The sequence below is a fragment of the Microcaecilia unicolor genome, chromosome 6 (assembly GCF_901765095.1).
Source record: "Microcaecilia unicolor chromosome 6, aMicUni1.1, whole genome shotgun sequence".
Taxonomy (NCBI): Eukaryota; Metazoa; Chordata; class Amphibia; order Gymnophiona; family Siphonopidae; genus Microcaecilia; species Microcaecilia unicolor.
In genome coordinates, this window is record NC_044036.1 from 30,934,526 (window position 1) to 30,989,881 (window position 55,356).

The following is a 55,356-nucleotide window of genomic DNA, read 5'->3' on the forward strand; positions in this document are numbered from 1 at the left end:
CTACTAATACACACTGCTCATGTTGGCCCCACAGCCTTCCCTCAGATTCAACTTTCTGTTTCCGCATAGGCAGGAATACATCAGAGGAAAGGCTGTGATGCTGGTGTGAGCAGTATGCATCAGTCGCTGCTCACTGCAGGTGAAGATCTGCTATTTACAAGGTATACAGGAGGGACAGTTGTTGGGAGTTTTTGGATGGTGGGACTTTGGGATCCCTGCCAGCCCCATCATAGATGTGCTGCTACTGGGTGGGCCTGAGCCTAAAGTGGGTGGGCCTGGGCCCACCCGGGCCCCCCCTTGGCTATGCCACTGGTGTCGAGGAAGGGTTATTGCTACTGTAGGGCCTGGAACTGTCTAGAGATCTCAAGTCTCCATTTTTTTTTTCTATTGCTGTGGGTGCTGGCTCTAGATCATATCTGGTTCTCTGTATCTGCACTGTGCCAGCAGCAGGCCCAGATCGTTGCACGATGGCATGACACCTTCTTATATTGTCTGTACCAAGATCTGGTTCTGGAGAAGACAAATGAGCACAAGGTTGAGGTGTGCCCTAATCAGGTGCCAGGATGAGACAAAGTGAGGGCAGATTAGAAATCTCCTTGAGCTCTAGGGATTCACATCTCCTGTCTTGAGAGGAGAAAAGAGTCAGCAGAAGCCTATGGATACCTTCCAACATAAATCTGGGGTAGAGAAGAGTTGGTATAGGCCCAGGGGTCCCTTTCTAGGCCTCAGGTAGGAGACGTGGGGTAGACAGCAAGGAGTGATGGTTCCCTTCCGCAAGCCCCAGGAGGAGAGAAAGCAGCCACCGAAGAGTGAAACATTTTTTAAAATCATATCTACGATCTTTCATGGTTTTCCACTTATAATTTTCTGTTTCCAAGTTCACGCTGTACTGTGTGGAATCAAATTGCTGATTCCAAACACACTCTGCTTTGTGTAGCTTCGTTCCACACTTGTCAAGAGATCTAAGATGATCAGAATGCCATTATAAGTGAGACACATTTCCAGTTCAGCAATACTTATAGTTCTTTTCATTTTAAAAGGAAGCGGCTCGGTCACTTAGTGGGGGCTTTCTAACGTCCGTCTTCATTTTTTCAAACAAGAGCTTCACCAGATCCATTTTCCCTGTGGAGATCATAGCTTTGGAGAGTTCCACGATTTCTGTCGTATGATTCCGACAGACCAGCTGGAGTTCCTGCTGAACGCGCTCCGTGGAGTACTTTTCCTCTGCCTTCTTGACCCACAGTTCCACTTCCTGGATCAGCAGCTCTGCCATTATCTTCTTCTGGTTGAACAGCATCAGAAGGGTTTCCATCAGACACCGGAAGCTCTCTGTGTACGAGGAGCCTACGTTATCCAGTTCAATGGCCTGCTTGAAGCACTCGACTGCGTTCTGCTCTTCGTTTTTAATCCTGAGACACTTCCCCCTCAGCAGCTGTATCTCGGGCAGTGTGTCACCAAGATTAAACTCCATGGCCTTAGCAAAGAATACCAGAGCATTGTTTAACGCACTTTCATCCACTAGGAAGAGTTCTTGCATGGCATCTACACCCATGTAGTAAGAGACCTTTAGGGACACAGGATAAAGTCATTAATTCAAACCCTAAAACAGGCTTCAGATGTACAGACATTAAAAGATTTTTTTTTACATCATTAATACAGGAGAAAGAATGGTGACATAACTCCGCAGAGAGATACAGACATGTTTCCCATTGTATTGGGTGCTATAGACCTAATTACATTACCACTTTATCTGTTATTCCTATAACATTCTCTCTATACATGATGATTTTATACACTATGTTTCCATGTTCTTATGTAATTACCAATTGTATATGTTAGTCTGTCATGACGATACCATGGTGGAGCAATGTAAGCCACATTGAGCCTGCAAATGTGTGGGAAAATGTGGGCTACAAATGCAATAAATAAATAAATAATTAAAAGCATTTTCCAAGTACACTTGAATAAGTTGCCTATACTTTGTTCAGGTCAATGTTGAGCCCATGGAAGACAATGTTTTTTTTGAAAACACTGCCCATTGTGGACTTTTCTATATACCCAGATATGCAGCACCAGACCACATATGTATGCACCTTAATGTAACACCATTTGTAATTCTGCTAACCGGAAATGGCAACCGCCATTACGGCAAATGTAAGCCACATCGAGCCTGCAAATTGGTGGGAAAATGTGGGATACTTGGGGCTCATTTTCAAAGCACTTAGCCTTCCAAAGTTCCATAGAAACCTATGGAACTTTGGGAGGCTAAGTGCTTTGAAAATATGCCTCAAATGCTACTAATAAATAAATACCTGGATACAGCTGCTGAAAATCCAAGTATTAGGTGGCCACTGAGAGTTAGGCGGATACTACAGAAATTCAGCAGTGGAATCCGGAGAGCTCCTGAGTTCACGTAGGACAATCTTTCATTCTGAATAATGGGGTGTCTGGAGAACTCCAGATTGCCCCGACACTACTTGGAAAGTACCAAGGTGGTCTCCCTGGATTTTCAATGGACTCTCTGGGTAAGTGCCACTAAAAGTCAAGGTTAGACCCAGTGAGTGGGAATTATCAGGGTAGGACAGGAGTCCTTGATACCTGGACTACTCCTGCTGAATACTGACCCCATTATATCTTATGAATTCCAGAAGCAAACTCTCTTGGGCATAATGCAAGTATTTGGGTGAACATTAGCAGTAAATTTGAGAGACTGAGATCGTACTCCACATACCCTGGCTTAGGAGTGAAGTTCATTGCTGTTATGAAACGAACCCATTTGGAGACACTACCCCTGAAAGAAACACATTGTGTAGCACTTCCCTTTCATATCTTTGACTTTCAATGGTCTTTAAACTCACTAGCTGTACAGCGTGAGCAGAGACCCCGGGCTTAGCTTCAGAGCAAAGGCGGTGGGAGATTTGGAGAGGCAATATAGCTGGTCTCTGTAAAGAGGAAACGAATGTTCACGTTGAGCCAGCCCTCATGCTGGCCCTTTCCTAATACAGTACAGTCCTTGCTGCAGGGATGATGTTACACATTCAGGAACCATATGAGAGAGGTCTGGGGTACCCAAAATAGGAATAGCTGAGTGACGGCCACAAGTTGGGGCTCATTCTGTGCCTGTGAAAGAATCAACCAAATGTAGTCTGCCCTTAAATCTCCGCAGAATTCAGACTTTAATTAGAAGGGATCTTAAAGACTACCCCCAATGCTCAGCACATTCTGCTCTTGGATAAGTCCTTTCTTTTCATCAGCTAGATTAGCTCTTCAGGACAGGAAGTAGAGAGAGGGGATTTCTCTTACCTGACCCATATCTAAGTATGTCTTCAGGCAGGGGCAGACGTTTAAGATATACTCCAGGTCAGACTTGGCACTCATGAGATGTTTTCTGTCTGGAAGGCCTCCAAGTCCCATCTTTGAACGTTCGAGGTCTCGAATGTATATTTTCATATAAATCTAAAGAAGTAGGCACACATTATTCTGGAGTTTGGTCTACTGTCCCTAATGAAGTTAAAGTTTTATCAAGTTTTAGTACTTAGGAAAAAAAAAGCTTTAATTTGAAAATATATTCTTCATAAGTGAATTGTCTTCACAAAGTTTTTTTTTAATTTTTTATAATTAACTAGTAAAAAAGGCCATTTCTGAGACAAATGAAACGGGCGCTAGCAAGGTTTTCCTCTTGAGTGTGTATGTTTGAGAGAGTGTGTGTGAGACAGAGTGAATGTGCGAGTGTGTGTGTGTGTGTGTGTGAGACATAGAGTGAGACTGTCTGTGTGAGAGTGTGTGTGTGAAAATGAGAGTGTCTGTGTGAGAAAGAATGACCCCCCTGCCCCCCTCCCCCCTCCGTCTCCTGCCCTCCTTCCCCCTCCCCCCTGTCTTCCCTCCCCCCTTCCTTCTCCACCCCCTTCCTTCCCCACCCCCTCCCCTTTTTCCTCCCCTCCCCCCTCCCAGCTTCAGGGTCGTGGCCCCCTCCCTCCACCTTTCAGTATTGTGGCCTCCCTCCCTCCCTCCCTCTCTCATGTTCAGGGACCATCTCTCCCTCTCACTCCCAAGTTCAGGCTGGCTCCCTCCCACATTCAGGCAGGCTGGCTGGCTGGCTCCCTCCCACGTTCAGGCTGCCTGCCTGCCTCCCTCCCATGTTCAGGCTGGCTCGCTCCCTCCCTGCCACGTTCAGGCTGCTTTCCTCCCTCGCTTCCTCCCAGCTTCAATGAAACATTTCCGTTCGCCGTGTGCTGTTACCCGGGTTCATGTATTCTTCGCGACGTTCTTGTTGTCTTTGAAGTTACGCCTCCGCCCCTGTGGCCATACCCGTGTTGTTGTTTTTCTCGCGACGCTCTTTTTTCCTGTGTAGCTCTGCCTCTGCCCCTGTGCCTTGTCTCTTTCGCCACTCCTCCTCGCACCTCCAGCGTTGTAATGAAGCTTTCAGTGAGTGTCAGTGCTCCGCCCTCGATGTCATCATGTTGTGACGTGAGGGCAGGGCAGACACTCAAGGAGCAACAACGGTCTACATAACTACGGAAGTCCGGCTTCATTAGAACGTTGGAGGTGCGTTTTATATAGCGAGATACTGTCACATCATCTTTAGATGTTATCCACAAAGACAGTGGTTCCCAAACCTGGTCCTGGAGGCACCCCAGCCAGTCAAGTTTTTCAGGATATCCACAATGAATATTCATGAGATAGATTTACATGAGGTGGAGGCAGTGCATGCAAACCTCTCTCATGAATATTCATTGTGGATATCCTGAAATCTTGACTGGCTGGGGTGCCTCCAGGACCAGGTTTGGGAGCCACTGCTTGACTAAGTACTCCACATTGGCTACAGTGGGCTATAAATGATGTAACTATAGATTCTGTATAGGGCACCCAAAAGGTTAAGCAGCAGGATGATCCACATTAAGCGTGAAGTGTATAAGGGCTGTTCTGCACAGAATGGCCTTTACAGAACACTGGATTTGTGCCTAACTTTGGGTGCCTGATAATTGATTATACAAACCAGGGTATAATATAATGGAGACGATACCTGTGAGAGGATTGACCCAAGAGTATTCTGAAATATGGTGCTATATATAATTGTAAATATATTAAGGAAGTTCTTCAGAATATAAACTCACCCAAGCGAGGCTACACCGAAGTGATATATGTCTCTAAGGGTGGACGAGCTTCTTGATCGTAGAACATCTCTTAGAATCTTTTTCAATTTTATACATGCAAATGCACACCCGTGCTATTATTTGATTTCAGATAATAAAATAAATATACACCTTCCTCAAAACTTAAGAAACTAGTGAGTCAATGCTATCACTTGCTCCAACAACCTCATGCACTCAAAAAAAATATATAAATTGTAAGTGTGCTATAATAAAACACTCTTAATAGCTTATGTACTTTCTCTCTTTTCACTGTTGTCTATAGTATACAGTGGGGGAAATAAGTATTTGATCCCTTGCTGATTTTGTAAGTTTGCCCACTGACAAAGACATGAGCAGCCCATAATTGAAGGGTAGGTTATTGGTAACAGTGAGAGATAGCACAACACAAATTAAATCCGGAAAATCACATTGTGGAAAGTATATGAATTTATTTGCATTCTGCAGAGGGAAATAAGTATTTAATCCCTCTGGCAAACAAGACCTAATACTTGGTGGCAAAACCCTTGTTGGCAAGCACAGCGGTCAGACGTCTTCTGTAGTTGATGATGAGGTTTGCACACATGTCAGGAGGAATTTTGGTCCACTCCTCTTTGCAGATCATCTCTAAATCATTAAGAGTTCTGGGCTGTCGCTTGGCAACTCGCATCTTCAGCTCCCTCCATAAGTTTTCAATGGGATTAAGGTCTGGTGACTGGCTAGGCCACTCCATGACCCTAATGTGCTTCTTCCTGAGCCACTCCTTTGTTGCCTTGGCTGTATGTTTTGGGTCATTGTCGTGCTGGAAGACCCAGCCACGACCCATTTTTAAGGCCCTGGCGGAGGGAAGGAGGTTGTCACTCAGAATTGTACGGTACATGGCCCCATCCATTCTCCCATTGATGCGGTGAAGTAGTCCTGTGCCCTTAGCAGAGAAACACCCCCAAAACATAACATTTCCACCTCCATGCTTGACAGTGGGGACGGTGTTCTTTGGGTCATAGGCAGCATTTCTCTTCCTCCAAACACGGCGAGTTGAGTTCATGCCAAAGAGCTCAATTTTTGTCTCATCTGACCACAGCACCTTCTCCCAATCACTCTCGGCATCATCCAGGTGTTCACTGGCAAACTTCAGACGGGCCGTCACATGTGCCTTCCGGAGCAGGGGGACCTTGCGGGCACTGCAGGATTGCAATCCGTTATGTCGTAATGTGTTACCAATGGTTTTCGTGGTGACAGTGGTCCCAGCTGCCTTGAGATCATTGACAAGTTCCCCCCTTGTAGTTGTAGGCTGATTTCTAACCTTCCTCATGATCAAGGATACCCCACGAGGTGAGATTTTGCGTGGAGCCCCAGATCTTTGTCGATTGACAGTCATTTTGTACTTCTTCCATTTTCTTACTATGGCACCAACAGTTGTCTCCTTCTCGCCCAGCGTCTTACTGATGGTTTTGTAGCCCATTCCAGCCTTGTGCAGGTGTATGATCTTGTCCCTGACATCCTTAGACAGCTCATTGCTCTTGGCCATTTTGTAGAGGTTAGAGTCTGACTGATTCACTGAGTCTGTGGACAGGTGTCTTTCATACAGGTGACCATTGCCGACAGCTGTCTGTCATGCAGGTAACGAGTTGATTTGGAGCATCTACCTGGTCTGTAGGGGCCAGATCTCTTACTGGTTGGTGGGGGATCAAATACTTATTTCCCTCTGCAGAATGCAAATAAATTCATATACTTTCCACAATGTGATTTTCCGGATTTAATTTGTGATGTGCTATCTCTCACTGTTACCAATAACCTACCCTTCAATTATGGGCTGCTCATGTCTTTGTCAGTGGGCAAACTTACAAAATCAGCAAGGGATCAAATACTTATTTCCCCCACTGTACATATAATAAATCAAGGCACTTAGCGTTGTATAGTCAGGGATGCCACTTCCAAACTGGATTCAGTCCATATCCGCGTGTAATTGCCAACTCTGTCACACGGTTTTGTAAGCTGCTTTCCGATGTTTGTTAACTCGCTGTTGGACGTTTCCTGTTGGAACTGAAGGTGGTAGGTTCAACTTTACCGCTCTTGTTGAATGTAACTTTCAAAGTGCAATCATGAAGAGTCCGACTCTGCAGGGTTTCGAAAAACTTCTTCAGGAACTCTACATATGATAAATTTCCGCTGTCAAAATCTCCACTATCAAAAGAAATAAGATAAGGGCCCCTACTCTGTTGGTACTCTACCGCTATCAGGTTGAGGTTTTTAAATGGTCCTAGGCAGGAAATGATGTCATCACGTATCTCCTAAATTAGTTCAATTCAATTAAGTTAGATCCCTGATGGAAATATAATCAAGCTAGTGCCAGGGAGGCTTTGTTACAAATTGGCAGTGTAATTATAAAAGTTATGTTCCTGAAGAAGTTTTTCAAAACCCTGCAGAGTCGGACTCTTCATGATTTCACTTTGAAAGTTACATTCAACAAGAGCGGTAAAGTTGAACTACCACCTTCAGTTCCAACAGGAAACGTGCAACAGCGCATTGGAGCCGACTCTGTGGGCGCTGTGGGTGCTTGAGCACCCCCAATATTGAGAAAATTCCTTGTATGTGTCCAGGGAGGGGTTATTTCCATTGGGCTTAGCGCCCCCAATAATTTTGAAAAGTTGGCTCCTATGCAACAGCGAGTTAACAAACATCGGAAAGCAGCTGACAAAACCGTGTGACAGAGTTGGCAATTACACGCGGATATGGACTGAATCCAGTTTGGAAGTGGCATCCCTGATTATACAACGCTAAGTGCCTTGATTTATTATATGTACTAGCCATTGAGCCCGTAAAAACGGGCTAGTATAGGAAGGAGGGGGTTGAAAAGCCCCCCCTCCGCCGCTGAGTTGCCCCCGCCCCCGGAGCCGTCGCCACCCACCTTCCACCCGGTCGGGCCCTCGCTCCGCTATTGAAACACAGCTCTGCTGCTGAGCTGCCATGGCCTTCCTTCTTCTTCTCTGCCTGTGTTCCGCCCTCGTGTGACGTAACGTCGTCGAGGGCGGGACACAGGCAGAGAAGAAGAAGGAAGGCCGACGGCAGCTCAGCAGAGCTGTGTGCTGCGTGCCCTCGCTGTTTAAATAGCGGAGCGAGGGCCCGACCGGGTGGAAGGTGGGTGGCGGTGGCGACTCCGGGTGGGGGGAGCGTTAGCAACGGCGGTGTCTCACGCAAATGCGCAGTAGAGACCCTCTCTGTTCCGCCCCGTCATCACGTATTGACGTGGGGCCGGGGCAGAGAGGGTCTCTACTGCGCATTTGCGACTGAGTACGACACTTGCCATTTATATATATTGATACTATAGACAACAGTGAAAAGAGAGAAAGTACATAAGCTATTAAGAGTGTTTTATTATAGCACACTTACAATTTATATATTTTTTTTGAGTGCATGAGGTTGTTGGAGCAAGTGATAGCATTGACTCACTAGTTTCTTAAGTTTTGAGGAAGGTGTATATTTATTTTATTATCTGAAATCAAATAATAGCACGGGTGTGCATTTGCATGTATAAAATTGAAAAAGATTCTAAGAGATGTTCTACGATCAGGAAGCTCGTCCACCCTTAAAGACGTATATCACTTCGGTGTAGCCTCGCTTGGGTGAGTTTATACTCTGAGAACTTCCTTAATATATTTACATTTATATATAGCAGCATATTTCAGAATACTCTTGGGTCAATCCTCTCACAGGTATCGTCTCCATTATATTATACCCTGGTTTGTATAATCAATTATCGAGATTTTTACCAGAGGTAATCTGGGAACCCTTTTTTAAACTTTGGGTGCCAGCATTTAAGCCTGCCAAAGGTTGATGTAAATGTTCACACACAACTACTGTTGATGGGGTGCGGAAATGGAAGTACTCTATAACTCCACCTAACTCCTGGGAACGTTCCTAACCCATCCATGCCACTCCCTTGGCCACGCCCGCTTCAGAGTTGTGCATGAGATAAATATGTCTCGCAGGTTATAGAATAGGTGTGGATCTGTGTAACTGATGCCAATTTGCGCTCGTTAAGGCTAATTAATGATTGTTATCACCTTACATGCCAAAATGTAGCTACATGTATAGTCTTGAGTAAAAATAATTTTGAGCATTTTACTCTGTATTTGATTGAACTGCACTGGCTACCTATTGAATTTCATGTTAAATTTAAAATGATGGTGATGATGGTATTTAAGTTAATATGTGTCAGTTAATTAATTATTTGCTTTTGCAGCCTTATAGTTCAAATTGTTCTATTCGTTCTTGCTACCTAGGTTTCTTTCAGCATTTCAATCTGTTGGTTATGATTGAAGTTTTTTGAGGACGTTGTGGGTAATTGGGGTTTAAGACTGTATTATATGCATGTAATTGTAGTGTTTTGTTCTGTAATGCTTTGTGTTGTGTTTTAACAATATAGGTATGTTTAATTGAAAGTGATTACCTTTGCTCGTGTGCAATACGCCTGCCAGTTGAGTTCAGGGTCTTGGAGAACGTCTAATGCCATATTACAGGTTCCAATAGCCATTTCTTGTTTTCCAAGGAAGTGAAAGATCTTTGCCAGTCGGTTTAGTATCAGAGGTTCATCTTTTGCCGTTTCTATTGCCTGTTTCTCCCAAGAAAGCAGTCAAAAACAACCACAAAGCATATTAATTTATCGATAATCCAAACTTACATATATATCTGCATATATCGCTCTCCACTTTGCTTTAAGAATGTGTAAGCTGCATTTGAATTTCAAAAATGTGCCATACTTTAAGCCACTCCTCTCCTGAAGGCACCCCTAGCTTGTTGACTTTTCAGAACTGCCACAATGAATATGCATGAAATTGATTTCCAAACATTAGAGACAGTGCATGAAAATCTCTCATTGTGGTAATACTGAAAACCTAGGCGAGGGTAGGAAAGCACTAGACTAAGGGTAGACCATCACCATGGGAACATAGTAGATAATGGCAGATAAAAACCAATTAACCCATCCAGTCTACTCAGTTATCTCTGTCTACATTGCATGAATATATCCCAACGTCCAGCCACAGAAGCTTCAAAACTTGTAGGATACTGCTTCTTATCCAAGTCCTTATTCTGCTGTCTTCTTTGTTCTAATATATAGACATACAAGCTCCCATTCTATCCAACATGCAGCACCCTCTCTTTCCCTGGTTTTACCACCAAAATCTGCAATAATCTAAACAACTACCAAAAGTAATGAGGTTGTTGCACGAACATCCACCCTTGTATGTCCCTGGTTGGTACCCAACCACCAACAGCCCCAACCACCTGGTTGGTTTCTGAGGCTGTATTAGAGTTGTCTGTACTGTGATCTTAGATCTCTTAAATTTCCAAAAACACAATTGCCCAATGGGCTCACACATAATCCAGTTACTGGATATGTTCTCTTTTTATAGCATATTGCCTGGAAACCAAATTGAGGTTGGTGTAGTCTCTGCCCATTATAACCAATAATGCAGAATTACATTGAACGGACATGGTCTTAGTGTCATGTCCCCTACCTCAATGCAAGCGGCGTCCTCGGGCTGTGCAGGGTCCTGTCGACATGCACACTTGACTGGCACAGCCCTGAGCCATGTGTGTGTAGTTCTTCTCTGGCTGCAGGCTCCTTGATTGCTTTCCTTCCATGCACCTGGCTCTGCTCTCTCTCTCTCTCTCTGCCTGGCTTCCAGGCTCCTTGATTGCTGGGTCTGCTCTTCCTCTGCCTGGCTTCCCTTGCTTCTCTCCTGTTGGTCTTCCGGTTCCTCCTTCCCCTGCTCTTGTCCTATGGCTGTGCCCCTTCTCCCTTCTGATGTCAGACGCCAGCACTTTATCAGCTGAGCTCTCCCTAGACTCCTTGCTTCAGCTTCTACTTTGGTAGGTGTTACTTGCTCAGTAGTGTGCTTCTCCTCTACTTTGTTCTTCGTTGCTGACTCTGCTTGTACCTGGATTACTCTTGTGTCTGCTGCCTGCCTACTGTCCTTGCCTGTACCTGGATTACTCTCATGTCTGCTGCCTGCCTACTGACCTTGCCTGTACCTGGCAGGGCCGTGCCAACACAGTAAGCGGGGTAAGCACCGCAGGGGGGCGCCGTCTTCTGGGAGGCACCGCCGCACCGTGCTTACCTCACCCTCCCGCTCCCATGTCCCAACTGCCCGCCCTCTTCTCCCCTTCAAGATCCCTTTCCTTTTTTTTTCTTTTAAATTTACCTGCATCCGGCAGCGCAGCGTCAGTGAAGGAGGCAGCGCTCCCGACGTGCGACGTCTTTAGCCTTCCCTTCGCTCAGTGTTCCGCCTTCTTCTGACATCAAGGAAATGACGTCAGAAGAAGGTGGGACACTGAGCGAAGGGAAGGCTAGAGACGTCGCACGTCGGGAGTGCCGCCTCCTTCACTGACACTGTGCCTGCACTGCCGGACGGAGGTAAATTTAAAAGAAAAGAAAAAGGAAAGGGATCTTGGGGGGGGGGGGGGGAAGAGGGCGGGCAGTTGGGACATGGGAGTGGGAGGGCAGGGGAGAGAGGAGCATGGATGGGAGGGAGCAGGATGGGCATGGATGGATATGGATGGATGGGAAGGGTAGGGCTCAGGGAGAGAGGGGAATTGCTGGATATGGATGAATGGAAGGGGCAGGGGACAGATGGGCATGGATGGATATGGATGGATGGGACAGCAGGGCCCAGGGAGAGAGGAGAAATTGCTGGACATAGAGGGGAGGGGAGGGAAGGGAAGAGAGATGAAGGAGATGAGATGAGGGAAAAGGAAGAGAGGAGAAAAACTGTGCATGGATGCAGAAAATAGGCAGAAGCTGGATCCACTGGACAGTCAAGTCTGCGGAGGACCCAGCTTTTATTTATGGATATAGTGCAAGAAATGAAGAAGAAAGGAGGAAAGTAAAGAAATAAATGGAAAGGAAGCTCTGGAAACGGAGTTAAGAGGACAGATAGCAGCAGAATCAGATACTGGGCCAGCATGATCAGAAAAAGAAAGTCACCAGACAACAAAGGTAGAAAAAAATCATTTTATTTTCATTTTAGTGTTTGGAATATGTCCACTTTGAGAATTTACATCTGCTATCTTATTTTGCAATGTATAGCAATATAATGGAGCTGTAACAGCTTACAGAAATTATTTATAATGAAAACAAAAAAAACCCACAAGTTATTTTTCTTCTACATTGGTGTAATATTTTCAATGATGCCATGGCTGGTAAAAGGGGTGTGACTACTGTAGGGGCGGAGCCATAGTGATCCTGCTCCTGGATGGGTAGGGGCGCCGACTAATAGGCTGCAGGAGGGCACCAGAAACCCTTGGCACGGCCCTGGTACCTGGATTACTCTCGTACCTGCTGCCTGCCTACTGACTCTGCCTGTACCTGGATCACTCTTGCCTGCTGCCTGTCATGTTCATCACCCCTCTTCCTGCTCCAGCTTGTAAGCCCTGCGGGCTGCCCGCACCTAGGGGCTCAACCTCTGGGGAACAGCGGTCAGCACAGGTGAAACTTGAGGTTGTCCGACCGCCAAGCAGAACTTGGTCCGAGTACCAGACTCGGCAGCGCTCTACTTGGTACAAGAACTCACAGGTCTGACACTTGGCTTTATTGCAGAAAGAAGTGTGAAAAAAAGGGGTCTCTGTAATACAGCTTCTACTAACATAGCAACTGCAGGTTAAAATGTATGCATATGCTATAAGATAAAGCGGTGGGAAAATGTGGGGTACAAATGCAACAAATAAATAAACAAAAAGTACCGTGCCAAAGCAGACCAAGGGATCGGTGCTTGAATAGCCGCAGTCATGGATGCCCATGGGAGTGGTGGAAAAGGTGTCTTTTCGTTCCAGCAGCATACCAACATAGCACCAGGCCAAAGCTAAAGGAGACAACAGAATTTGATGGGGGATTAGATGGGAACAAAACCATTTTTGCGCTAAGGGGTCAATTTATCCATCTTGCAACCAAACAGGGAGCCCAAGGCAAATAGCTATTTGGGCAGGTTGATGAATAGAAATATTTGCTATTCAGAGTTGTGTAGGTGGCTGAGTAGGAGTGAGTAGGCTAAAAATGGGTATTCAATGAAATGTTTTGGGCCTAGTCCACGCCAAGCTGCAGAATGAATAAACTGCTGTGTTTCCCTGAGTAAGGGGTCCTTTTACTAAGCCGCGTAAGCGCTTACGCACGCCCAACTTGCGTCAATTCTGAGTTACCGCCTGGCTACCGCGTGCGTCCCCTATGCGCATCATTAAAATATTTTTATTTTATAGCGTGTGGGCGGTAATCGGCATTTGAACGAGCAATGACCAATACTACACAGTTAATGTGTGAGACCTTACCGCCCAGCTACTGCATGACCTGGGTGGTAATTCCATTTTTGATGTGCATCCACAACACGCGGCAGAAAATATTTTCTATTTTCTACTACGTGGCGCTTACCCAGTGGTAATCGCCAGTTTACATACGCTGATGCTTACCGCCCTGTTAGCACATGAGCAGTGGTGATCCTAAGTCGGCTGCCACCCGGGGCGGATTGCCACTGTGCACCCCCCCCCCAGGTGCAGCAGCGTCCATCCCCCCAGGGTGCAGCACGACACCCCCCCCCCAGCGCAATGACACCCCCCTCCCTGGCGCATCAAGCCCCCCCCCCGGGTGCATTCTTGGCTGCTGGAGGGTGCAGAGAGCAGCCGCGCGCCTGTCGGCTCCACTGGCTCCCTCTGCCCCGGAACAGGAAGTAACCTGTTCTGGGGCAGAGGGAGCAGGGAACCAGCGGAGCCGACAGGCGCGCGGCTGCTCTCTGCACCCTCCAGCAGCGTGCACCCGGGGCGGACAGCCCCCACTGCCCCGCCCTTGCTACGCCAAAACACTTAGCTACACCAGCGCAGGACACTTTTCTGCGCGTCTTAGTAAAAGGGCCTCTAACTGATTAGCACAAAAATGCCCACTCTCCATCCCCCCTCGACACACCCACTCAAAAAATGTAAAATATTTTTAGTACATAGCACACATATATTTAGCAGTTATTGCAGGACACCAGACCACGTCCCTGGGTCCACCATTTTAAGCTGCGCTGGGCTCACATTAGCACTTAATGCAGCTTAGTAAAAGGCCTCTTAAGTGTTCACATAATAACTGAAAGTGGTTTTACCCTCTTTGGCTTTTGAGACCATTCCATTTGCCTTCTATCTCCATAAGCATGCATTGAGAAAAAAACATTAAAAAAAAAAAAACCCACACATAACATAACTTATAGTAACATAGTAGGTGACGGCAGAAAAAGACCTCTACGGTCCATCCAGTCTGCCCAACAAGATAAACTCATATGCGCTACTTTATATGTATATCTGACCTTGATTTGTATCTACCATTTTCAGGGCACAGACTGTAGAAGTCTGCCCAGCACTAGCTCCACCTCCCACCACCAGCTCTGTCACCCAATCTCCGCTAAGCTACTGAGGATCCCTTCCTTCTGAACAGGATTCCTTTATGTTTATCCCATGCATTTTTGAATTGTTTTCATCTCCACCACCTCCTGTGGAAGGGCACTCCAAGTATCCACCACTCTCTCCGTGAAAAAATACTTCCCGACATTTTTCTTGAGTCTGCCCCCCCTTCAACCTCATTCCACGCCCTCTAGTTCTACCGCCTTCCCGTCTCCGGAACAGGTTCGTTTGCGGATTAATACCTTTCAAATATTTGACCGTCTCTATCATATCACCCCTGTTTCTCCTTTCCTCCAGGGTATACACATGTATGGGAGATTGAGGGGGAGGGGGATATAGGGGGGAATTAATTTAGTTGGTCTTGGGGATCTGTAGGGGAGGGAGGTGTTTTGAGCTTGTGAGAGGCTTTAAGAGTTCAGGCCTCTGGCACAATTGTTCTCTGCATTTGATGCATGGTTGGGGGAGTCCTCGTTGCGAAGGGGAGGGCAGAATGCAGTTAATAGGGATCTTAATTGGTCTGTTGATTGTTGGATTCATACTGCATTCCTATTTGTACTTTCATCGTCGTTGTTATGTCTAACTTTATTTTGTTGCATAAGTTTCAATTAAAAGATTTACTCATAAAAATACCACACACACATTCCAAAAGAGTGGCATCACTTAATAGTTTGCATGTGTAAGCGAAGTAGAAGGGAAGGGACGTAGGCCAACCAAAAAAGACAAAGTATCATAAGTACATAAGCATCGCCATGCTGGGACAGACCAAGGGTCCGTCGAGCCCAGCACCCTGTCACCGACAGCGGCCAAAAGAACAAGCAATTTGTCCCGCCCATCCTAGAAATACTGTATTATTCTCTCGTCCATTCAATAACATTCTATGGCTTTTTCCTCCAGGAAGCCATCCAACCCTTTTTTGAAGTCCGCTAAGTTAACCGCCTTAACCACCTTTTCCGGCAGCGAATTCCAGAGCTTAACTACGCGTTGAGTGAAGAAACATTTCCTCCGATTCGTTTTACATTTACCACACTGGAGCTTCATCGCATGCCCCCTTGTCCTAGTATTTTTGGAAAGCGTAAACAGACGCTCCACATCGACCCGTTCCATTCCACTCATTATCTTATAGACCTCTATCATATCTCCCCTCAACCGCCTTTTCTCCAAGCCGAAGAGCCCCAGCCTCTTCAGCCTATCCTGATAGGGAAGTCCTCCCATCCCCTGTATCATGTTTGTCGCCCTTCTCTGCACCTTTTCCAATTCCACTATGTCTTTTTTGAGTGCGGCGACCAGAATTGAACACAATACTCGAGGTGCGGTCGCACCATGGAGCGACACAACCGCAGAATAATATCCGTATTTTTGTTTTCGAGAGTGAAGAAATTACAAACTGCTAAAGAAACACAGCAGCAAGACTTGTTTGTAGTGTTTCACAAGTTAACAAAGCCTCTCTGTTGCTTTATTCATTACATTGGCTTCTGATTAAAGTTAGGGTAGCTTATAAATTATGGGTATTTGCCTTCCAAATCATTTGTGGATTGACACCGAATTATATGCTTCCCTTGATTGAGCTTCCTGCTCGTAATTCTATCCGAGGATGCAGGGACTTCCTACTTCTTCACTTCCCCAACTGTAAGAAAATGATATATAAATTGGTCCTTTCAGCTGACTTTTCGTATCAATGCACTAAGTGGTGGAATTCATTACCAAAACAAACATCAAAGATATCCCAGATTATATAAACCTCCATAAATCCCTAAAAACCTTTCTTTTTAAAAAACGTTCTTTCAACAAAAAGATGAATTCTAATCCAATCTTAAATGGTCCTTAAATATTTCTAAGTATCTTTCTTAACACTAAACTGAAATGTCATCATTCTGTAACATTGTGAAACAATTTGCATGTTTTTCTGTTTTGATTTACAAGATTTATTGTAAAATACATTATGTTTAATTGCAGTCAATTGCACTATACAGTGTATATTTCTCTAAGGGCCCTGTTTACTAAGGTGCACTAGTGTTGTTATTATTATTATTATTATTAATTACATTTGTACCCTGCGCTTTCCCACACATAGCAGGTTCAATGCGGCTTACATAGTAAATAGAATTACAAAGTCTTGAAGGAGAATGTTACAAGTTGTAGTAAACATAGTAGTAGTGGGGTTTTGAGGATATGTAAATTGAGCATGGAGAGGTAAACAAAGATAGGATGAGCAAAAGGAGAAGAGATTGGGAGGGGTAAGGAGTAGGAAGTAGGAAGGATGGAGAGGACGAGATTGAGGAATGAGCATAAGGAGATTGTGAGACATGGTCAAAAGTATAATAATCGTCAAGGCAGGAATCATGTGGATGGGCTTAAAAAGTTAAGTTGGGCCATTAGGGTAAGCTTTCTTGAAAAGATGGGTCTTCAACATTTTTCTGAATGGTTGATGGTCGTTGATTGTTCGGATGGATCTTGGCAGAGCGTTCCAAAGCTGGCTGCCCAAAAAGGAGAAACTGGATGCATAGGAGGTCTTGTATTTAATACCTTTGCAGTTGGGAAGGTGTAAATCAGTGGCGTAGCTACGTGGGGCCAGAGGGGGCCTGGGCCCCCGTAGATTTGGCCCTGGCCCCCCTGCCGACGATCCCCTTGAACCCCCCTCCCGCCACCAACTCTCCCCCGCTGTCGCTGCCCGCCCCGCCTCCGCATCAGATACCTTTTTTGCTGGCGGGGTTCGGGGACCTCCGCCAGCAAAAAAGGTATCTGATGCGGCGGTGGGGCGGGCGGGGGAGAGTTGGTAGCAGGAGAGGGGTTCAAGGGGATCGTCGGCAGGCCAGCAGGGGGGTTCAATGTGGCGGCGGCGGCGGCTCAGGGGGGGCGATGGTGGGGGGGGCAGCTAAACAGTGCCCCCCCACCTCAGGCTCTGGCCCCTCCTCCTGGTGAGGTCTGGCTACGCCACTGGTGTAGTTTGAGGTACGTACGAGAAGACGATGATCTATTTCTGGTTGGGAGGACGATGAGGTTATTCATGTAGTTAGGGGATTCTCCATATATGACCTTATGAATCATGTTTTCCTAATTCTTATGAATTATGTTTTTAGCCTCACTAAAAATTAGAATGTGCCATTAGTGCACGCTAATTTTTAGCACACGCTAGAAACGCTAGCGTGCCTACAGCGCGGCTTAGTGAACAGGGCCCTAAATATTTGTATCTGTAAGCCACATTGAACCTAAACATTGTTTGGGAAAATGCAAGATTAAAAAAAAAAAAGTCAAAATAAATAAATAAATAAATTCAGCCTAAGTGCAAGAAGCCCAAACCACCTGCCAACACTTTGGTCTCCAGGCCGTCTTATTTACACGCTCTCCGAAACACTTATTCCTTGGCTTGATAGAAATCAATGGGGGAAAGCCCAGCATCCATACACATGCAGAACCTGCTTATTACAGTCAGAAAATAAACCTCTAATGCTAAAGAGAGCTACAAGGCAAGAGGAACTGCTGGCATGTGAGGCCAGCATCTGTCCACACTGAAAAAATAAATCAACACTTGTTCCCAGCTATCCTAATATTTGTTCTTCAAGAAAGACGTAGAAGGGTGCGGCTTGCACAGGGCAGCGGGTGCAGTTCCTAGGCAGGGGCACAGAGGAAATAACTTGCATGGCTTTATCTCAGAAGCGTAGCCGGGTTGGGACGCCAGGGGGAGCGGAGAGGCGTGCGCGCACACTGCCTGAAAAATAGGCGCCGTCACCGTCTGAAGTCCGTTTGGAGGAGCGGTCGCTCCCCTGGCACCCCATCTAGCTATGCCTCTGCTTCAGGGGCGTAGCCAGACAGCAGATTTTGGGTGGGCCTAGGCAAGAAGTGGGTGGGCACCAAGTGTTCTCCCCCCAACATCAAAAAAAATATCTCAGCTGGTGGAAAAATGTTTCTGTGCACCTTGGCAGTCTGCAGCAAGCATGTGCTGAAAATTATTGTGGAGAGAAGTGTTTTTGTTACCATCAAGGGGAAGTCTGGCCAAGCTAAATGTGTGCTACTGTTGGGTGGGCCTGAGCCCTAACTGGGTGGGCTGAGGCCCACCCAGGCCCACCTGTGGCTACGCCACTGCTCTGCTTTATCTCCCTCACTGATTGGAAAGAGCCTATCTTCCCTACTCCTTCTCTGCTCTATATTCACCAGTCATCTACTACTTTGCAGGCTCTTCTAGTCAGGGCCTACTCCACCCCTGTCACAAAACTACCCCAAAATGAAATTAAATCTGACTTCAGGTGAGTTTGTTGCTTCTTCCAGTTTTTTTTTTTTTTTGTGTGTGTGTGGGGTTGAAATCACATCACTTTACCTCTGTAGTGGGAATGAGAGGACTTGATAGCTTCTCGGAGGAGGCCAAGAGCTCTGTTAAAGGAAGGAATCCTCCTCTGCTCATCAGTCCCTTTACTCATCAGTAATCCATCCAACCTGTGAGGAAATATGGAGTCGGAGTCACCCACCAGTAGGATACAGAGCACGAACACAAACCACCTTACAATTCCAGGTGACACAGGAACACAAGGCACTGCACAGGCTTACAGGGTTTCAATGCTGAGGAAGGAGTGTGGAAGTTCGCTAGTATTGTAGTGTATGTTTGAAAGAAAAAACTGCCATGGGCATTTGTGTAATTGTTTTCATAATCTTTGTATTATGGACGGAAGAATCTGGCCGCTTAAGGTTATTGTGTCTCTTCCAGCCTGTTTCCAGGCTCAGATTACTCAAAGCTCTTTTAGAACACGCTGTTTTGTTACCATGGCCAAAAGGCACAATCTTTGTTCTTTGTATGGAAACAAAACTTGCTGGTTAAGCTCAGCATCCTGTTTGAAAAGCTCTAGACCTTCCCACTAGATATCCAATAAACCAGCCAGCTCACATGCTGCAGGGTTTCTTTCATACACCTGCTGCAGAGCCGGTGCAAGGCATAAATAGATGAGGCGATTGCTTGTTGGCCCAGGCAGTCTAAGGAAACTCCCTAGGCTCACTTTTTCCCTCTCCACCAGTGTGCTTGCGTCTGCTTCTGTCCAGTGTGCTGGACTTGAACCTCAACTCTAGACCAGGGCTTTTCAACCCAGTCCTCGGGACACACCCAGCCACTCAGGCTTTCAAGATATCTACAATTAACATGCATGAGGTAGATTTACAGGCACTGCCTCCTTGGTATGCAAATCTCCATCATGCATATTCATCGTGAACATCCTGAATTCCCAAGGCTCTGAGGATTGGGTTCACTGCTCTGCTTAAGGCTTCGGGTATCTGGCATCCAATTTGTGTGTGTCCTCGCAATAATGCAGTAGATGATGGCAGATAAGAGTTCATTAACCCATCCTGTCTTCCTCAGGGTATCTCCCACCTGTCTGCCGTACAAACTTGACTACCTGTATAATATCCTTCCCTATCAAAGCCAGTTTTGTTGTCTTCCCTCACAGGTCCTCTACCATTCTGAGTAGATGAGCACACACAATCCTTTATTTATATCAACACCATGGTCCCGCCTCTTCCTGTGTCTTTCACTCAGTCCCTCAACTTTGTTCTACCAGTGCCCCCTGTATCTCTCCCAAGCACACTGTGTGTTTTGAACTTACATTCACAAACACTGATGCATCTGACATAAATAATAGTGAGGATGAAAGTTTCCTTCTCAGAACAGATTCTGCCTCTTTCATTATTTATTTCTCTTACGGCGCACCATAGGGTTCCACGTTGCTATGCACTCCAGACATGGTGCTAGGTCCAAGGCTGGATGTCGCATTCCAGTCACCATGTTTTGGTATGCATAATAACTTCATCAGAACCCGGGCCGTGAAGCATCCTACAGTAACAAAACAATGACAGTCTAGTGGTGACATCACTATTGTTTCCTATCTGATATTACTACAATGGGAAACTTTCAATTCAAGCAAAGCAGAAGTGCACTTCCTGCCCAGCTTTCTCCTTTACCATCCTTGACTACTACAGTCCTTTCTATCCATGCCCTGTCATCACCCCTCTTCTGCCATCTGTTTCTAGTACCCTCTTCCCCCCCTCCGCCATATCCCCCGCTAATCTAACTGGTCTAAGTTCAACCTCCCCTCCCCCTCTCTCTCACACACACCATTGCTTCCCTAAATTCCTCCTCTTCATCAACTGACCCCTTGCCTGTTTTCCTTACTAAATGGCTGGCCTCGTCTCGGATCCCACACTACCTTCCTCTCCTTATCTCTAGCCTCTAGGATGGTTTTGTTCCTCTCCTCTGGAAGCATGCCCTCGTCTACCCTCTACTGAAGAAACCTCATGTTTTCTTCGGGTTACTTCTTTTGCAGGTTATTCCAGACAGGAGCATAATCTTGATGACTCCCTGACATTTTGATAGACAATCCAACAAGTGGATGAGCTTCTTTGGAAATATATGAGACTCCTGATGCAGGCCTATCTGGCCGTAACACAGCTGTGTCAAGTCCAGTATATTCTACAATAAGCAGTTTCCACTGATTAGAATTTTGTCCGCTCATCCTTCAGACATCTTCGCTGTTTTGCCACATATTGTGTACTTTGCAAAGATTTGTTTCTTCTGTGTATACATTGAACATTGTACTACTACAACTTTCTCAACATATTGGCCAATGTGATACTCTTCATCCTTATCAATCTGGATTCAGGTCAAATCCATAGTACTGAAATTCACCTCATTGCCCTTAATGATTGCATCTGTACACCCCTTGATCGTCACTCCTCAGTTGTGCTGACCTCACTTGACCTCTCCTCTGCTTTCAGCTTGGTGGATCACTCTCTTACTCTGTCATCGCCAGTCAATCAGTACTACTGGCACTGTTCTATCTTGGTTCACTGGCTATCTTGTAGACTGTACATACCAGCTCAACTTTGATTACATTTCCACCATTCCACTTCCTGTTCAGCCATCCCTTAGGGCTCCATACTGGCTCCCACCCTCTTTTAGATTGTAAGCTCTGTCGAGCAGGGACTGTCTCTTCATGTTCAAGTGTACAGCGCTGCGTACGTCTAGTAGCGCTATAGAAATGATAAGTAGTAGTAGTAAGTGCTAGGTGAGGGTATTGGTAAGTGTGTTTTTCCTAGCAATAAAGGTGCTGGTACACAATTGCTAGGCCACCCTTCAGAAGTGGGGTGATCACTGAGGGACCCACCCCACAATAGCCAGGCCCCCTGCAACCAGTCATAGAAGCTATGACAAGACAGAATCGGTGTGTAGAACCTGATATCCATCATTAAAACTCAGGGTCCATGGGTCAATTTTAGCAGACAATGGAAAAGGTGCCAGTACCCCCAAGTACCGCCTCAAAAAAAGCCCTGGTATTGGTGATTGTTAAGGTTACAACAAGATTGTCCAACAGGGAGCAAATGAGAAATCTGTATGCAGAATTTTTTCTAATTTTTTTTTTTTTTTTTTACTGAGGAATGAATCAGATGGAAGGAATATCTGTTATGCTCCATTTTCTAACCTAGAAGTAGGCCAACAGATGAAATTACTGGTTAACATTGAGCCCCTACGTTACCTGATATGCAGGGTCGCCATAGTAAAATACCAACTTCTCTTTTCCTCTACAGGGATCTGAAATATTCAAAGGTTTGGTAAACAAAATCCATCATTAATATGTAAAATATGATACCTGCACGAGTTCAAGTACAAAAGCTGAGCTTTTCACATTGTTCCTCAAACGAGTGGGAATCTCTCACTCTGATCTAAAGTAGGTTATGTAGATCTCCTCAGTGCACCATTTGGTGAAAAATAAATGCATTTTTAACTCAACAGTTTGCATAAAAAGCAACAAAAAATGATTTCAAATAAAAAATATTCTTCAATTAGCATGAAAACTGCTGGAAATTTCTAGGTGCTGAGAGATATTTTCAGGGCATCACACATCTTGGACTAAGATTTACAGAGCATTCCCTCATAAAGTCCACCTCAGTGAGCAAGAAGCAGTGAAGTGAGAAAGTAGCACTTATGAGGCTCTCAACTGGTAACTGGCCATCTTGATATCTATGCGTGTGAAAGGCAAAATATAAGAGGCCCAGTATATAGAGAGGCCCAGTATCAGAGAGAGAAGGCTCAGTGGAGATAGGAAGGAGGCTTGGTTTCTGTAGAAAGAGGGAGGAGGCTCAGCAGGGGTAGGAAGGAGGCCTGATATCAGAGAAAGGGGGCTCAACAGGGACAGGGGGAAGCCTGATGACAGAGAGAAGAGGCTCAGCACTGGAGAATGAAGGAGGCCTGATGTCAGAGGGAGGAGGCTCAGTAGGTGTATAAAGAAGGCCTAGAGGGGCATAATCGAAAGGGATGCCCAAGTTTTGCTGAGGACGTCCTCACAAAACGTCCCGATGGAGGGGTGGGGAAACCCATATTATCGAAACAAGATGGATGTCCATCTTTCGTTTTGATAATACAGTCGGGGACGCCCAAATCTTGAAATTTAGGTCATCCTTAGAGATGGCCATCCCTAGACTTGGTTGTTTCTGATTTTCGGCAATAATGGAAACCAAGGACGCCCATCTCAGAAACGACCAAATGCAAATCCTTTGGTCATGGGAGGAGCCAGCATTCATAGTACTCTGGTTCCCCTGACATGCCAGGACACCAACTGGGCACCCTAACGGTCACTGCAGTGGACTTCATAAATTGCTCCCAGGTACATAGTTCCCTTATCTTGTGTGCTGTGCCCCCCAAATCCCCACAAAACCCACTACCCCCAACTGTACAGCACTACCATAGCCCTTATGGGTGGAGAGGGGCACCTAGATGTGGGTACAGTGGGTTTTGGAGGGCTCGCTGTTTCCTCCAGAAACGTAACAGCTAGGGGGGATGGGCCTGGGTCCCCCTGCCTGAAGTGCACTGCACCCACTAAAACTGCTCCAGGGACCTGAATACTGCTGTGATGGACCTTAGCATGACATTTGAGGTTGGCATAGAGGCTGGCACAAAATATTTGTAAAGATTCTTTTAAGGGTAGGAGGGGGTTAGTGACCACTGGGGGAGTAAGGGGAGGTCATCCCCAATTCTCTCCGGTGGTCATCTGGTCAGTTCGGGCACCTTTTTGTGTCTTGGTCATAAGAAAAACAGGACCAGGTAAAGTCGTCCAAATGCTCATCAGGGACGCCCTTTTTTTTTCCATTATGAGTCGAGGACGTCCATGTGTTAGGCATGCCCAAGATCTGCCTTCGTTACGCCACCGACACGTCCCCATGAACTTTGGTCGTCCCTGCGACAGAAAGCAGTTGGGGACGCCCAAAATCGGCTTTCGATTATTCCGATTTGGGCAACCCTGTGAGAAGGACACCCATCTTCCGATTTGTGTCGAAAGATAGGTGTCCTTCTCTTTCGAAAATGAGCCTGCTAGTGTCACAAGGGCTCAGTACTGCAGGCTTGTATTAGAGGGAGGAGGCTCAACAGGGATAGGAGGAGGCCTGGTATCAGAGGGAGAAGGCTTGGTGAAAGTAGGAAGGACTCTGGTATCAGAGGGAGGAGGTTCAGCAGAGGTAGGAAGGTAGAGAGGGTGGAGACTACATCAGAGCCAAGAGTACTAGGTCTGGAGCAGAGATCACCAAAATCATATGTAGGGGAAACTTGAAGAAAAACTTCTGGGAATGGTGGGGAACTGGATGGAGGTCTAAGGATGTGGAGAGAAGACTGGAAAGAGGAGGGGAACCACCACTGGAGGGAGATAAGACTTGATGGGGAGAAGATGGAGGAGTATGAAAAGAAGAAAGGACTTATAATATTAGAGAGAAATGAAGATGAGGGGAAGGATGAAACAGTGAGGGAGAGAACTGGGAATGGTGAATGAGATAAAGAGAAGGGACCCTGGATTATAAAGGGGTTGTGGGGAAGGAATCCATGGAGACGAGGAATGGAGGAAGAGGAACAGGGGAAAGGAGAGCAGACAGGAAGAGTGGACAAGAAGAAAGAGAACAGAGAAAGAAAGAAAAAAAAAGAATTGAAATATCTACTCAGAAAGAAAAAGACAAAGAGAGAGCACTGTAACAGAAATGACATGCTGGAAAAATGTACACTTAGATTGTGAAAGAATGGTATTTGCTCTCCTTCCATATGAAAAGACACAGTATAGGGACTGTATGAGGTATGTGTATGTTTGTGTGTGTGGGCATGTATAGTAACAAAGTAAGTGACGGCAGATAAAAACTTGAATGGTCCATCCAGTCTGCCCAACAGTCACATTCATTCTCGATTCTAGATCAAATCAACAATGAACGTGAGATTGCCGTCAAGGCCCACTCCAGCCTATCTAAATCTGTCTTGCCATTTGCTGGACACAGACCGTAAAAGTCTGCCTGGAACTGTCCTCCCGTTCCAAATTACTGGAGTTTCCATCAAAGCAGTGGCGTTCCTAGGCTGGCTGACACCCGGGGTGAATCGCCGAAGCGCCCCCCCTCCTGGGTGCAGCGTGCCCCCCCCAGTGAAATTACACCCCCCCCCCGGGTGCAGCGCGACCCCCTCGGCGAAATTACACCCCCTCCGGCTGCAGCGCGACCCTCCCGGGTGCATTTTACCTGCTGGGGGGTGCCGCGTGCCTGTCGGCTCCGAGTCCGCTCGTTCCCTGCTGCTCCCTCTGCCCCGGAACACGAAGTAACCTGTTCCACGCAGAGGGAGCAGCAGGGAGGGAATGAGCGGACTTGGCCAACAGGCACGCGGCACCCTCCAGCGGCATGCACCCGGGGCGGACCGCCCCCACCGCCCCCCCCCCTTGGTATGCCACTGCATCAAAGATCTCTCCAGCCCATCCTAAACTGGATTGCTACATGCAGGACTCAGACCATACAAGCCAGCCCAGCATTGGCCTTAGTTGATACAGCCAGAGTTGCCTAAGCACCACTTGATATGCAAACACATAGGCAACCCTTTAAATTTTGTTTTTTTATACCTTTCATTCTCTAATTAGAGAGCCTCTGTCTTCATCCCACGCCATTCTGAATTCCGCCACAGTTTTGTTTTCTCCACCACCTCCTTCAGGAGGGCATTTCAGCCATCAACCACCATCTCCGTGAAAAAGAATTTTCTGACATTAATCCTAAGTCTACCATCCCTCAATTCATGTCCTCTAGTTTTACCATTTTCCCTTCTCTGGAAAATATAACCAAAATACGAAAGTGCAAAACCCTTACGGGAGAAACTACACTGGCTACCACTCAAGGAACGCATCACTTTTAAAGTATGCACCTTAGTCCACAGAATCATTCATGGTGAAGCCCCTGCATACATGTTCGACCTGATTGACCTGCCACCCAGAAACGCTAAAAGATCGTCCCGAACCTTCCTCAATCTCCATTTCCCTAAATGCAAAGGCATAAAATACAAAGCACTGCACGGATCGACTTTTACATACATGAGCACACAACACTGGAATACACTACCCCGCAGCCTGAAAATGACCTACAAACTGACCGACTTCCGCAAACTACTAAAGACTTATCTCTTCGAGAAAATCTACGGCAAGGATCAAAACACATAAAGCCCACACAATCTCATAGACACGCATCAATACACTCTCTGAACCTCTACTCCCGCGCTCTCACCACTCTTAAACCCTACCCACTGACAAAATTGTCAGACCTCCCTGTTCCCTCGATTATGTTTTGCCCCCTCTCAACTCACCCCTGTTATATTCCACTGTTCGATCCCCTAAGAATATCCTGAGCTTACTCTGTCTTATATAATTCTTCACAATGTAACCCATAATTGTACTGCAACCAACTGCACTTCCATCTTTTAAAATGTATTGTAAGCCACACTGAGCCCGCAAATAGGTGGGAAAATGTGGGATACAAAAGTAAATAAATAAATAAATAAATATCTGTTTCTTTGTTCTTTCAAGTATTTAAACGTCTGTATCATATCTCCCCTGCCCCTCTTCTCCTCTAGGGTATACATATTCAGGTCTTCCAGTTTCTTCTGGTAAGTCTTTTGGCGCGATTCCCATATAATTTTTGTCACCTTCGTCTAGACCGCTTCAAGTCTTCTTACATCTTGAGCTTGATATGGCTTCCAAAACTGAACACAATACTCCAGGTGGGGCCTCACCAATGACTTGTACAGGGGCATCAACACTTCCTTTTTTTCTGCTGGTCATACCTCTCTCTATACAACCTAGCATCTTTCTGGCTACAGCCACCGCCTTGTCACGCCGTCTCATCACCTTCAGATCCTCAGATACTATCACCCCAAGGTCCCTCTCCCTGTCTGTGCATATCAGCCTCTCACCTAACACATATGTCTCCCTTGGATTTCTACTCCCTAAGTGCATCACTCTGCACTTCTTTGCATTGAATTTTAATTACAATGATACCAATTAGGGGACAATGCTTATTAACCTAGAGTTAAGTATCATCAAGTAACAGCTTATGTTGGCTGTTCAGAATGTAAGAGTGGAGGATTTATATTTAGATACAGGTGGTGTGCGGTGAATGCAAGGATGAGTGAGTGGGTTTTTAATATTAGGTAGCAGTGTCAGTCGTTATAGGGTGGTACTGCAATGTAATAAATTCTTTTGGGATATCGAAAGAATAGTGGAGTCCTTTTGTAATAGATTGAATTTTAATTGCCAAATATTAGACCATTCTCCTAACTTTTGCAGATCCTTTTTCATGTTTTCTACTCCCTTTGGGGTGTCCACTCTGTTACAAATCTTGGTATCATCTGCAAAAAGGCAAACCTTATCATCTAACCCTTCGGCAATGCCGCTTACAAACTGGATGGGAAGAGAGATGGTGATGTGCAGAGGAACAAATGGTGAGGAGAAAAGAGATGGGTGGATTTGCACTGGACTGGGAGCTGAATGGGACTAGGGAGATGGATATTTAGGGGTGAGGACTAGATTTGTCCGGGGGATAGTTAGGTGAGAAGATGGGGAATGTGCAGAACTAATGAACCCTCTGTTTGATCTATGCTAATGTCTATAATAATCACATCTTAATCTTCAGATTATTTTCAGGAGGATGAGCAGATCTTCCACTATAAGAATTCTGGGTTGTAATGTGTTGCAGGGTTTGGGGTTTTTTTTTTTAAAATTGAGGGGCTTTTGCAACTTGTGCTTTGCTTGGTGAAAACATTTTTCCCCATAAATTAATTTTAGAAGGGGTTCTTTGGTACCCCAGGGAGCTCCATTCAGCACATCTTTCACTCTGCTTGTGACTCCAGTTTACATTGTGGATTTTTAATATTCACTGCCCTACATTCGCCGGTCCTAATGGTGTTGATTACACCATCCTTCATTTTAACACTACTTTTAACAGATTACTTGTGTCACAAGAAACAAATGCAAAAGCTTAAAACTGAATACAACAATAAAACCTTTCCACATTGTCTAGAATAGACAGTGTAGTGACAGGAGGCGATTTTCTTGGAGTTTGGTTTGCTTCACACACACACACACAACACACCAGTGGCGTAGCCAAGGGTGGGCTTGGGACTTTGGGTTCAGGCCCACCCAGTAGCAGCATACCTATGATGTGGCTGGCAGGGATCCCCAAGCCCCACCAGCCGAAAACTCCCAATGTGTCCCTCCTGCATACCTTGTAAGTAGCAGATCTTCACCTGCAGTGACCAGTGACATACATACTGCTCGCACCGGCCCCACAGCCTTCCCTCTGATGTATTTCTGCCTAGGCGGAAACAGGAAGTTGCATCAGAGGGAAAGGTGTGGGGCCAACATGAGCAGTGTGTATTAGTTGCTGCTCGGGAGAGGGGGGATGTTTGAGAGACCAAATGGCATGCAGGCGAGAGAAGGAGAGACCAAATCACCTGTGGGATGGGGCGAGGTTCTTCTGCCCACCCATCTTGAGCCCAGGCCCACCCAAAATTGGGTGTCTGGCCCCTGCAACACACACACACACACACACACACAAAATCAATTCTTCTTACAGTTTAATTACATTTTATTTGTCTAGATTTTGTTTTAGTTCCTTTTGGACAGGCTGGGCCAGTGCAAGGACATTAGGTGAATCTTCATTCTTGTACCCTTCAATTATCTTTCACTCCCCTTGTGACTCTTCCCCCCTCCCCCAAATATTCTGATCAAGACAGCTGAGTTTAATTATTACCAGCATCAAACATCCCACAACAATCCTGTAAAAATTGAACAATTGGGCATCATACTTCTAAATCTATATAATAAAACTCACCCTCAACGTTCTGAAGACACTGATGTCACTGAAGCCAAGCCACTGACGTCACTTCCTTCATGAAGGGTTCGTGGTGGTGAAGCCACCGAAATCACCAAGTCTCTGGGCCCCGCCCTCGCGTCAAACGTGATGACATCGAGGGCGGAGCAATGGCGTCAGTGGCTTCAGAACGAAGAAGGTGATAAAGGTGTGTTGATGAGGTGCGGAGCAATGGCGTCAGTGGGTTCACAACGACGAAGGGGTAGGGAGGGGGGGTTGGGGAGGAAAACCTTGCTAGCGCCCGTTTCATTTGCTCCAGAAACGGGCCTTTTTTACTAGTTTTTAAATAACTCAGTTTCCCAATCCCCTAATGAATGGCCATTTCCTCTCGGTAAATGTTTGCCTTGGTACTTGCCCATGCTTGATATATATGTGAAACAATATTTAATATTTAGAAGTATGATGCCCCTTGTGACACTTCCCCCCTCCCCCAAATATTCTGATTAAGACAGCTGAGTTTAATTTATTACCAGCATCAATCATCCCAGAACTATCCTGTAAAAATTGAACAATTGGGCATCATAGTTCTAAATATTAAATATTGTTGAGGGTGAGTTTTATTATATAGATTATCCCCTATCCAGGGCTGGCGTTGGGGGGGGGGGGGGGTGGGTATACAGGGCAGTTGCCCTGGGAGCCACAGCTCCAGGGGGCCCCCATGGAACAGCATATCTTCCCCTCCTGTCCAATGCTTCCCCCATATTCCCAGTCTACTTTTAAAATGCATTTTTCTTCGCAGGGGGTCGCTGGTGCAGCAATGATTCTGATGTGCTGCCTGTGGCCCCCTCAGTGATTTCCCTCTGCCGTGGTCCGCTCCCCTTTGACACAACTTCCTGTCTCTGCCTGGATGGACTGGCAGAGGGAAATCGCTGAAGGGGCCGCAGGCAGCACATCAGAGTCACTGCCCCAACCCCTGCCAGACAAGGTCCTCTTCTTGCAAAAGGCTTCCTTCTGTTTCTGACGTCCTGCATGTACAACGTGCAGGACGTCAGAAACAGAAGGAAGCCTTTTGCGAGAAGAAGAGGACCTCGGCTGGTGAGTGGGGGTTGGGGTCCCCCGCCAGCAAAGGTAGGCAACGGCTGGTTGGCGCCTGGAGAGGGGGTTGAGAGGGTCATCGGCAGGGAGGGGGGCAAAATTGATGGTGGTGGCGGCGGGGTCGGCAATGGTGGGGGGGGTGTCGGCAATGGCGAGGGGGGGTGTCGGCAATGGCGAGGGGGGTAGCGGCACCAGGGGGGGGGCTAAAATGTGCCCCCTCACCTCGGGCTCTGGACCCTCCTCCCGCCGAAGTCTGGCTATGCCCCTGACTGGGATAGACCGAAGGTCCATCAAGCCCAGTATCCTGTTTCCAACAGTGGCCAAGCCAGGTCACAAATACTTGGCAAGATCCCCAAAAAAGCTCAATACATTTTATGCTGCTTATCCCAGAAATAAGCAGTGGATTTTCCACAACTCAGGTTAATAATGGTCTATGGATGTGTCCTTTAGGAAGCTGTCCAGACCTTTTTTAAACCCTGCCCAGTGTGTGGCGATGGTCCAAAAAGCAAACAGAATGCTAGGAATTATTAGAAAAGGGATAGAAAATAATCCAAAGAATATTATAATGCCTTTGTATGAATATTCATGAAAGAGATTTGCATGCAAATCTCTCTGATAAGTACATAAGTACATAAGTAGTGCCATACTGGGAAAGACCAAAGGTCCATCTAGCCCAGCATCCTGTCACCGACAGTGGCCAATCCAGGTCAAGGGCACCTGGCACGCTCCCCAAACGTAAAAACATTCCAGACAAGTTATACCTAAAAATGAGGAATTTTTCCAGTCCATTTAATAGCGGTCTATGGACTTGTCCTTTAGGAATCTATCTAACCCCTTTTTAAACTCCGTCAAGCTAACCGCCCGTACCACGTTCTCCGGCAATGAATTCCAGAGTCTAATTACTCGTTGGGTGAAGAAAAATTTTCTCCGATTCGTTTTAAATTTACCACACTGTAGCTTCAACTCATGCCCTCTAGTCCTAGTATTTTTGGATAGCGTGAACAGTCGCTTCACATCCACCCGATCCATTCCACTCATTATTTTATACACTTCTATCATATCTCCCCTCAGCCGTCTCTTCTCCAAGCTGAAAAGCCCTAGCCTTCTCAGCCTCTCTTCATAGAAAGTTGTCCCATCCCCACTATCATTTTCGTCGCCCTTCGCTGTACCTTTTCCAATTCTACTATATCTTTTTTGAGATACGGAGACCAGTACTGAACACAATACTCCAGGTGCGGTCGCACCATGGAGCGATACAACGGCATTATAACATCCGCACACCTGGACTCCATACCCTTCCTAATAACACCCAACATTCTATTCGCTTTCCTAGCCGCAGCAGCACACTGAGCAGAAGGTTTCAGCGTATCATCGACGACGACACCCAGATCCCTTTCTTGATCCGTAACTCCTAACGCGGAACCTTGCAAGACGTAGCTATAATTCGGGTTCCTCTTACCCACATGCATCACTTTGCACTTGTCAACATTGAACTTCATCTGCCACTTGCACGCCCATTCTCCCAGTCTCGCAAGGTCCTCCTGTAATCGTTCACATTCCTCCTGCGACTTGACGACCCTGAATAATTTTGTGTCATCGGCGAATTTAATTACCTCACTAGTTATTCCCATCTCTAGGTCATTTATAAATACATTAAAAAGCAACGGACCCAGCACAGACCCCTGCGGGACCCCACTAACTACCCTCCTCCACTGAGAATACTGGCCACGCAATCCTACTCTCTGCTTCCTATCTTTCAACCAGTTCTTAATCCATAATAATACCCTACCTCCGATTCCATGACTCTGCAACTTCTTCAGGAGTCTTTCGTGCGGCACTTTGTCAACGCCTTCTGAAAATCCAGATATACAATATCAACCGGCTCCCCATTGTCCACATGTTTGCTTACCCCCTCAAAAAAATGCATTAGATTGGTGAGGCAAGACTTCCCTTCACTAAATCCGTGCTGACTTTGTCTCATCAGTCCATGTTTTTGTATATGCTCTGCAATTTTATTCTTAATAATAGCCTCCACCATCTTGCCCGGCACCGACGTCAGACTCACCGGTCTATAATTTCCCGGATCTCCTCTGGAACCTTTCTTAAAAATCGGAGTAACATTGGCTACCCTCCAGTCTTCCGGTATTACACTCGATTTTAGGGACAGATTGCATATTTCTAACAGTAGCTCCGCAAGTTCATTTTTTAGTTCTATTAATACTCTGGAAGAATACCATCAGGTCCCGGTGATTTACTACTCTTCAGCTTGCTGAACTGACCCATTACATCCTCCAAGGTTACAGAGAATTTGTTTAGTTTCTCTGACTCCCCCGCTTCAAATATTCTTTCCGGCACCGGTGTCCCCCCCAAATCCTCCTCGGTGAAGACCGAAGCAAAGAATTCATTTAATTTCTCCGCTACGGCTTTGTCCTCCTTGATCGCCCCTTTAACACCATTTTCGTCCAGCGGCCCAACCGACTCTTTGGCCGGTTTCCTGCTTTAATGTATCTAAAAAAGTTTTTACTATGTATTTTTGCTTCCAACGCTAATTTCTTCTCAAAGTCCTTTTTGCCCTCCTTATCTCCGCTTTGCATTTGGCTTGGCATTCCTTATGATCTATCCTGTTACTTTCAGTTGGTTCTCTTCTCCACTTTCTGAAGGATTGTTTTTTGGCTCTAATGATTTCCTTTATCTTACTGTTTAGCCACGCCGGCTGACGTTTAGTCTTTTTTCCCTTTTTTCTAATACGTGGAATATATTTGTCCTGAACCTCCAGGATGGTGTTTTTAAACAGCATCCACGCCTGATGCAAGTTTTTTACTCTGCGAGCTGCTCCTTTCAGTCTTTTTTTCACCATTTTTCTCATTTTGTCGTAATCACCTTTTCTATAGTTAAACGCTAGCGTACTTGATTTCCTAGTTTCACTTCCTTCAATGCCAATATCAAAACCGATCATATTATGATCACTGTTATCAAGCGGCCCTCGTATCGTTACCCCCTGCACTAGATCATGAGCACCACTAAGGACTAAGTCTAGTATTTTTCCTTCTCTTGTCGGCTCCTGAACTAGCTGTTCCATGAAGCTGTCCTTGATTTCATCAAGAAATCTTATGTCCCTTGCGTGTACAGATGTTACATTAACCCAGTCTATATGCGGGTAATTGAAATCCCCCATTATTATTGTGTTGCCCAGTTTGTTTGCGTCCCTGATTTCCTTTAACATTTCCGCATCCGTCTGTTCGTCCTGGCCAGGCGGACGGTAGTACACTCCTATCACTATCCTTTTCCCCTTTGCACATGGAATTTCAATCCACAGTGATTCCAAGGAGTGTTTTGCTTCCTGCAGAATTTTCAATCTATTTGATTCAAGGCTCTCGTTAATATACAATGCTACCCCTCCACCAATCCGATTCACCCTATCACTACGATATAATTTGTACCCCGGTATGACAGTGTCCCACTGGTTATCCTCCTTCCACCAGGTCTCAGAGATGCCTATTATATCTAATTTTTCATTTAGTGCAATATATTCTAACTCCCCCATCTTATTTCTTAGGCTCCTGGCATTCGCATATAGACATTTCAAACTATGTTTGTTGTTCCTAAGTACATCATGCTTAGTACTTGACAGTATTAATTGGCAATCTTTTGTCTGATTTTTATTGTTATTTAAAGATACCCGATCTACTACAATCTCTTTGCAACCTCACTATCAGGATACTCTATCTTCCCTGTTATGGTGATATCTTTGAAAGATACCTTATCCCGAACCATGCTCTTTTGAGCGACTGTCGGCCTTCCCCCCATTTCTAGTTTAAAAGCTGCTCTATCTCCTTCTTAAACGCCGATGCCAGCAGCCTGGTCCCACTCTGGTTAAGATGGAGCCCATCCTTTCGGAATAGGCTCCCCCTTCCCCAGAATGTTGCCCAGTTCCTAACAAATCTAAAGCCCTCCTCCCTGCACCATCGTCTCATCCACGCATTGAGACTCTGGAGCTCTGCCTGTCTCTTGGGCCCTGCGCGTGGATATCCCAAAAACCTGACTGGCTCGGGTGCTTCCAGGACCAGGTTTGGGAACCACTGCACTCAACTGTTATTCTGGGCCTGGGATTCATAGATAGATAGATTAGGTAGATAGTCCTGCACTGCCTCTGCTGTATGCAAATCGATCTTATGCATGTTCAAGATGAATATCCTGAAAACCTGGACCCCTGCTTCAGGGTTCCTCTACTGGACTGCTCCAAGTTATAAGGGACATTCTGAGCTGGTCCTGGGTTTTGGCCCATTATATTCAGTGGACTTGTAGTTCCCAGTGGCGTAGCCACAGGTGGGCTGGGGTGGGCCAGGGCCCACCCAAATAGGGCTCAGGCCCACCCAACAGTAATACACATTTAGCAGTAGCTGGTGGGGATCCCAATCTCTGCTAGCTGAAGACTTGCCCCCTGATGGTAACGAAAACGCTACCCTCCACGATACCGGCACCTGCAGTGGCGTACCAAGGGGAGGGGCGGTGGGGGCAGTCTGCCCCGGAGGCACGCCGCTGGGGGGGGTGCCGCGTGCCTGTCGGCTCTTCGTTTTCATGCTCCCTCTGCCCCTGAACAGGTTACTTCCTGTTCCTGGGCAGAGGGAGCATGACAACGAAGAGCTGGCAGGCGCGCGGCACCCCCCCAAAGCAGCGTGCACCCGGGGGGGTTCTTTCACTAGGGGATCGGGGGTTCTTTCGCCGGGGAGGGGCGTCGCGCTGTTCCGGGGGGGGGGGGCTGCACTCGGGGGGCGGGGCGCATCGACGATCCGCCCCGGGTGTCAGCCCCCCTAGGAACGGCTCTGGGCACCTGCACATTCTCAGTTTTCGGCGCCTGCCTGCTGCAGACTGCCAAGGTGGAGAGAAGCATTTTTCCACCAGCTGAGATATTTTTTTTGTGGTGTGGAGAACACCTGGTGCCCACCCAGTTCTTGCCTAGGCCCACCCAAAATCTGTTGTCTGGCTACGCCCTCGGGAGTTCCGTCATTGAACGGGATTAAAGCAGGACTGTCCCAGTTTGCTCCTGATGACCCGATGACCCTATTTTTAAGGCTGAGCATTAAAATTTGCTTATTCAAAAAAACACAAGGAAATGTTTGACCTTTGTATCCATTTAAATCTCCTACCTGCCCAGTCTTTCTTGTTTGTTTGTGCGTGTGTGTGTTTGTTACCAACCATCTTGTGTAGACTGGGTTGCTGTTTAATCTCTCAACCTGTATTTTTGAAACAATTATTTAGTGCAAGTTTAAAATACAGCGGAGATGAGAAGAGTACATAAGTGATACCTGCTTTAAAAGACTGATCATATTTTTCATTTATTTAAATAGCAGGCCAATCTGAGCAAAGGGTGTATATCAATTCCTTCCCGTCCTTATCAGTGCAGCTGTTCAAATAAAGGAGCTTCCACAGCACACGCTATCTATGTGTGTATTTTGTGCTGCTTCAATCTGAACTGTTTGACAGACAGGCAGGGACAGCCTGACAATCATCTGGGCCCCCCCAGGCAATAAGGGTCATGGGCCCCTAACCACCTAAGTGGAAGCTAAGGGAGAGCTGGTCTCTACTGCTGCCCCAATGGTCAGTCAGCCCCTGCAGACTGGCACTAGGTGCTGCTTGGAGACCCTTGAGCACCAGACTGGGATGCATTCGTGCCCACTGTCACCCAATTCCCCTGAAAGACACATTATTATTAACCCTACATTGTCTTCCAGGCTGTTCACCTGCTTACAGCGTTCATTCATGTGAAATGCTCTGTAATTTTCATACTTGTCCTTGATAAACATTGCGACCTTTCCATCATGTGTTTATAATTGTCGTATTGTCACATTTAATCAGGTACAGTGCACTTTTTTTCAACTTCTGCACAGTGAAATTGGCTAAAGCAAGCTTCACTAAATTTACCAGCTGGAGTCTAGAGAACGCTTCCCATGAACAGGTAGAGAGTGCCAACACAGTAGCTCTATAATTGTGATGGAATGTGGCTTAAATAAATGAGCCCTTCATTCCACCTTATTGTTCAAACTACCATCTCCCCATAGCTCAGTGCCATGGAGTTCAGGAGAATAAAATAGTCAATGCCCCACTGGTTACCCCTCATTAACACCGCCTTATTTCCGACTAACCTCTTTTTGGCCATATACCAAGGCCTTATTATACAGACTGATGCCAGTCGACAGTTTGTCCATTCTGTCCTCTTCGCTCACAAACCCTATGTCAAAGATGTAGGCATAACCCTGCTCCGCCAGGCATCGTGCAGCTCTGAGCCTGGGGTCCTCGTCCGAGACACCTGGGGCTCCCAGGCCCATCAGCAGGGACACCTTCTCGGCACATTTTGAGGCATCCTGCTCCTTGTTCAGTCTGTCATACACATAGGCCAAGTTAGCCCAAGCATTCAGGTTGCTTGGATCTTCCTGAGTGATATTGAGGAATATTTCCTTGGCTTTGTCAAACCTGTCTAAGTAAAAGGAGAAGACTCCAAGCAAGTTCCTCACTGCATACTGCTGAGACACGCTCTCAAACTCCAACTGGAACTGCAGGCTGTCTCGCTTGAGCTGGATGTCTCGGCTTTGGAAACGCACAGGTGTGCCGGACTCACAGTTCAGATTCATCTCCAGGTGAAAGTGACCAGGAATGTAGTCCATCTCATCGATCAGCTTCTCGATATCCACCGTGGGGCTTTCATCCATGATTGCGGGCTGTGTGTGCTTTCTAATGGAGTGCCACTTCCTTTCTCAGTTTTCCATCTGGATGGGTTCCCGTCCCTACCGGTTATTCTGGTTTGTAAGACTCACCTGTAGGAGGGAAGGAGCTTGTAATGGGAGGGGCTGCAGGGGTGAATACCTCAGCATGCTGAGCCACTGGCAAAGAGCTGACATTTACAACACAGATCTGACTTACCTGATGATCAGTTTACCTTACCTTCATACATATTCTGTGTACGGGAATAGACTAGAGACGTGCCTGCCTTGTAGGGACATGTATAAGTCCTACATAGTTAATTATTCTTTCTCTATTAATTAGAAGACACTTCTAGACCTGTGCCCTATACTTTAATCCACTAAGTCTAAATTTGAATTCAGTTTGGCATAGAAATGGGCACGCTAGGCAACATAAGAGCCAGAATACCCTGCTACACAACAACACCAAGAATGTAACGGGCTCACCCCAACTCTCCCTCTTCCTACCTAATGTTTCCCCAATGTATCTACCATATTCTACCACAATCACACCTTACACTTGTGCACACTTTGTATTTGTTCAGGCCGGAACCGGTGAACGCCGCTACGGTACTATGTAAGCCACATTGAGCTTGCAAATAGGTGGGAAAATGTGGGATACAAATGTAACAAGAGAAATGGGAAAAACACCGCTTGACTTATAAATATGCAGCAAAACAAAAAACGGGTGAGATCAAGCAATTTGCATGCTGGTGAAGAAAAATAGCAGAAGAGGGGAAGAAGGACCTCAGACTGGTGACATTTAGCCAAATTAGTGGGGTTACTCATGCACATATACCCCTTAGGCACAGTCACCGTACTTCAATCACTGGTCCTGTTAGACTGCCACTGGAATGCTTTGATGTTTCACTTATATATACTGTCATCTACCAACCTTCGAAAGCTAATCAAGAAATGTATTAAGTTATGTCCAATAAAAAAGGTATCATCTTATTTTCTTTTCCATGTTTTATTTTGTTTGATTTCTATAGATTCTACATGGAATGTTGCTATTCCACTAGCAACATTCCATGTAGAAGTCGGCCCTTGCAGATCACCAATGTGGCCGCGCAGGCTTCTGCTTCTGTGAGTCTGACGTCCTGCACGTACGTGCAGGACGTCAGACTCACAGAAACAGAAGCCTGCGCAGCCTTCTACATGGAATGTTGCTAGTGGAATAGCAACGTTCCATGTAGAATCTCCAATAGTAGCAACAGAATCTCAATAGTAGCAACATTCCGTGTAGAATCTCCAATAGTAGCAACATTCCATGTAGAATCTCCAATGGTATCTATTTTACTGTCATAGTAATGCTTGAATGTTTTCACTTATATACACTGTCAGCTAGCACATTTGCTTATTTCCGATCTGACGAAGAAGGGCAACCTTCGAAAGCTAATCAAGAAATGTATTAAGTTATGTCCAATAAAAAAGGTATCATATTATTTTCTTTTCCATGTTTTATTTTGTTTGATTTCTATTCATTACCTTTAAAAGTGGACTAACACGGCTACCACACCTCTCTAGCATAAAATATCAGACTGGAGTCCTTTCGTCCAGTGTTCATTCACACAAAGAAACAGTTGCACCTCTGGATCTTCCATGATGGCACGAGTTGTGGGTTTTACCCACTGTGCACCCAGAAATCTAACTGTTCCCACCTGAACAGAGCACATAAACCAACAAAAAGGAGGAGCCTTTTAAATAATCACACCAGAAAAGCAAATACATTCCTATTCTCTCTTCTAACCATGTGGTCAGCTGAATGGCAGTCTAAGGAGCATTCCTCTGAGTTCATTGCAAGGAAGATGATGTGACACTCAATTGAAGGGTGAAAGTTCACTCCAAGTCATTTTAGGAGCAACTCCACTGCTAGATTATGTCACATACAATACATTATATCATCATAAACTGAATTATGGAGACAGTAATGTGTGACTAATATTTTGAATGTATGAGTAATAGTGAAATTATAACACATCGGATATTATTCAAACGGGAGTGTCAATGATTCACTGAAGGGGTGACAGAAAACTTCTTATGATTCGCAAGTAATCTTTGGTGGTCATAACTGTATGAAACACTGCACTAAGAACCAATACCGCACCTGACCCAATATTTTTAAAAAATATAAAACAGAAAAACTCACGGCGTCTAACAAGATATATGAAAGCCTGATTGTTTGCAGATTATCGTATTAATTCAGAAGCTTAGCTGAAATTGGGTGGCGGAGCAGGTGAGGGGAAGAGGGGTTGGTGGTTAGGAGGCTAGGATAGGGGAGGGCAGACTTATACGGTCTGTACCAGAGCCGGTGATGGGAGGCGGGACTGGTGGTTGGGAGGCGGGAAATACTGCTGGGCAGACTTATATGGTCTGTGCCCTGAAAAGGACAGGTACAAATTCAAGGTAAGGTATACACATATGAGTTTGTCTTGGGCAGACTGGATGGACCATGCAGGTCTTTTTCTGCCGTCATCTACTGTTACTATGTTACTATGTTGTGTGGGATCTAAAAAAATCAGTTTCTGTCCCAAAAGCTCTGGAACTGAATGAATACGATAATCTGCAAACTAAGCTTTTCCAGAGATGGCAAGGCGGTAGAACTAGAGGACATGAATTGAGGTTGAAGGGGGCAGACTCAGGAGTAATGTCAGGAAGTATTTTTTCACAGAGAGGGTGGTGAATACGTGGAATGCGCTGGTGGCGGAGATGAACATGGTAATGGAATTCAAACATGCGTGGGATAAACACAAAAGAATCCTGTTTAGAAGGAATGGATCTACGGAATCTTAGTGGAGATTGGGTGGCAACACCGGTAATTGGGAAGCAAAACCAGTGCTGGGCAGACTTCTACGGTCTGTGCCCTGAAAATAAGTACATAAGTAATGCCACACTGGGAAAAGACCAAGGGTCCATCGAGCCCAGCATCCTGTCCACGACACCGGCCAATCCAGGCCAAGGGAACCTGGCAAGCTTCCCAAACGTACAAACATTCTATACATGTTATTCCTGGAATTGTGGATTTTTCACAAGTCCATTTAGTAGTGGTTTATGGACAAATCAAACTCAGGTATACATGGCAAATGACGTTTAATGTGAACAAGTGCAAGGTGATGCATGTGGGAAAAAAAGAACCCGAATTATAGCTACGTCATACAAGGTTCCACGGTAGGAGTTACGGGCCAAGAAAGGGATCTGGGTGTCGTCGTTGATAATACACTGAAACCTTCTGCTCAGTGTGCTCCTGCGGCTAGGAAAGCGAATAGAATGTTTGGTGTTATTAGGAAAGGTATGGAGAACAGGTGTGAGGATGTTATAATGCCGTTGTATCGCTCATATGGTGCGACCGCACCTTGAGTATTGTGTTCAATTCTGGTCGCTGCATTCTCAAGAAAGATATAGTAGAATTGGAAAAGGTGCAGCGAAGGGCGACAAAAATGATAGCGGGGATGGGACGACTTCCCTATGAAGAAAGACGAAGGAGGCTAGGGCTTTTCAGCTTGGAGAAGAGACGGCTGAGGGGAGACATGATAGAGGTATATAAAATAATGAGTGGAGTGGAACAGGTGGATGTGAAGCATCTGTTCACGCTTTCCAAAAATACTAGGACTAGGGGGCATGCGATGAAACTACAGTGTAGTAAATTTTAAACAAATAGGAGAAAATGTTTCTTCACCCAACGCGTAATTAAACTCTGGAATTCGTTGCCGGAGAACGTGGTGAAGGCGGTTAGCTTGGCAGAGTTTAAAAAGGGGTTAGATGGTTTCCTAAAGGACAAGTCTATAGACCGCTACTAAATGGACTTGGGAAAAATCCACAATTCCGGGAATAACATGTATAAAATGTTTGTACGTTTGGGAAGCTTGCCAGGTGCCCTTGGCCTGGATTGGCCGCTGTCGGGAACAGGATGCTGGGCTCAATGGACCTTTGGTCTTTTCCCAGTATGGCATTACTTATGTACTTATATTGGGCAGACTGGATGGACCGTATAGGTCTTTATTTGCCGTCATTTACTATGTTACTATGTCCCTAGAGTCTTACCTAAAAATGGCATATTTGACACTGGGTGGAAGTGATTTAAACGTCTATTTCTCGCACAGATTTCTTCAATAATGTCTTAACTTTGACTACTTCATTGATGAGGAAAAATACCCATCTCTTGAGTAACAATGCAAGAACTTCCATTCAACAATTTTCCCAGTGTAAATCACCCAAGCTGGACAAGGGGAAATCTTGCCTGACCAATTTACTTCAATTCTTTGAAGGAGTGAACAAACATGTGGACAAAGGGGAGTCGGTTGATATTGTGTATCTGGATTTTCAAAAGGCGTTTGACAAGGTACCTCATGAAAGGCTACAGAGGAAATTGGAGGGTCATGGGATAGGAGGAAATGTCCTATTGTGGATTAAAAACTGGTTGAAGGATAGGAAACAGAGAGTGGGGTTAAATGGGCAGTATTCACAATGGAGAAGGGTAGTTAGTGGGGTTCCTCAGGGGTCCGTGCTAGGACCGCTGCTTTTTAATATATTTATAAATGATTTAGAGATGGGAGTAACTAGCGAGGTAATTAAATTTGCTGATGACACAAAGTTATTCAAAGTCATTAAATCACGACAGGATTGTGAAAAATTACAAGAGGACCTTACGAGACTGGGAGACTGGGCGGCTAAATGGCAGATGATGTTTAATGTGAGCAAGTGCAAGGTGATGCATGTGGGAAAAAAGAACCCGAATTATAGCTACGTCATGCAAGGTTCCACGTTAGGAGTTACGGACCAAGAAAGGGATCTGGGTGTCGTCGTCGATAACACACTGAAACCTTCTGCTCAGTGTGCTGCTGCGGCTAAGAAAGCGAATAGAATGTTGGGTATTATTAGGAAAGGTATGGAAAACAGGTGTGAGGATGTTATAATGCCGTTGTATCGCTCCATGGTGCGACCGCACCTTGAGTATTGTGTTCAATTCTGGTCGCCGCATCTCAAGAAAGATATAGTAGAATTGGAAAAGGTGCAGCGAAGGGCGACTAAAATGATAGCGGGGATGGGACGACTTCCCTATGAAGAAAGACTAAGGAGGCTAGGGCTATACAGCTTGGAGAAGAGACGGCTGAGGGGAGACATGATAGAGGTATATAAAATAATGAGTGGAGTGGAACAGGTGGATGTGAAGCGTCTGTTCACGCTTTCCAAAAATACTAGGACTAGGGGGCATGCGATGAAACTACAGTGTAGTAAATTTAAAACAAATCGGAGAAAGTTTTTCTTCACCCAACGTGTAATTAAACTCTGGAATTCGTTGCCGGAGAAAGTGGTGAAGGCGGTTAGCTTAGCAGAGTTTAAAAAGGGGTTGGACGGTTTCCTAAAGGACAAGTCCATAAACCGCTACTAAACGGACTTGGAAAAATCCAAAATTCCAGGAATAACATGTATAGAATGTTTGTACGTTTGGGAAGCTTGCCAGGTGCCCTTGGCCTGGATTGGCCGCTGTCGTGGACAGGATGCTGGGCTCGATGGACCCTTGGTCTTTTCCCAGTATGGCATTACTTATGTACTTATGAGGTTTCTGATAGTCTGTCACACATTGTAGCTTCCATGTGGTCAAGCCAAGAAGTAAATTACATAGTACAAATCATATGGAATGTGATGTGTTATCTTATCTTATATTTATGATCAATCTGGACACCAAAATACTTAAAATCAGGAAATAATTCAAACTAGATCCCATCCTTAGCTCTAAGAGAAGCTTTTGAAAGTTTTCTATGTGGGGCTGATGTAATAAGATGTGCTGAAAGACACTTTTACTGCCAATGCAGTAAACTAAGGCCATGCAAATTACCCCGGTGTTAAAAACGTGCACCAAGAGAGGAGTGCAACCCTACCTGCTGCCGCTACCTGGAAGAGCCCATTGGGAGGTGGACTGGAAGGAGTCCTATGGGTGACATCATTTTCCACACCCCTTGGGCCTACATAGTATCGCCACTATTGCAGATTCATGGGAGATAGAGGTTGTGGAGCACATCCCTGGCCGCAGGCAGCGGCCCAAAGGGGCATGCTAGGCCCCTTTGGAATCCCTTCAAAGTACCCGAGGGACTTAAGGGGCCAGAAACTCAATTTGTGGGAGTAGCAGCATGGAGTTTTGATTTGAGTATTGACTTTTGCTTTCATTGTGTGATTATGGGTAAGTGGAAGGCTAGTAGTAAACAGGTTGCCTCTTCTACTGCAAAACAAATAAACCCTATGGACTGGCATGTGGTTATTATCCCAACAGTTGTCTCTCTGGTATCATCAGTTGCTGAGAATGTATCTCTCAGTTCAAAGCGGACCAACACTGATGCCCCCCTCCCCCCCCCCCCCCCCCCCCCGTAATCGATTTTAAGTGGTGGAATACCTTCAGATGTCGCCACTCACAAGGTGAGAGAAATCGCTGATGTGATTACATCCATTATAACATCCGAAGCAGTTCCTGATCCCAAGATTGTAGTCATGTTGGTTATAAGAGAGCCTTCTCTGGCTGATGTGTGGCAAGTTATATCGAGGGCGGGACCAGAGCTGAGAGAGAGAAGGGAAGACTGAACTGAGCGCCGAGCCTGCACGCTTTTCACCGCTGCTGCCGCCGTAACCCCGACGAGGTAAGATAATGACTTTTAAAATTCGGAGGGAGGGGGCCTGGCACTCGAAGGGAGGGAGGGAGGAGGGACGAAGGGAACTTCCAGTGGGTGAAATATTGGGGATGCTCGAGCACCCACAGCACCCACGGAGTCGGCGCCTATGTGTATATGGGTGTGGATTTGAAACAGAAAACACACTATCTGCTGCTGCCCACATTCCACCCCCCACCCCAACAAATAACTGTTGTAAAGGCAGCAGTGCAGGATTCAGCATCTGCAGGCCACTTTTGGGGGAGGGCGAAGTCCTCCAACACACATATGCTCCCCCATATAATATTAAATTGAAATGTATATTCTGTATCCACTGAACCTACCAGCACCTTCTCCAACAAAGTGTATATAGCAGAGCTAGGACATTTCTCCATAAAACTTACCATACAGTAATTTAAAAAAATCTGATTCTTATGGTGTCATCTCAGTAACAGCAACATAAACCCTCTCAGTAACAGTCACTCAGGACTAAGAACAAATCTACCATGTCAACACTAACTTCCAAAACTCACATTGCAATGACCCTACCTTGGAAAATGCACTGTAAATACTACAGTGGGCCCTAGAACATCAGTACTCCTATTGGGAAAACAAAGACTACCTCTACTTCAGGAAGTAGGTGAAAGCCTGGGAGTGGAGGAGTAGCCTAGTGGTTAGTGCAGTGGACTTTGATCCCGGGGAACTGGGTTCAATTCCCACTGCAGCTCCTTGTGACTCTGGGCAAGTCACTTAACCCTCCTTTGCCCCTGGTACAAAATAAGTACCTGTATATACTATGTAAACCGCTTTGAATGTAGTTGCAAAAACCTCAGAAAGGCGGTTCCCAAGCCTTCAATACGTAGGGTGACTGACTATATACCTATTCTGCACCTGGACTAGCTTGCTTCACACACTGTAACTTAGACCAGTTTCTTTATATCTTCTTTAACTGTACAAAGAACTTGCCTTTATTTATAACATAGTAACATAGTAGATGATGGCAGAAAAAGACCTGCACGGTCCACCCAGTCTGCCCAACAAGATAAACTCACGTGTCATTTTTTGTGTATACCTTACCTTGATTTGTACCTGTCTTTTTCAGGGCACAGACCGTATAAGTCTGCCCAGCACTATCCCCACCTCCCAACCACCTGCCCCACCTCCCACCACCGGCTCTGGCACAGACCGTATAAGTCTGCCCAGCACTATCCCCATCGCCGGCTAAGCTTCTGGGGATCCCTTCCTTCTGAGGAGGATTCCTTTATGTTTATCCCACGCATGTTTGAATTCCGTTACCGTTTTCCTCTCCACCACCTCCCGCGGGAGGGCATTCCAAGCATCCACCACTCTCTCTGTGAAAAAATACTTCCTGACATTTTTCTTGAGTCTGCCCCCCTTCAATCTCATTTCATGCCCTCTCGTTCTACCGCCTTCCCCTCTCCGGAAAAGGTTTGTTGCAGATTAATACCTTTCAAATATTTGAACGTCTGTATCATATCACCCCTGTTTCTCCTTTCCTCCAGGGTATACATGTTCAGATCCGCAAGTCTCTCCTCATACGTCTTGTAACGCAAATCCCATACCATTCTCGTAGCTTTTCTTTGCACCGCTTCGATTCTTTTTACATCCTTAGCAAGATACGGCCTCCAAAACTGAACGCAATACTCCAGGTGGGGCCTCACCAACGTCTTATACAGGGGTATATAAAACCTCTTTTCTTCTGCTGGTCACATCTCCCTCTATACAGCCTAGCAATCTTCTAGCTACGGTCACCGCCTTGTCACACTGTTTTGTCGCCTTCAGGTCCTCAGATACTATCACCCCAAGATCCCTCTCCCCGTCCGTACCTATCAGACTCTTCCCGCCTAACAGATACATCTCCCTTGGATTTCTACTCCCTAAATGCATCACTTTGCATTTCTTCGCATTGAATTTTAATTGCCAAATGTTAGACCATTCTTCTAGCTTCCGCAGATCTTTTTTCATGCTTTTCACTCCCTCTGGGGTGTCCACTCTGTTGCAAATCTTAGTGTCATCCGCAAAAAGGCAAACTTTACCTTCTGACCCTTCGGCAATATCACTCACAAATATATTGAATAGAATCGGCCCCAGCACGGATCCCTGAGGCACTCCACTACTCACCTTTCTCTCCTCCAAGCGAACTCCATTTACCACCACCCTCTAGCGTCTGCCCGTCAACCAGTTCCTAATCCAGTTCACCACTTCGGGTCCTATCTTCAGCCCCACCAGTTTATTTAAGAGCCTCCTGTGGGGAACCGTATCAAAAGCTTTGCTGAAATCTAAGTAGATTACGTCCATAGCTCGTCCCTGATTCAATTCTCCTGTCACCCAATCAAAGAATTCAATGAGATTCGTTTGGCACGATTTCCCTTTCATAAAACATGTTGTCTCGGATCTTGCAACTTATTTGCTTCCAGGAAATTCACTATCCTTTCCTTCAGCATGGCTTCCATTACTTTTCCAATAATCGAAGTGAGGTTTACCGGCCTGTACTTCCCAGCTTCTTCCCTATCACCACTTTTGTGAAGAGGGACCACATCCGCTGTTCTCCAATCCCACAGAACCTCTCCCGTTTCCAATGATTTATTAAACAAATCTTTAAGAGGACCCGCCAGAACCTCTCTGAGCTCCCTCAATATCCTGGGTGGATCCCATCCGGTCCCACTGCTTTGTCCACCTTTAGATTTTTAAGTTGTTCATACACACTCTCTTCCGTGAACAGTGCTATATCCATTCCATTCTCAAATGTACTTTTGCCAGTCCATCGCGGTCCTGCTCCAGGATTTTCTTCTGTGAAAACAGAACAAAAGTATCTATTTAGCAAATTAGCTTTTTCTTTATCATTATCTATATATCGGTTCTCAGCATCTTTCAGTCTCACAATTCCCTTTTTTGTCTTCCTCCTTTCACTAATATACCTGAAGAAATTTTTGTCACCCCTCCTTACATTTCTAGCCATTTGTTCTTCCGCATGCGCTTTCGCCAGACGTATCTCTCTCTTGGCTTCTTTCAGTTTCATCCGGTATTCCTCCCCGTGTTTCTCTTCTTGAGATTTTCTGTATTTCAGGAACGCCAACTCTTTAGCCTTTATTTTCCCAGCCACTTGTTTGGAGAACCATATTGGTTTCCTTTTTCTCTTGCTTTTATTTACTTTCTTTACATAAAGGTTTGTGGCCCTATTTATAGCTTCTTTCAGCTTGGACCACTGTCCTTCCACTTCTCGTTCATCCTCCCATCCCATCAGCTCCTTCCTCAGGTATTCCCCCATTTTACTAAAGTCAGCATGCTTGAAATCCAGGACTTTGATTTTTGAGTGTCCGCCCTCCACTTCAGCAGTCATATCAAACCAAACTGTTTGATGGTCACTGCCGCCCAGGTGGGCACCCACTCGGACATTTGACACATTATCCCCATTTGTGAGCACCAGATCCAGCGTCGCTCCCTCCCTCGTGGGTTCCGTCACCATTTGTCTGAGCAGAGCACTTTGAAAAGCATCCACGATCTCTCTACTTCTTTCCGATTCCGCAGACGGAACTTTCCAATCTACATCCGGCAGATTGAAATCTCCCAGCAACAGCACCTCTCTCTTCTTTCCCAACTTATGGATATCTGTGACTAGATCTTTATCTAGATCCTCCAATTGTGTCGGAGGTCTGTAGACAACACCCATGTGGACAGAGGTTTTATCATCTCTTTTTAAGGTGATCCATATCGCTTCTTCCTTTCCCCAGGTCCCTAACATTTCAGTTGCCTCGATATCATTTCTCACATTCAGAGCTACTCCTCCACCTTTTCGACCCTCTCTATCCTTCCTAAATAGATTATAGCCCGGTATGTTTGCATCCCATTCATGGGAACCATTTAGCCACGTCTCCGTGATTGCAACAATGTCTAAGTCTGCCTCTAACATCAGGGCTTAAAGGTCATGAACTTTATTGCTTAGACTGCGAGCATTTGTGGTCATCGCTTTCCATCTACATTTTCCGGTATGTGTTTTAACATTTGTGATTTGGTGTTGTTTTTTGTCTTTGGGTACCTTCATATCTTTTCGTTTCACCTCCATTGCTTGTTCTTCCGTGTCAGTTCTATTGTGAGGAACATCACAGTCCTGTAATGGAGCAAAAGAATTCTGTAGGGGCAGCACTTGTGAGGGTGGATGCCTCTGTGTCACATAACGAAGTCTGCCTGAGCCTACGGTGAACCATCTATTCTTAGGTGGTTTTATCCTTTGAGGTAGTGGTGTTAATTTGGGTTGATTCTGTGCATTATGATGTTGTGCAGTCTTAGAAGTTGCTTTAAGTGCATCTAATTCCTGCTTTACTTTACTGAGCTCCTGTTTTAAACTAGTGAGCTGATGACAGATAGGACAAGCCTTAAGGCTCCAGATGATTGGCCCTGAAACTAAAGCACCACAATTATTACAGAGAATAAAAGTCATCCTGATTTGTTGGAATGGGTATGGGTATGAACAGGTATGCTAGATTAATTTTGCTCCTCAGCAATCTGAGATAGTTGTAATTAGGGTGGAGTTAATTTGTGATAAGTAGTTATTCAGAAAAGCTATTTAGGAAGTGTCAGTCTTGGGGGGGGGGGCTTAAACTGTGGAATGTGTTTGCTGTAAAACCTATCTCTAGGACTGTCTATGGACTATATCTGTCTACCTATCTCTAGGACTATTCTACACAGCTGTTTGGGACAAAGGGAAGACAAGGTTAAGTCAAGGGGAAGACAAGGTTAAGAAATGCACCAGAAATGTGCAGAAACCACAGCTGTAGGGTAGGGAAATCCAGCACAATTCTTATCTGTTTGAGTTTCCTTCAGGCAGCAGATAAGCAAAGAGCTGCAGGCTGCTCAGGAGCTCCACAGAAAACAGAAATCACCTCACCTAAGTGTTTAAAATGTCTGCTGAAAACCAGGTAGTTGGGGGAGGGGAACAGCTCAGCACACAAGTAAAAGAAAGAGATTTCTAATACTTCCTGGCAGTTTTGAAATCTGAAAATCTAGTTTTCAAATTTACAGATATCAATAAACCAGTTAGAAACACAACAGATATCATAAACCAGTTAGAAACACAACAATGAGATCACAACAGTTAGATCACAGTATTTGCAAAGCAGATTACAACAGGGTTTTTTTTTTTTAAATCTTTTAGGAAAGATATATTTGCAGTTACAAGGACACCCTAGGATAGAGAAGGAATAGAAGGGAAAGCCAGCACAATTCTTATCTTCCTTCAGGCAGCAGATAAGCAAAGAGCTGCAGGGCTGCTCAGGAGCTCCACAGAAAACAGAAATCACCACACCTAAGTGTTTAAAATGTCTGCTGAAAACCAGGTGGTTTATTTATTTGTTGCATTTGTATCCCACATTTTCCCACCTATTTGCAGGCTCAATGTGGCTTACATTGTTCCGTAATGGCGATCGCCATTTCCAGAATGAGAAATACAGAGTTATATGGCATTGAAGTTCGTAAGTGACAGAGTAGCTTAAGCAATCAAGTATAAAGAGTTCATTTTCATAATGAGAAATAAAATGGTATTGCGTTAAAGTTCATTCGTGACAGAGTAACTTAGGCAGTCAAGCATCGAGAGTTTGGTTTTGTCCCGTTCTGGTATGAGTTTTGTTGTCTGGTATTTAGGATGGATCATTGTGGTCAGGGCCGTGCCAACACGGTAAGCGGGGTAAGCATCGCAGGGGGGCGCCTGCCTTCAAGGGCGCCGCGCTTACCCCGCTTACCGTGTTAGCAGTAGACTCCCGACGAAATCTGCCGCCGCTGCTGTTGAGCAGGGGCAGGAACAAGATCTACGCTGATCCACTGCTGCTGCCGCCGGCGCCGCTTCTTTCCACAGCCAGCATAAGAAGAAAAAGAAGTGCGGGGCCGCAGCAGCCTTCAGACATGCCCCCTGACGTCAATTTCCCAGAGGACCGGCAGAGCCGACAGCGCATGTCTGAAGGCTGCTGCGGCCCCGCACTTCTTTTTCTTCTTATGTCAGCGGCAGCGCCTTCCTCTGCCAGGTATGGCGGCTTCCCCTCTCCCCGAGTGACTTGGGCAGACGAAAAGTTGAGGTGGGGCGACCTGGGATCTCCCCCCACTCCCTGCGAGGAGGTGGCAGGTGGATGATGAGGCAGCAGCTTCTTCCTACAGAAATCGGCTCAGGATCTTGCACCCCGCCGGACTTCCCGGGGGAGGGAGGGGTAAAGAGGGCGATCTGCACCCCTCAGCCCTGCTCCCTACCGACCGCCGCTCCGATAATTCAGATCGTGGCTGTGCTGCAGGCAGCACCTGTCCGCGCTGGGAGCTGGATCCAGGCCAGCTGGGTCCGTGCGTGCGCAGGTTGCTGCCAGCTCCGCTTTTCCAGGAATCGGATTCGGGAGGGGGAGGGGGGAAGCAGGACGGATTCGCAAACGGAGAGGTAAAACTGGCAAGAGATCCAGCCCCTCTTGCAGCTAGACACACCTCCAGGCAGGGGATCCTACACTCCCCGGTTCCGAGAGGGAGGGGAGGAGGAGAGCTGTACTGCCTTTCTGCCTTCTCCCCTTGCAGCTGTACCACCATGAGTGAAGAGGGCATGACATTAGGGATGTACTTATTTACTATTAAAAGTACTGTGAGGAATGGATGCCCAAAGATATGCACCCGACCCCAAGGGGGTGGAGGTGCCCTAGTATCCTACCTCAAAGATGCAGAAGCCAAGAGTGGGAAGGGTAGGCTCTTCTCAAAAAAATGGAGGAGAAGTAATAGATGGAAATCAAATCTTTAGTGCAAGAAAAACACACCATACAAAATATCCCTCCCCTGGACACTAATTTGGGGAGTTTGCTCAATGTGGGGGGGGGGGGGGGGGGGAGGGAGGGAGGGAAGAAGGGTTGGGATTGGGAAGGCAGGGGAGAGCCAGAGAGAAAGAGGGGCCATGGAAAAGAATAGGGGAGAGCTAGAGAGGTGGTGAGAGAAAGAGGGGACATGGAAAAGAGCAGGTGAGAGCCAGAGAGAAGATGCTGGATGGAAGAGGGGTACAGAGAGAGAGAGATGAGTTTTTAAAGATGGGGAGAGAAAGAGGGAACATGGGCAGGAGAGAGAGAGAGAAGCTGCTGGGGAGAAACTGGGGGAGACCCTAGCTGTCAGACTGAGAAATGCTGGATGAAAGGAGGGAGAAAGAGGAAAAATGCTGGAAGGCGGGGGCAGAATGAGGGAAACTGCTGAATTTAAGAGCTGGATTGGGACACTGAAGGATAGGGACAGGGCTACAGATGGTAGACAGGACGCATAAGGACACAGGAGGATGATGGACATGGTGAGAGAAAAAATATAAAATGGAAAGAAGACACTGGGACCAAAGTGAATAGAAAAACTAAATGATCAGACAACAAAGGTAGAAAAAAGTATTTTATTCAGAATTTATTAATAGGAATATGTCAGTTTTTGGAAATGTGCATCTGTGATGTTTTGCATGTAAGTTTCAATTTTTCTGGTATTGCTGCATGCTGAGTCTGACTTCTTGAGGTAACTTTCCAGTTCAGTATTTTGCCTTCATATTTTTTTATTTCTGTTGGAATGTAATTGTATTTTACATGCATTGCCTGTCACCTATTATTTCTCTGTGATTACTCTGTGACCTCTGATGTGAATTACTTAGAGAGGTCACACAGCTATGCAACTTCCTGTGGGGGTTAGATGCAGCACATGCAGCACATGGAGCACATGGAGCTCATGATCTCTCCTAACCTGAGAGGATCTATGGTGGTGTGAGCATCCATTACCATCTAAGCACATGGAAGGAGCTGATAATACAAATGTATAGTAATATGTATATATAAGCCTGTCTGATTATAATCTAACTACAAACTGTGAGTAAACAGATGTTTTGTTACTTCAACTTTAAAGTGACTCAGCAGTGAATTATTCAGGGGTGAATGAGAGAGAGATGAAGAAAGAAATTAACATTTCTAAAGCTGAAGCTGTGTGTACTAAAATCTGCTAATTATTTATTACAAATAATCCAACAAAAGGGTTATGGGCCCAGGCTCAGGAATTGAAAAAGAAGAGAAATATTACCAGGCAGAAAAAAAGGCCACATTTTTCTCTTAAGTTTTAAAGGAAAGATTCAGTCTGTCTCTCTCTCCCCCCACACAGCAGACAGAAGGCTAAGAAAATGGCTGAGGGAAGAAATTCACCATTGTTCTATTCTCTCAAGGTGCCTAGATTAACTGAGTTTAATTATCAGCAGTGGGAATTAAGATTCATATGTCTCCTTCGAGCAAAAAGATTAAATATATGCTTAGACCAAGACAGAACAGCTGAAAATATGGCTGAATGGGACAATGCAAACTATTATGTGAAGTGCATGCTTTGGAAGCTCTCTCAGAGAAACAAGCCATATTAGTGGAGGGAAAAGATACACCAAAGGACATTTTATATAAACTGAGAACTATGTATGCAACTACATATGCAAAGCAGCAACCAATTTGGTTGGCAGAGTTGAATGAAACCAAATTAAGGGATAAAAGTAAATGTAATGATCACATTATGCATCTTATGTCTTCATTTCAAAAGTTAGAACTTTCTGGAATTCCCATGTGTGATGCATTGAAAAGAGCATTTCTTTTTACCTCACTATCAAAGAAGTTTGATGTTTTTAGGTCTGTAAATGAGGCCATTGAAGGGCAATCTTTTGAACAGGCAACATCAAAACTAAGGCAGGAATGCATAATAAATGATTCTGAGGAGATCTGTTCTCAAAGCAAGTCAGAGAGAAATGAAACAAATTTCTTGGCAAAGAACAGAGGAAGGCGGAGCTATGGGAAAACTCCACCCAAGGGCAAGCTGATTTGCTACTCATGTGGAAAGGAGGGACATGTATCTAAATGGTGTAAGGAAACACAAAACACTCCCTCTAGCTCACCTAAGCCAATGGAACTAAAGAATTTTCAAACCAGGAAATGTATGAAGGACAAAGATAAACACAAGGGCTTTCTAATGGCAGAAAAATCTTTGACTATGGTAAATAATAATTCAAATGAAAGTACTTGGATTTTGGATTCGGGGAGCACATGCCATTTAACCAATTCTAAAGATTTCTTTCAGGAAATGTGTCCAGAGGAAGGTATTCTTAAAACTGCAAACGCAGGGACTGCTAAGATCCAAGCAAAAGGTATTGGATTCTTAAAATGCAAAGTGTCTAATGAAGTTAAAGAAATTCCTGTAAGTGATGTTTTGTATATTCCCCAAGCAGTTTGTAATATGCTTAGTGTATCTACATTAGATAAGAAGGGATTTGTGATTCATTTTGAAAACAGTAAGTGCACAATCTCTAAAAATGATGAAGTGTATGCTGAAGCTTTTATGCATAATGATGTTTATAAGCTGAACATTTCAGGTGAAGCCTCACATATGGCGCAAGTAAGGAAGAATGATGGTAAATGTAGTCTGGAAATCTGGCACCGCCGCCTGGGACATCGTGATTGTAAGGTGATCCAGGATCTTTACAGTAGGCAACTAGCCACAGGCATTCAGATAAGTGCAAATGCTGGTAAAATGGAGAAATGCATAGACTGTGTTACTCAAAAAGGTGTGAGACCCTCATTTCCTGCATACACAGGAAATAGGAGTAATAAAGTGCTGGACTTAATACACAGTGACTTATGTGGACCGTTTAATATCCCATCATTGGGAAATAACAGATTTGTGCTAATATTCTTGGATGATTTCTCTAGATATTGTGTGGCCTATTTGCTGAAAGAGAAAAGTCAAGTCACAGACATGCTGAAGAAATACGTAGCCATGGTGAGCAATAAATTTGAAAGAAAACCAAAGGTTCTTCAGACCGACAATGGTGGTGAGTTCACTTCACAAAGCATGCGCACATTTCTAGAACAAGAAGGCATTCAGCTTATCACAACAGTAGCTTACACACCAGAGCAAAATTCTGTTGCAGAGAGAAAATTTAGGTCACTTGTGGAAATGACCAGATGTATGCTGTCAGATAGCAATCTCCCTAAAAGACTATGGGGGGAAGCCATTCTCACAGCAGTGTACCTACAAAACAGAATGCCAACTAAGGGCGCTGAGCGCACACCACATGAGACATGGCATGGTAGGAAGCCAAACCTGTCACACATAAGAACATTTGGAAGTACAGCATATGCTCATGAACCAAAGCAAAGAAGGCATAAGCTGGATTCCACAACAGAAAGGGGCATTTTAGTTGGCTATGCTCCAGGACACAAAGGATATAGAATTTTGAATCTGAAAACTGGCATTGTTGGCATAAGACATGTTACATATTTTGATGAAAACAAAAGGGTTGATAAAGGCTGGATTATCCCAGATGAGCCTTATCATCCAGAATATGAAACTAGAACCATAATAGACATGCCAGTGTATATAAATGCCATACCAAGGCAGATGTCTGAAAGCAACTCACCTGTATCTAACGAGGAACAGGCAGAGGAAGCAGACACAGAAAGGATCATTGAAGAAGACAGTACAGTTGGAGAAGGGGAATCAATTGGAGAAGAACTCTCAGATTTAGAGGATGCGGAAAGGTCAGACCAACCTGTTGTCAGACGCTCATCCAGGGAAAACAAAGGTGTTCCACCCCCAAGACTGTCGTACCTAACAAAGTCAGCAGAAGCTCAAGAGCCCTTAACATGGGATGAGATTGAGAAAATGCCAGCAGAAGAAGCTGCTGAATGGCATAAAGCTGCACAAGAAGAAATTGATGCATTGGATAAAAATAATACTTGGATTCTTACAAAATTACCTCCTGGCAAGAAAGCTATAGGATGCAAATGGGTATTCAAGTTAAAAAGGAATGCACAAGGAAAAGTGGAAAGGTATAAAGCCAGATTAGTGGCAAAGGGATATCTTCAAAAATATGGAGAAGATTTTGATGAAGTGTTTGCACCTGTAGTGAAACACACGACAATCAGAACACTTCTGAGCATTGCAGTCTCAAAAGGCATGCAAGTCAAACACATTGATGTGAAAACAGTGTTTCTTCACGGAGATATAACTGAAGACTTGTACATGGAACAACCAACAGGTTTCATAAATACAAAACAAAGACAGCTAGTGTGTAAATTAAACAAAGGTCTTTATGGATTAAAGCAAAGTGCAGAATGTTGGAATGAAAAATTGCATGAAATATTGACAAATTTAGGATTTAAGCAAGGTGAAGCAGATAAATGTTTGTACACTAGGTGCACAAATGGACAATATGCATACATTTTAGCTTTTGTTGATGATCTGCTCATTGCAAGCAAAAGTGAGCAAGAGTACAAGGACATTGTAAAGTGTTTAAACCACAATGTTGAGATAAAAGAACTTGGTAATGTGTCATACTATCTTGGTATAGAAATTGAGAAACAAAATGATGGTTCTTATCTTCTAAGCCAGAAGCAGAAAATAAATGAGCTTATTGAAAGTTTAGGTATGCAAGATGCCCAAGTTGTAAGCACTCCCATGATCACTGATTTTCTGAAGGATGAAACAGTAAGAGAACCTTTACCAGATAACATCCAATATAGATCAGCCATAGGTAAGCTTTTATATCTAGCTACCACATACAGGGCTGATATAGCAAATGCAGTAGGAATTTTGAGCAGAAGGGTCAGCTCACCTACCAAATCAGATTGGACTGCAGTTAAAAGGATGGTAAGGTATTTAAAGGGTACCATTGATTGTAAATTAAAGATTTCAGCCAATAGTAATCCAAAACTAATATGTTACTGTGATTCAGATTGGGCAGGGGATCATTCTGATTATAAATCCACAAGTGGATATGTGTTTATGTATGGAAATGTACAAATTTCATGGGCCAGTCATAAACAAAGTATTGTGAGTTTGTCTTCTACAGAAGCTGAATACGTGGCTGTATCGGAAGCGTGCAGAGAACTGATGTGGATTGAAAAACTTTTGCTGGATTTTGGAATAGCTGAACAGAGACCAATCCAGATAATGGAAGATAATCAGAGCTGCATCCGACTGTCACAGAATGACAAGGTTCAGTCACGCACCAAGCACATCGCAACGAAATACCACAACGTGCGAGAGTTGGCAAAAGAAGGGGTCATCAGTCTACACTATTGTCACACCAGTGAGATGACAGCTGACATCATGACCAAACCGTTACCCAGAGAACATTTTGTGAATCTGCGTATAAAGCTTGGACTTTGTATGAATAAATAATTG

At 45.3% G+C, this 55,356-nt stretch overlaps 1 protein-coding gene across 1 annotated transcript; it reads right to left on the bottom strand.

Moving 5' to 3' along the window:
* Positions 1-246: 246 nt before the first annotated feature.
* Positions 247-36,527, bottom strand: TTC22 (tetratricopeptide repeat domain 22). The gene is made up of 7 exons (XM_030207292.1): positions 35,915-36,527; positions 22,064-22,119; positions 18,868-18,983; positions 12,873-12,991; positions 9,580-9,741; positions 3,304-3,456; positions 247-1,564 (listed from the first exon to the last, which is right to left on the bottom strand). The coding sequence occupies exons 1-7, from the start codon at positions 36,476-36,478 to the stop codon at positions 1,034-1,036; spliced, it is 1,701 nt and encodes a 566-aa protein (XP_030063152.1). The 5' UTR covers positions 36,479-36,527; the 3' UTR covers positions 247-1,033.
* Positions 36,528-55,356: the final 18,829 nt, after the last annotated feature.

Excerpts from the sequence above, each read along its gene's own strand:
- TTC22 (XM_030207292.1), bottom strand. The coding sequence starts at position 36,478 with ATGGATGAAAGCCCCACGGTGGATATCGAGAAGCTGATCGATGAGATG. Across the intron at positions 22,120-35,914 it reads TGGTATATGGCCAAAAAGAG|ATCCCTGTAGAGGAAAAGAG; the intron begins GTTAGTCGGAAA and ends TGAATATTTCAG. Across the intron at positions 9,742-12,872 it reads CCTTGGTCTGCTTTGGCACG|GCAATAGAAACGGCAAAAGA; the intron begins GTACTTTTTGTT and ends TGGGAGAAACAG.